The 72,089-nt window shown below is 37.8% G+C and overlaps 1 long non-coding RNA gene across 1 annotated transcript; it reads left to right on the forward strand.

Annotated features, from left to right (window-relative positions):
- Positions 1-14,553: 14,553 nt before the first annotated feature.
- On the forward strand, positions 14,554-34,926 carry LOC142600107 (uncharacterized). The gene is made up of 5 exons (XR_012833562.1): positions 14,554-14,699; positions 15,913-15,998; positions 22,710-22,819; positions 23,487-23,593; positions 34,244-34,926. It is a non-coding gene; the product is annotated as an uncharacterized LOC142600107 (long non-coding RNA).
- The last annotated feature ends 37,163 nt before the right edge of the window (positions 34,927-72,089 follow it).

Genomic DNA, 72,089 nt, shown 5'->3' on the forward strand with positions numbered 1-72,089 from the left:
AGTGTCAGTAATGAAAAAACAGTAAACTTTATCAGCCTGTAGACTTTTATGTTTGCTTTCTACCACTTACCTTGTTTGCATTTTAGAGTAGTTATAGACGCTTTCTTACTGTGTATCCTTTGATGCAAGTATTGTAAGTTTAAGCAAAGCTCCAGATACCGCTGCAGTTATGCAAAACAGGTACTGAATTACTGGGGTTAAACCTAAGTATGTAGGAATTGTGTTAAGAAAAAGTCTAAAAAAAAGATTTTGATTTAAAAGTAGAAAGTCCAAACTTTAACCTCCTGAAAGTGAACCTGTGAATCACGTGGAGATTAGCTAGCCTGCTTTAGAATACATTTTTTTGCTTGACATTAGAGTCAAGTTTATTTTTCAGTAAACTTATAAAAATGAAGTTTTTTTACTAACCTTACTCTACTTCAGAATGCTTATTTTTGAATTATTCATTTAAAAGTTATTTGCTATGGACAGATCACAATTCTTGCCATGTTCATTTGTCTGACTTCTTTCCTCCCCTCCCTGAATGTGCCTGTAATACATCATTGCTTTCCTTATCTCTGAAGTCCATAGGAACAAATATCTTTTAAACACTTAAAGAAATAGCCGTGCCTTTCTCTTTCTTGTCACCTGCTCAGTGATTTCTGTTGAGATTGACCTTCCTACCTCTAGGGTATTTTGGAAAGCCTGGGGAGGGGAGGAGCTGGCTGTTTCCAGGTGATTGTGGGTTTTTCTGAGGGAGAGCCACTTAGCACTTGACAATCTCCTTTCCTTCACACCAACACATCTCCTGCCCCAGACTTGGAGAAGCTCTGAAAAATGAGAATATTGTACTTGAAGCAAAGGCAACATTTTAAGTTATGTGCTGTTATGAATGTGTGCCTTGTTTCCTTTGTCTGCTGAGAACAGCAATGCAACCCAGCTGCCATTGATTTTAGCTGCACAAAACTGGGACCTGAGTTTCATCTTTAAGCAATTTACTAAGGACATGAAAGAGGTAACTCCACTCTGGAGATCTTTTCATACCAAGGGTTTTGAGACAAATGCTTATCATTTTCTGTCTCACATGTATCAATTAGAATGTTTTGACTGAATCCTTGGAAAATGAGTAAAAACTGATGGGTGGTATTTCAGGCATATGTGGCTAGGTTCAGCAGTGAAATGTTTGTCAACAGTGAAGAGGTAATCATGAGAAAAGATGCTTGGAAGAGTGCTGTTGGTAAAGAAGCATACTGGGTGTGGTAGTTTATTTTTCTTTTAAGCTGTTTAAGTGTTTCAGCCTTGTTTATCCAGTGCTTAGGGGACATTTCCATTAACAGCCACCTGTGGAAAAGACTTCTTTGACCCTTTTGGATCATGTTTCTATTATGCTGGGCACTCCTTAGCAGATGTGTCCCTTGGATGAGCAGATTTCCAGGACATCTTTTTTAATTCTGAATGATCTACTTTGAATATCAGTTTACTATGCAGAATATGGGGGAGAATAATTTATTTTCAAGAAAAGTTATCAAATACTCTATAACTAAATTGTGCAATAAGATTACTGGTAAATCATAATTTTTTCTGTGCAGCTGATGGAAGAAATAAATCCATCTAGGCACATCTAAGCAAAGTATTTACGGGTCCCTTAAATAGCCTTTCTAACTCATATTTCCTGGATAAATCAGTCTTGTTTGTGACCTTGGCAATACATCAGCACCACAAAAATAACTAAATTGCTTTCTGCCAACTCGAGTTGAGGTTCTTTTAACTTACCATTGCCTTCAATTTCACATGAAATGTCCTCTCTGATTAAGTACATTTTTAGCATTAGAAAGTGTTTTAGGAAAAAAAAAACGTCTAAGTGTATAGTTAAAATGGTACATTCATACTACCAATCTGAATTTTTACTACTATGAGCTTGACCAGAACATCCTGTAAATATCTGTTGACATGCAATCTCAGAAAGAAGTCTGTCTTCAAGTTTGTAGTTATAAATTCCTTTTAAGTTATTTTTAAAACCATTGCATTTGAAATATCCTTCTTTTAAGTTAGGATATATTCCTGTAGGAATTTCCTAACACTTCACTGGAGGTTTTTTGTCCCTGTGCCAAAAGGCCAAGAAAGCTACTCCTCTTTTTGTTCGATACCTCTTTTGAGCCTAACCTAAAGTGCCTGCTGTTTCTTTTTAAAGTTTGTCGTGCTTCCATTGATACAATCCCTGACCCAAATGCTTATTGCAGCTTGTCTTCTGCCTTGTAGTTTCTCAGGCACAGAAAGCAAAACTGTTATAATCTTTTAGACTTTATTGATGTCAATATATTGATGTTAACAAAAGATCACGCTGGGAAATTTTGGTCAGCTTTCCTTTTATCTGGGCATTGTCCAGTCATGGTACAATATGTCTTGATGACAAAAGAAGTTTTTGGTGTCTAAGGATGGAGCATCGATAAAAAACAAAACAAATCAGCTAGCATGGAAAAACAATGCTCAAATACCCTTGGGTGGTTTGGGTAATTTGTGTGAAAGCAGTTCAGATTTAAGAGGAAAATTGATATCATTACATTCTCATTACAGTCTTTTCTCTTTCCTTTTTTTTTGAGGGAAGGAATAAATGAAATTTCCTCTTAACTAGAAACTTCAATTTCACCTGGCTCTGCAAACAGCTAAATTCCATTTTCATCAAACTCTTCTATTGTACTTATAAGTCCTATGAATAAACATGGGTTTACCAAAAGCCTGCCCTCCAGAATGGGAAGTTACCATGTCCTTTCAATCTCTACACTCTTTAGGACATTTCCTTTCCATGCACAAAGTCACAGACTCATAGAACGGTTTGGGTTGGAAGGGACTTCAACGAGCATCCAGTTCCAACCCCCACTAGACCACGTTGCCCAAAGCCCCATCCAACCTGATCTTAAACACTTCCAGGGATGGGGCCTCCACAGCTTCTTTGGGCAACCTGTTCCAGTGCCTCACCACCCTCACAGTGCTGTTATGAATGTGTGCCTTGTTTCCTTTGTCTGCTGAGAACAGCAAAATCTTCCTTATATCTAATCTAAATCAACCCTCTTTCAGCTTATACCCATTACCCCTTGTCCTGTCACTACACTCCCTGATAAACAGTCCCTCTCCAGCTTTCCTGTAGGCCCCTTCAGGTACTGGAAGGCCGCAGTTAGATCTCCCCAAAGCTTGCTTTTCTCCAGGCTGAACAATCCCAACTCTCAGCCTGTCCTCACAGGAGAGGTGCTCCAGCTCAAAAATTATAGCCAAAGTTCCAATGTTGGCAGAAGCTTTTAAAAGAAAACAATTCACATTTAGTCAGTGGAGTTGTTCATTACTAAAATCTCAGAAGATTCCACCCACAGTGAGTAACCAATTCTTATTACTACTGGAATGACATGAATAACGCCTAAGAAATTAAAATGTACACGACAAAAAACAACCAGGCAAAAAGACAGTAAATAGGAGGCAAAAAAATAATGTCAGAGGTTTACAACTGAAGGCATAAAGTTGATGAAGGCTACGGGAATATTTTCCAATTTCAGTACCTGTGGCTTTATAACCACTATGTTTATTTTTTTTTGTTGGGGAAAAGGATCAAGGGGAGATTTTAAGTGCAATGAATGTTATATTTGTAATAAAACAGCATTCCTACACAAAATCCATGCCACAGCATACTCCCTTCTAACCTGAAAGCTTCCCCGAAGAAGAGAGGAAGGCACTATTATAGCCCCCAGTGCCTTCTCATGACCACTGAGAGATCTCAGCCTTCTGCTGGTGGTGGCCACCTCCACAGGGTAGGAGAGGAATCTGGGATGTTGCTTTTGTGTGGTGAAGAGACACTAGTTGTTTGCAGCCCAAGGGGCTGAGTGAGTGGGTATTGTTGTCAGCTCACTGAATCGTGGCAAGACCTGTGTCCAGTCCCTTATCTTGCCTCCCTCAGCCATCAAGGTGAACTAAATAGACTCTATACTCATGGGGATCTGTGTCTTATTTCTCTCTGAAGGTATTAAAAACACAAACTCATTCTGCAGTTACCTTTTTAATTAAAGGTCAGTGCAACTTTATAGCCTTCAAAAATGTACTCATGATTTACAGAAAAACATAAAAGTCAGAAGAGAATTGGGTCATGTAATTTAAAGATCATTATTGTCACTCACTTTGAAATAATACTTCCATGTTGGAGTTGAAGTTACATTATTCAATGTAATTTGTACTTTTAGAAATGGGAGATGGACAGCAATTTTTTCAGGCCTCAACCTTTAGCTAGACTGAGTTATGGTAATTGTTGTAAACAGAGTATTAATGTAAGTAAAGAAAAGATGGCAACAAATTAGTAGAGATCTGCCCAGGAAAACATTCTATTCCAAAGAAGAAGGAGAAATTTATGGAGGAGAAGGGAAAAACATTAGACTGATTAATATTATTACAATAGCAAGGTCCTCTATTTAAAACAATGTATTTATATTTTTAAAAGACAAACCAAAACATACTCTTGGCCTTGACAGAGCAAGAATGTGATTGCAGAAGACGACAATGGAGCTTGAAGGGGTAGTTTGACAGGAATATACTGGAAGATTTACATGTGGGTTTTTGAATTCATGAACATCTGGTATCTGAAGGAAAGGACTAAAGTAGGCAGGTTTTGTTTCCCCTTCCCCGACCACACCAAACGGGATCAAGAAGATTTCCCTTCCTTTTACCTACAGTGAAGATACAGCAAGCACTGTAGGCTGTACGTTTGCACTCCTCCCAGCCTGATGAACCAGAATTTGAAAGTGTCTCAGAAGAAAACACAGCTAAGTTTGGCGTGAGAATTAAGCTCCTAATTATTTGTACATTGAGCAGAGACATTTCCTTTTCTAAAAGTATTTAATTTCCTTGACTAAGAAAGGAATAACAACTAGGGAAGAAGTTGGACTAGGTACTGCTAGTTACTTTTCAACAGGTAGAAAAGATACAGAAAGAAACCACGAGTTTTCCTGAATAGATCTCAAAGTATCTGAAGTGATGAATCTCAGCCAAATTAAACCAGATGCCTTTTATCCAGTCTATCTTCTGGTATATCTAAGGAAAAGGCAAATCTTTGAGCAGAGAGATAAGAAAAGGTGGTGGCAAGTGAACAACTGATTCTTCCCTGAATTTGTCGTTGCTGCTTTCTCCCTCAGTCTTGGAGCAGTGCTGCTCAAAGCCAATTTAAGTGGCTTGGACAGACTCATCACAATGTAAAAATGACTTTTCTTACATTCTTTTCTCCTCTGTGACTAACTTACTGGGAAGAAAGGAAGCTGACGGGAGGCAATGTGAAGAGGATACAGATGCTACTGCTACATCCTTGTCTTAGCTATTGTTTCAGGTGATGGTGCTAGCAGAAAAATTTGCAATCTGTTTTTACTTTCCATTTGCAAATGGTACACACTGCAGACAGAGTAAAAGTTAGAGCTTCAACAAGCTGAACATTTGAACAACCCCGAATATGAACCAGCTACTCATTGCAGAATCCTCTTTTTCTGCATATACATACATTTCTGGTTTTATACCCATGTGTATATTTATCTTGTTTTTTTCTTTCCCATAGGTATTTAATGTAGATTTCTGACTGATACATTAAATTAAGAATCCAATATCTTTGCAGGGGCTAATACTTTATAGGTGATATTTAAGCTTTTTTCTTTCTTCCAAATACAATGCAGTTTTATAACTTTTCAGTGCTGCAAAAAAGTTTAATGCAATCACAGAAAAAAACAAATTCCAAACCCCAAAATAATTCTGAAGCTTTGTGCTACTGACCTCCACAATCAAATTGATTTCCATTAAATAAAATCATTGAGTATTCAAGGAACGCTGCAAAACAGAGTCAAATGGACCTATGTAATTATTCTCCTGTAAAGTTTTGGATTTTTTCTGCATTCATCAGGCTTATTCAAATACTTTAACGTTGATCTTTAGCAAAAATCTGGACAGACTACCTGTTTTCACACTGTCAAGAGTTAAATGACCAGATTTGATCCTTCTTTTTTCTTTAGACTAACAAAAGATGTTTAAAAATAAAATATTAAAATGAGACAAGCTTGTTAAATTAAGAAAGAACTCAAGAGTCTTATTTGCCCCATCCCCAAAGGTGCTGAACAAAGTGGAGAAATCAGACATTATTTTTTGAGGTCCCAAGTAGATAGTTTCACGGTGCTGTCCCATGTCAATAAACCTGCTCAGGTCTTTGCTACATACGTTCACTGCATCAGCCTGTGACTGAAAAGGTAGAAAAATGCAGAAACACCTTTCTTTTTCTGAGATAGAAGCTGGAGAGCATAAGTTCCTTATTATGTCACCACAGTAGCCAGATGCACGAAAGACTGGAAAAACTGAAAAGGAGGTTCAACCTTACCATTTTTAAGCAACGAGAGAGCCCATATTTACCATTTTTAAGCAACGAGAGAGCCCATATTTTTGAGAGCCCATATTTACCAATGTAACCCCAGGAATCTGGGGAGTGAAAAACAGGAGACAGTTTAAGAGTTCAGTCTCCTGTTGCAAAAGTGCGTTAATCTTTTTTTTTTTTCTTTTTTTTTCTTTTTTTTGATCCTTTTAACTCTAGTATTTAGTGTACCAGTAGAGATTGCTTTAAAAAGTTTGTCTTCAGATTTCTCTCTTACATGAAAATAGCTATGAACCATGACAGGTCTTCAAATTATTTTTCTCTCTACTCAATAAAAATTGTTATAAACTATAAAAAAATGGAATTGCCATAGGAAATATACTCAATCCCTACCTTTCCCCCCTGCTTTTAGAAGTTGTTTTGGACAACATCGAATTTATACTCTAAGTTCCGAAAACGTTTTTGTCACAAATATCTTCTTTGAAACATATTTTCATTAGCCTCAGTTTTTAAATGGGGAAAATGTTCATGAGGGTTCACCAATGGTCATTATATTATTATCTCATCTGTTCCTTTTTCACTAAAATCAAAGTAGCATATACCGGTGAATCTTTTTCACTAACCTGCACATTCTGGTCACATCCATTATTTTTCACATGGTGAGACAAATCTCATAAGATAGAAGCAGATGGTGACAGCTTCCCAGTACTATCAAATCAAATTGAGATAACAAAAATAAATATTTGGTCCCAAGCTTAGAAACTAGGTGAACATTCTGCCTTCTGAAAAGCTGTGCCAATTTCTTTAGAAACCATGAACAAAATAATGTTGATTAAGAAATAACCATGCATCTCCAAACAGAATACTTAGGACACAATAGTTCAGTGGAGACATGACACTACCTTGTACTTAATCTTCTATATCAAGATGGGTTTCATTTTTTTCCCTCTGGTCTTTGTGTTGAGAAAGTGGTCTGATTAATAATAATTTTGTGTCACCTGAGGTTCAGTATTTGAAATCCAAGAACTACAGGTAATATTTGCACTGTTTCTTCAACCCCTCTGTGGAACAATAAAAATCTCTAAAATATGCAGTAAAAATATCATTACTATATGATGAAAATCTAGATAGTAATTATCATCCAAGTTCACTGACTTACTAGCAACATCAAAATCAGGTTCCATATTTTTCTCCTTTTATTATTTTTTTTCAAGTATTCATTTTTTTACCACTCAAAAAACCATGTACCATGGTACATGACAAACAACTGAAAGAGGAAAACCAGATAGATACATTGGAAATGTAATATATACTTTGGATTGCATCATCCTTAGTTACACTTCTGATTTTGAGTATAAAGTATAAGGAGCAAACATTTCATTGATTTACGACTTGGAGCATATTTGCTAGTAGGAAAGGCTAAATTGAACTGATTTTGGTACATGAAATAAAACTATCACCTTCTAGGATTTTGCTCTGGCAAAACTCATTTGCTTTCCTCTTTCCCCTCTTCATGACCACCCGCATGGACTCATACAATTATATCTCTTCTGTATTTGGCCAATGTAAGTTAGCTTGTCTAATCAAAACATTGAGGACACTAGACTGTGTCAAAGAAATGATTACCAAACTTTTAAACATAGATCAAGTTTCTCCTTGCTCTCCAGCCCACCCCTCTCAACTTTTTTTTTTTTTTTTTAATTAACCCTTGTTTCCTTATGTAACATCTTCATCTCAAATTATTACCTTTGGTAAATTTGTATGTAACAGAAAATTGAGTATGCTACTAGTGGAAAAGTAGGCCAACTGATTGAATACCGGTACTGTTTCCATCTTGCAAAACTGTTGCCTTTGACAGAAAAATATAAATAAAAAATGCCTACAACATTAATGATTTTATGTGACAGTTGAATAGTGAGTGGAGCAGTGGAAAAGAAGAGGTTTTATGAGAAGTAGGCTGTGACAATAACATAGCAGTTGTGTGATACTGGTATCATATATTTTATAGATAGGGAGAATAACTCAGTTCAGGCAGAAATGTTTAGCAGTCCCTCTCATATGGAATGCTCGCTTTGTTATCTTCCAGAGGGTGACTTATCCTGTAAAAAATATGTTACACAACCCATTATGTGTCTTGATATGCATCACAAAATAAATGTTATGACAAATTAATTTGATGAAAAGATACCATGAAAAATATCACAGCATAAATTAAAAAGTGTTATGACTAATGGTGTTCATAAATGAAAAATTGTTCTCCTTAGTGTAGTCAGAGCCAGTTTGTATTTTAGACTTTGGTATACTCTGTTCCTGACTGAAATAAGTTGTATCATCCAAACTTTAGATAGCATAATGTTAGATCACTAACAGGGTGTGCACTAGATGTGCTAACACAGGGCTGAGGGAAATAAAATCCTCCTGTGTTGATGAATAACATAATTCTTATAATTTGGTACTGTGCTTTGCAGGAGGGAATGTCAATCTTACAGTGATTCCTCTTGTCATTCAATCAAATTCTCCTGTAATTTTGGGGATGTTAGAGTAGTACAAAAGGTTACTGCTATCTTCAAGTTTGGGTCTATAATCTCATTAGACTAATGGGGGAATTCACAGTCTAATTTACTGTTCTGTCCTGCCTGAAGAATTTGAAAAGACAGAATCACAACATTTTAAGCATGTCTTTTGGATTTTTTTTTCTCCTTTGTAATCCCAAACACCATAAACATAACTTTTAATAATTAGAAGCTTGGTTTTTACAGCTTTAATCAATGCTGAACGTTTTTGCTGACTTTAAAAAAATGCTATAATTTATGTGGCATGGACTATTAAATGTGTTAATTTTCCAGTTTATTGCTACTATACTTTTTCTTATCCTTATCGCATTGATTTTAAATCATCAGGCAATATATAGGATGGATTTCCATTTACTTCCTTGTTTATGGCAAAGATCTCTTTGACATTTGACTGCATTTCTTAGATCCTTCTTTTTATCCTTTCTCATCATTCTTCATCTTTCCCCTACATTGTCCTTTTCCCCAAGTCTTGGCTTTTTACCTGAAGGAGGACCAGTAGCAATTTGGGATTCTTGCTGCTACCTCTGTCTCGAATATATTTCTCCTCACTTCTAAAATGTGAAGTTCCTTCCAGGGTAGAACTGCAACAGCGTTAGCCCTGTGAGATGCTTTCCCCAACTCCATGTCCTCAGACACAGAGGGGTTTTGCTTCAGGGAACAAGCATTAATTAATCTTCAGATCTCAAAACTGAGGATTCAGTATCTTTAAATGATCTAAAAAGTGGTCAGGAACAATAAAATGAGGGGAAAAGAAGAATATACTTCAATGGATACTTTATTGCTTTACCAGTAACAGCTGAGAATGTGGGGCATACACAATCAAATACTTAACAAAGGAGCCTGAATTTTGATTTTAATATTAATTTCCACTAAGTCTTCACTACTATACACTACTCTGACATTTAAATAAATTTAAATTTATTTAGCACAAGCTACACGGCAACTAGAAAGCATATGTCCACTAATTTAACAGTATTTCTGACAAGTTCATATTATCTCCTTCGTTAAAGCAGTATTTCCATTTCTTCCTTACAGAAATAATCTCCCAGCACTCCTCATAGCAGAAGTGTTTTGGTGCATGGACTCATTCTGCAAATGTTCACAAAGTACTAACATAACATTTCAATAGTACTAAAACCTGCTCAAGTTTACTTGCCAACTTGTGCCCTATTTGCAAGTAAAATATGCCTTCCTTCCTAATCATCTGCTGCTTTAACTGATCATTTCCCATTCATTTAATAATATATGCCAAGTGCCTTCCAAACATGTTTTATCCTTAGACTGTCTCATCGTCATTATCTTGTATGGTAGCAGTGCCAATCTCAAAAGAAATGAACAACATAAGGAACTCAATGTCTAGATGGCAGGTCACTTTATAAAAAATACAAAATGTGAGTAGTAAGTTTTATCTAAAAAACACTAATGAGTTTTTTTCAAATGAACAAAAATGGAAAGCAGCTGGAGAAGCATTTGGGGAATTTTGATCAACCAATGAGTGTTTTAAAGAATATCTATTATTTGTGAATTGAAGAATCTGAAATCTATGTTACCATAGAGATGATACTGGAAAAGTATCAGTTTCTAAAATACTAATTGGAAAATAATGGTCTTGATTCCATAGAAATAATTGTGTATTACACTAATCAGGAAGGAATGGCTAGTTTTGGTTGGAGTGCCAAAAAGTATAGTTATCTAAGGAAAAGAAAGAGGTATTTGCATTTGCAAACTTTATCTGAGTCAACTTTAATTTTGTGAATGAAAATATTGTCATTCTTATATGAGAAAGATTTAGATAATCTAGCAACAGGATCAGAAGTTAGCACGATCTTCCCCAAATAGCTTCTGAGACCAGTTTGTGAAAAATGTTCAAAGATGTATTTGGGAGAAGAGATATTTTTAATATCCTTGGAACAGTGCAGCTGAGTAGTAGAAAAGGTATGACATAAAAAAATATAAATAAAGATAAAAGAAAATAATAGGCTAATAGAAATTAGTTCAACCATTTAAAAATTTTAATCCCTCCCCCCAAAAGCTGTACACTTTTAATATCACATTACTCCAGGGCCTAAGCATATATTTTGACTGGATAACTGTTATAAACACTGATGAAACTTGCAATCTGGATAAAAGATTTTGTTTTTCCCTACATGCCTCAGTCATGTCTAATGTATGTGATACAGAGAAAGTAGTTCTACTTTTGCACTTGGAAGTTTAAGGCAGGGTTTGGTTTTGTTTTGTTTTTTAATGTATTTGTTCTTTGTGAATACTAGTACCTCATTTGTGAGTTTTTTTCAATTTTCTGTTTTGGAAAATGTATGGTAGCGTACTCTAGAACACTCAGAATATTCACTGTGGTAATAAGAGCTAATAATTTTGGGAAAGGTAATGAACAAAGTCCAATGCTATTTCCAGAATGCATGGATCTATGCAAATTTTAGATACCACCTATATCAAGTGTGGTGTCTCAGAATTTTATTAATAAAGACAGAGAATATCTGAGCAACAAGACAAACACTAGTACTCAGAAATTGTAGTACATATCTCAAGCCAGAATAAACATTTAGCACTTGAATAGTGCTTTACAGCTTCAAATCACCTTACTGACAGCCACAGCACCAGTGTATGGTAGGTTTCTACTAACACCCTTGAGAACTAGCCTACCTTACCGAGATGGTATCAAGACATGTACCTGGGACTACCACATTACTGATTAAATTATTTATTTGTCACATTTGGGAGATGAAGAAATAGTGTTAAGAGGAATCCAGAGTAATTTGTGCCAATAAACTGTGCAATACCAATTCAGCATGTTTACAGTTTTATTTTAGAAATGTCTGTCTGCAATTCACATAGACTTACTCATTACTGGATATCAATAACTTGATTATGCAAAGTAACAATCTGTTTTCAAGCTTCCAGAGACCAAGTATATCACCTGCATCTAAACTCCTTCATGTCAGGCACTAAAAGTCAAAAAAATATGGAAATTTGCTTCTCAAAACCCCATTATCTCAAGAGATGTCAACATTTCCTCTTTCACCCTAAAATACAATATATTCTACTTTTATGAGTGAAAAAATATTTACATGAAACAGAAGAAAACCTGGTCCAGAGATAATGTAATACACTTGTAAGCATAAAAACAAACAACAAAACACCAACACCCCCCCCCAAAAAAAACCATCCACGAACAAAAACCAAACCAACCAAAAAAACACACCTCCAAACCCATGCACTAATTTTCTAATCAAGGATGGTTTTCCTTGTCACTATTCTATTTTGCATCCCCATGAGTTTAATACTTTCTCGACCAGCATGCCACAATTACCGCTGTCAACTTGCTAAACACTATGGCAAGTCTGAACCAGTTGGCTTCCAAGTAGTTTTCATGATGCCCTTTTAGTGCAGAGGACAAAAGAATGGATAGGCCACACCTAAAGGACTCTTGTCCCCCTTATCTCATAGTCTTGTTTACAGCGAGCAACCAAAATAAACATGTTTAGATGTGAACAACTCTCAGACAGCATCTGAAAGATCTGTAGGAATTTCAAATGAAACAGAAGAGTTCATGGAGTCAGAAGCATTGAAGGTTGGTGAGCACTGTGAAAAAAAGCAGAATAGAAACTCCTCTCTCTACAGCTCATGTGACATAAACTGCTTCGGGATCATGGAGAGCATACTTGGAGCTCTGAGCTGCAACTGCTCCTTGTTAGGGGAATTTCTCTTTTATGAAAGAGATTTAACTGCAGCCATCTTCAAACAAATTGAAAAATAACCAGAAAGTGAGTAAGTGAAAAATTCATTTAATAATCTCAATGAGACAGAGCCTAGAGCATCTGAAGGCCTTTAACAAGTGCTAATGATTATACCTGAGAAAATACCTGGTTGCCATTCAGAATTATTAATTTAGGTGCAGGATGGAGGATAAGAATTTACACCAATTTAATGTGGGGAATAAAAAAAACCCAAAACGGAAGTCACACTTGCTGAATAAAGCAACTATTGTTAAAATAACTTACAGCCCCACGTTTGCTAGTTCTTTAAGATATGAGATACTTTGTCTTCTGGGTATTTTTCAGGGAAGAAAGGTGACTCTTCCATTGTCCTGCACACAGATGGTTTACTGACACATTCTGACACCTTCTGATAAGTTCCCAAAAGCAGTTTTTCCTTCTGGTCTGGAAAAACATATGTGTAGAGTCCCAGATCTGGACAACGGACAATGAGGTGGGTTGAGAACTGGCTAAACAGCAGAGCCCAGAGGGTTGTGATAAGCAGTGCAGAGTCTAGTTGGAGGCCTGTAGCTACTGGCGCTCCCCAAGGGTCAGTTCTTGGTCTGATCCTACTCAACATATTCACCAATGACCAGGACAAGGGGACAGAGTGTACCCTCAGCAAATTTGCTGATGATACTAAGCTGGGAGGAGTGGCTGACACACTGGAAGGCTGTGCTGCTGTTCAGTGAGACCTGGACAGGCTAGAGAGCTTGGTGAAGAGGAACCAAATGAAATTCACTAAGGAGAAATGTAGAATCCTGCACCTAGGGAAGAATAACCCCAAGCAGCAGTACAGGTTAGAGGCTGACCTGCTGAGAAGGACCTGGGAGTCCTGGTCAACAACAAGCTCTCCATGAGCCAGCAGTGTGCCCTTGTGGCCAAGAAGGCCAATGGTATCCTTCTGGGGTGCATTAAGAAGAGCGTGGCCAGCAGATCGAGGGAGGTTATCCTCCCTCTCTTCTCTGCCCTGGTGAGGCCACATCTGGAATATTGTGTCTAGTTCTGAGTTCCTCAGTCATCTCTCTTATGAGGAAAGGCTGAAAGAGCTGAGTCTGTTTAGCCTGGAGAAGACTGAGAGGGGATCTTATAAATGCTTATAAATATTTAAAGGATGGATGTCTAGAGGAAGGGGTTAGACTCTTCTCAATGGTGCCCAGTGACGCGACAAGGGCCAATGGGCACAAACTGGAACACAGGAAGTTCTATCTCAACATGAGAAAAACATTCTTCACTGTGAGTGTGACCGAGCGCTGCCCAGAGAGATTGTGGAGTCTCCTTCTCTGGAGATATTCAAAACCTGCCTGGATGTGATCCTGTGCAACCTGCTGTAGATGATCCTGCTTTAGCGGGGGGGGGGGGGGGTTGGACTAGATGGTCTCCAGAGGTCCCTTCCAACCCCCTACTGTGTCTGTATGTCTGTGAATCTCTGGCATGTCAAAGAACAGGCTCAGATCAAATATGAATGAAATATAGTCTATAGTACTCATTATAATCTGAAGTCACATGTTATAGTCACAGTGCTATAATCACTGTGATATAATCAGCATTTAATCTAAAGACACATGATCACTCCTTCATCCAAAGGACCAATGAAGCAAAGCAGTCTCGCCACACAAATAAATCAAACCATGGCTTGCTTGTGGTGGATCTTCCTTCCATTTCTCAGGTCTGGGTCCTTGGGTCATCCTGAGGTGTGGTACTTTGTTGTTTTTGGTGGTGATGGTGATAGTTATGTCATTGCCAAGATAGAATGAAATCATACACTAATTTGTCACTATCTTTTCAGCTATGAGAATTGAGCACTGATAATCTTTCTTGGGTTTGGGGGTTTTTTGGTTTGCTTTTTTTTTTTTTTTTACTTTTAAAGAGGTCCAGTGTTCCTGAGTCCAATGAGTCTGTGGACTGCGGTATCAAAATCAGAGCTGCTACAGTTTCTTCATCATCTGAAGAAAGAAGCCTTGAACAGAAATAAAATGATCTGACCCATGCTATACTGTAAGCTTTTACTCGATTTTCAATAAGCTACTACCCTGAGGTCTTTTTTCAGCATTACGCTTCATCCCAACTTTTCAGACTATTTGAATATCTGTATTTTACATTATTTTCCTCAAACATATTAGTTTGTATTTTTCCTATTTGAATCTCATTTTGTAATTTTCTGCCTGATTCCTTAATCTCACTTGGTCTCATTTGTATTATGCCTTTGTGCTCTCTGGTGTTCACCTCAAGTTCTAATTTATTCTCACCTGCATATTTCATTAACGTATTTTTACTCCCACATCCACATTATTAATAAAGACGTTAAACTGAATGAATCTCTACAGAATGCTATTACATATTCCCCCCTACACTCCAGATTTAATACTTTGAGCCTTTATTTTACAGTCAGCTCTCAATCCACGTGACAATGCTCTTCTGCAATTCATTGGGAAATAATTTTGAGTACAATTCTGCAAGGTATTGTATCAAGCACTTTACTAGACTCCACATATATATATATATTGCATTCCCTTTATCCACTATGTAGGTTATTGTGTAAGAAACAAACAAACAAACAAACAAAAAACCCCAAACCCCCCCCAAAACCCCCAAAAACCCCAAATGGCAAAATCTATTTTTAGGAAATAGCTGCTGTACGTTAGTACTTGATGACTGAGTTTGGGATTGGGGAAAGAATGATCTGAATTATTTTCTATAACCTTTGCACCATGATTTATAGAGCAGTGTTTGCAGCTTTACACAGGATCATTTAAATTCCCCTGGCATCAGGATCTGTTTCTGCTGCTTGTAGTGTTTAGCACTAAACCCTTGTTCTCAGGATAGAATAGCAGGGCAAAAGGCTCCTTCAGACCGACCCTTCTGCTGAACTATGTCGAAGCTTACAGCAGGTTCTGCTGCGAATGATACAACCAAGTATGCCATGATGCATCTCCCACAGACAACAAAGTCACCTTTGCGCTATCTGGAAAGCTTCCATCATGCTCTCACATGGAAGTAGTGCCCCCAACAACCTTCTGACTGCAGCGTCTGGGAAGACAGCATGCCCCGTTGCTTTCGTGCTGTTTTGGTGTTGCTCCTTTCTGTGTCTGCTGTCTCACACTTTCTTTTCGATGTTAAATTGTTTCCGTCCCTAGCAATTTTCTCCCAGCTACTTGTGTTCTTTTCTAATTACTAGGCACAATTAGAGTAATTCTACTTCTTTTTGCAGGTTTTGCAGTTTGACAGTGAAATCTGATTGGGACCAAATTCAGCTGTGGTTATCTATCTAGCAAACTATGTGTTTGCTTTGGGAAGGTAAATTGGAGAACTGGTGTGTTCGTCTAACTGTTTAAAGCAATACTCAGCACCAAGAGTATACTGCAATCTTTCATTAGGAAATAATGCAGTGTCTGGGAGGGAAAAAACACTTTTCTACACTCTTTATTTTGGATTTATGAAAAAACTGCACAAAAAATAATCAAGGGAGTCCTTGATCAAATTTGGAATTGTTCCATAGCGAGCAAAGGCTAGGAGAAAAAACAATTTGCCTTAGAATGACTATTGGAATAGCTGCATTTAAGACTTACTAAACAGTTCAGTTCCAAAGACGGTATTTTGACATCCAAGCCATGTGCCCTAATGTTTCAAACCAAATACTAAATAAATTATTAAACCTGTGTGGGCTGCTTATTTCCATTTCAAATAAAATACAAATCAAATATGACATTTAAAGCTTTTCTGTAATGTCTATAAAGAGTGATAAAAAGAACACAGACTTGTAGAAGAGGCTTGTTCAGTGGTTATAAGACTGACCTAACAATAGTGGAAGTCATTAAAAATACAGATCTTCCATATGATGACTCAGGAGAACATTCGTGGCTTAAAATATTGAAAGGTTAATACTGACAATAAAGCTAATGGCTGTCTCAGTTTCTCCTGGTGCTCATTCTCCAAATCCCTTTGCCCAGTGAAGTCATTTGTGACATACCTCCTGTTCAAGGTGTCCCTAAGACGTTTAACTTGATTATGCTAGTGTTAGACTGTGGCGATTTTGGTTTGCTGGGCTTTTCACTAAGGTAAAGACAAGGTGGCTCCTCTGCTTTTTTCAGTAACAAAAAGGACAATATGTGGTAAAAGTTCTGTTAGTGTTTTCAGGCCTTTATAGCTAATGAAAGTTAATTTGCAATAAAGCAGTCCTTAGGTTTCTCTAGTTTGAGATTCATCCAGTTTAAAGTAAGAAAAGATTGTAAATAATGTATGAGGGAGCTCTTCTACACACTGATGTTGGGTACATTTTCTCTATGATGTGTTGTGCCAATATCTTTAGAAGTTACTATGAATGTCCAGAGCTCAGCTAGGGTGTTAAGAGGCAAGCTTCACTAGGTCATCACAGCAGGGAAAATGAAGACTAAGAGTATATTCATGCCATACTAACTTACATATTCTGAATGCTGTCTGGATAAAATTCTGCTGGCACTGGAGTCAAGACAGTCTGACACTTTGTTTAGGCATATAAGGCAAGTGCCTAAAATACATATAGTTATTATGGTGTCTTAATTTTTATTTTACAATGCACATAAATCTTCTATTTTAACTTCACGGATATTTTAAAACCTATAAACATTATGTTTCTTAAGAATATGCTTAGTACAAGCTTTATGTGTAGAATTTAGCAAAACTAAGTTATGTCTTTAATTGTTATCAATTTTGAGATTTATGATAGTTATTTCTAAGTGATCAAATTTAGAAAGCCACAACAAGGGAGCTGTATACATGGAGGCAAGGACAAAATGTTTACCTGAGAGTTTTCTTCCTGGGTTTTCAGTTTGGTTGCCCCTCCCCCAATACCTTTATTTTATATGAATCCCTGCCTACGTTTTGGGGTTGGATTTTCTGAAGTAAGTTAAGATTTCCTCTGTTCAAACACATGCACTTTCAGTGATGCCTGAATGAAATACAAATCACTGCAGACCATCTAACAGATGTGCCATTGGCTCCCATCATGAAAAACTAGCTAAGTAGACGGATGTAAGCAGAGGCACAACCTGAAATTTCCAAAACTGTTTAAAAAATAGCTCTAATTGCTAAAGTTTTAGTAAATGGTTCATGCAGGTACTTAAAATACATGGTGAAGTTTTCATCTAAAATTAAAGTTTATTGTTATGTTGCTGGAGGAAGATGTAAAAAATTTTCAGGAGCTGATGGATAGGCATATTCTCTTATGAAACTTTGTAATATGGCTGGACAAAAATGTTTCATTGAAAGTGATTTTCAACAGAAAACTAGTTTTTGTTAAATGTTCTGGGGCTCAAGATTGCTGTTTTGCTGTCTTTCAATTAAAAGATTAGCATTAAAAAAACCCCAGACAAACAAACAAACAAAAAAACCCAAACCAAACAAAAAAACCCCAAAAGACATTTCCTCCCCCCCTCCATTCTCTTTGCTTAGCAACATGCAGAGACAATAAACTCTTAGTTGATGATCTTTTGGCATATGTCAACACTGTTTCTTATAGTTTTCTTACAGCTACTATTTTTATAAGTCTTAAATTTTATGTCCCAACCTAGTTTTTTATCAGTTCTGGATAATTACTGCTAAATAAATTGAAGAAACTTTGTCCCCAGTCTTTAACATGTATTTGCAAACCTTCTGGTATGGAAAAGACTTTTCCAAAAAGGAAGAGAATAACTTGTTCACCATGTCCATGATGAATAAAATAAGAAGTTAATTAGATTAGATTCCAGCACAAAAGAACTTGGATTAGATATTATGAGGAACATTTTGATGACAAAGATATTGAAAGCAACAGAATGAATTGCTGGGGAAAACTGTAGCTGCCATCATGGGACACCTTTATTAAAAGGTTCGATAAACATCAGCCAGGAATGACAAAGATAAAATTGACCTTGTCTGAGGCAAGGTGCCAGACTAGACTTCCTGAGGTACTTTACAGACTTACTATTCCATGATTCTATCCCCGTAGCTGTGTATGTGTCATGAGTAGTTTCACAGCTGTCAATGGGACAACTCAGAAATGCTAACCTCTTGTGAAAGACTCTCCATGGTCAGAATATTTACATCTGCAGTCTGCAACAATCAAAAAGATGAAAAAGTATATGTTTTTGTAGCACTCTGTTTTCTGCTTTTTGGGTTGTTTACCATCTGTTCTCTAGCATAAGTTGCTCAACATATCTTTTATAGTATAAAGAGATAAAAGTTTCTTATTGGGTATGGGAAAAGGTCAGATTATTTATTCCTTGGAAAATTCCTTTTGCTTTTTAAAGCTGCATTTTTATAGAAAAGTAATACCCAGCAGAAGGAAAATGTAAACAAATATATTCTCAATCATTAAATAGTCTATTCTGAAAAAAATTAAATTAAATTCGGAGAGTTTTGAGGTTTCTCAGGATTTCTGTGTTTTGGTTTCCTCCTACTTCTCTAGTGACTAGGGAGTTGAGAAACAAAAACCTTAAAGGAATTCAAGAGTTATCCAGCATCCCTCAAGCATGGGAGGCAGTTCTTCACCAGGAAGTGCAGAAGCCTAAAAGTTGTTACCTTAACTATCCTGGAGACCCCCTACTGGAGCTGGAACTCTCATGTGTTTTCAGCTCCAAGATTTGAGGCCTTGTGTCAAAAAAACTTGAGGTCCCTAGTCCTAAGATAGTCCACAGAATGGGACTGTTCTTGAGATACAACTTAGAGAAAATCTGAAATGTCAGACTCTGGGATAGGTTTGCTCCAGAAACAGAAGCCCATGAGTCCTAAAAGCCACCTAATTGAGCCCTCCATTCTCCACTGATCTGGCGTGACAAGAGTGGGCTGCTGGAACCCCTATTTGCTTGCCTCTTATCACAAGTTTGTTTTCATAATTTTCATAAATTCATATTCTTCAGTGAAAATCTGCTTTTATTTGGAAAACAGCCAAACAGGTTTATATTTAATGTTATTTAAAGCTCTGGAGAGAAAGATTCTAAAAGTAGTTTGTGAGGAAAAGCAAAGTTGAAAAAAAATCCCACAAACCAAAACTGAAATCTATTTGCCTACAAAATCAAAGTTATTTCATACAGTAGGCCTGCTTCAGAATTCTGCCAATTTTTATGGGCTTGCAGTCACATGTTTCTGGGGGTTTTCAAATTTTGCTTCTCTGTTGCTGTGCGGAAGATCCATGCCAGCAACACATGAATTGACTAACAAACCAAGTATATATTGGAAACAGTTACTTTGTCAATACACAGTGTACTGCCAAATGCAAAAATGTCAAACAAATGAAAAAAAAACCCCACAAAAAAAAACCCCAAACTGGAAAAGAATTATTGTTTAATCTCTTATAGTTGTAGTTTCAGTTGTTCCTTGCAGGAACTGCAGGTAAACTGTTTTCAGGTAGAAATTATTTTAATTGGCAGCCTTTCTTCAATTTTAACCCAATGAAAATTACACAATTAGCTTCAAACTGTCAAAGTGAATTCACTAAAGAGTAAACTGACTAATTTCATTTAGGCCTGGTATTTTCTCCATACTTGGGTTGGTTTTGTTAGGGTGTTTTCATTGCGTTGTTAAAGAACAATTGAATGACACGAATATAAACTGCTTAAATATTTATGATGTGGTGTTTAGCTTAGTTGTTGCAATTGCATAAAACACAAGAACCTAGTCCATTATATTTTGCTAAAAATTGAACCCTGCCTACTTTGAATAATGAAGAAATTTCTTGGATGGGAGACCATCTGGAAATCCATTCAGAAAGAAAAGGGGAAGGAGACAGTGAAAGGTCACAAAGCAAAAGATAAATTGCCCATACTTCAAACAGAGAAAAGGAATCTGAAAATCCTCTATCCAATTGTATTCTAACATTCAATAAAGCCTAACTTGCAGGTTTATTCTTAGTTCTTGCTTTACAAAAATAGTTCCTGATTTTTTTCTTCACTGTATACTTAGAACAGGACCTTCATTTTCTTCTCTTCTTTCCAGTCTAAGGGTCAACGACTGTGACTGCTAATTTTGACTACCTTGACACATTCCCCTTGATTTCTTTATCTGCTTGATCTGTTGTGGTACACCTGAGACATCAGATTTTAGACTTTACGGATCCTACAAGATCTGTTTAGGGTTTATGATTTATTTTTTTTTTTCCTGTACGCACCCCAAATTCACATCTGTTTTTACACTGTTGGGATGACTTTTGAAAAGACTATGCTCAGTTTGACTTTTAGCAAGCTTATATGCCTCAGAATCCTTGTAGGATGCTTTGTATAATACAGTCTTTTCATTTACTTGTTCTCAGATTACAGCTACTGTACTTAGGTATGCAGCATTCACATGATTCCCATTTGTTCCACATCTTGGTGTCCTAGCCATAAAGTTTTGGTTTTCACTTAGATTTTTCAGGTACTGTTTTTCTTAATTTCTTTTTCTTCTTAGTGCTTTATTCTGCTTTATTTACCTACTGATTTATCCTCTAATGATTCATTCTTACAAATCTTCTCAAGGAATGCCTACATTGTAATCTAGTGCTGTAATCCAATATATGATTTTTGACACACCTGTGTGGTTTGCACACACATAATATTTTTATGTATTTTTTGGTCTTGTGTTTTGATTCTCTGTTTGCTTGTGCAAATGAGGAAGGAAAGGGGGAGGAAAGGAGTTAAAAGGGTTCTTTAAAAGGCACTGAATTTGCAGAGAAGTTCACTTGAATTCTTCAATTTTTCCAACACTCTTTTCTGCACAAGTGCTGTGAGTGTGGGTACGGGTGTTCCCCATTCATGTGGATACGGGTTTGTGGTTGAGTTCTTGCATTTAGGCTTGAAATGCCTAGGGTTGAATGTGCTCTATAGATAACGTCTTTGGTGTTATGCTAACAACACTGCTACCACTTTCATTCCCAAGCTCATGTTCATGTTCATGTTCATGGCTCGATGTCCAAGTGGAGAACAGTGACAAGTGGCGTCCCTCAGGGGCCAGTACTGGGACCGTCACTGTTCAACATCTTTGTTGGCGACATGGACAGTGGGATCAAGCACACCCTCAGCAAGTTTGCCGACAACACCAAGCTGTGTGGTGTGGTCGACGTGCTGGAGGGAAGGGATGCCATCCAGAAGGACCTTGACAGGCTGGAGAGGTGGGCATGTGAACTGCATGAAGTTCAACAAGGCCAAGTGCAAGGTCCAGCACATGGGTCGGCACAATCCCAAGCATGACTATAGGCTGGGGAGGGAATGGATTGAAAGCAGCCCCGAGGAGAAGGACTTGGGGGTATTGATTGATGAGAAGCTCAACATGAGCCGGCAGTATGTGCTTGCTGCCCAGAAAGCCAACCGTGTCCTGGGCTGCATCAAAAGAGGTGTGACCAGCAGGTTGAGGGAGGTTATCCTGCCTCTCTACTCCACTCTTGTGAGACCCCACCTGGAGTACTGCATGCAGCTCTGGGGGCCCCAGTACAAGACAGACATGGAGCTGTTGGAGCGAGTCCAGAGGAGGGCCATGAAGCTGATCAGAGGGCTGGAGCACCTCTCCTGTGAGGACAGGCTGAGAGAGTTGGGGTTGTTCAGCCTGGAGAAGAGAAGGCTCCAGGGAGATCTAATTGCGGCCTTCCAGTACCTGAAGGGGCCTACAGGAAAGCTGGAGAGGGACTGTTTATCAGGGAGTGTAGTGACAGGACAAGGGGTAATGGGTTTAAGCTGAAGGAGTGTTGATTTAGATATTAGATGTTAGAAAGAAATTCTTTACTGTGAGCGTAGTGAGGCACTGGAACAGGCTGCCCAGAGAGGTTGTGGATGCCCCATCCCTGGCAGTGTTTAGACCAGGTTGGATGAGGCTTTGGGCAACGTGGTCTAGTGGAGGCTGTCCCTGCCCGTAGCAGGGGGCTTGGAACTAGATGATCTTTGAGGTCCCTTCCAACCCAAACCATTCTATGATTCTATGATTCTATGATTCATCATATTCACAGTGTTCTACAAATCCTTGTAATCATTCAAGAATTAAATGTATTGCTTCGATATTTCAACCTAATCGCTTTATTTATTTCAGTGGCAATGATGGTTTAGTTCTGTTTTTTTTCCACTGAAGATTCCCATCTCATCAATCCCACCTGAGTGGCCTTTCATTTATGCCAATGTTCTACTAGATTGAATCCATAGGTGAGTATGGGTCAGGATAAAAGTAGATTTTTTTTTTAAATTAGTTTCCATTCTTTATAGAAATAGACTTCTTCAAACCCTAGAACCCATTTTTTTACTTTTCTCCAGGTAGCTGATAGGGTGACATGATAGTCCTCTCCCTGTCTTTTTATTTCATTGTTCTAAAGAGTGCTATACAGTGGGATTACATCCAAGATCAAGTAAATAAGCACCTGAATTTAGAGAAGATAAACCAAAGAAAAAGTTTTTTGTAATTCTTTGCTGCAGATTGGAAAGTCTGCAGGAATCCAGCAGAGAGTGATAGATTTGGAAGATATTTAGAGAATATCCTTCTTATACCTGCTAAGCATTCTAATTGTTTCATTATTGGGATAAACAATGTGCCATCTCTCTGTGAACATAGGCAGAGTTTATGAAATATTTCTCATTAACGACATGCTGTACTAATAGCTATAAAATAACCACAGAGATGCATTTCTGGGAATGAGGGTGGCTTGGGTCACCACAGGAGATACACTGATATTAGTCATTCTGCCAATGTTCACAACTTTGCTCAATTTATTGATTCAATGCTGAAGGGGGAAAAAAGGCAAATCTATCTGTTTTTCATGATGAAAATCAAAGAACAACATGAAAAAAAAAAAAATCTCTTTTTTTGTCTTACTAGATCCATGACATGCCTTTCTTCACTGACACCTTTAATGATGAGAAACTCCAGTATGGTTTGACGGCTATAAACCAAGCTAATTACACAATCTGAGATCTAAGGTTTCTGTAAGTCAATATTCCGAACAATTTAGAATATATTTGAACAACGTAGACATAAAGGTCAAGTTACAATATTAATTCTTTCTAGGTAGGCCCAATATATTAAAATATATTTTTCCTCTCTGTTTGAAAAGTCGGAGCATTCAAATACAATCAAGATACTTTTGTCAATTATCCATACACCAAATAAGCAAAGAGACAGCTTTGTGCTGTGCATACTTTCTTGCATTTTAATGATGTGAATTTCTTTCTGTCACACATAAGAAATTCAGGGAAGTGACCTCTCAGCAGCTTCTTTAAGTGGTGCTGAGTAATACATAATTTATCTGTAAGAATAAGGACTTGCATACACTCAGCATAGGAGTTTAATAAATAATTTGTCTGAATACTTTTATAGTACATTGTCATATCTACTCTGAATGCACAGGCTGATGTTTTATATTAAGTTCTAAATTTGGAAAGTGTTATTTTTCCTTCTTTCCATAAAACTTTGGACACTTATTTGTGCATTAGGCAGTGGGAAATTCAATTTCTTCTCTTCATGGAACTGAATGCAGTATAGGATATTACATGATAACTCATGCAAACACTTCTGTAGATATCTTATACCAAGTGTCATTCTTTCACTCACCTCTGAAGAATAATATCTTTATTGTTCCATGTGTTACTATTCTGTTTGACTGCACTGGTGAATTTCCTGAGGTTGTTTGTCAGTTTTAGTACAAAGTAAATGTTGCTTAGATGCTCCAAATTGATTATGTTCACCCTCAGGCAATTTCACAATAACCTATTGCAGATTAAAATCACAAAATGCTATGTCACCTCCCGTCCTTATTAAGATAATTGACCCTCCTACTGAATTAATAATCTACAACCTGGTTGCTTAAATACGCTTGCTACTAAATAGTTCTCCTATAGTCTAAATGCTAACATATTTTGATGAGATAATTGAGCTTGTTTGTCTTCTTATTCAGTTAAACATTGTGGATTGACAAGACTTGATTTGCTTAAAATTCATCAGAAAAATGTGGAAGGACCCAAATTTGCCAGAGATATTTTTCATAATTTCTAAGCTATTTTATTCATCATCTTTCTGCTATTCAAAAGAAAAATTACAGGTGAAAATCTAAGCTATTCAAACTCAAAGTTATCAGTGCATGTCTAATTTGACATTATACATTTATTGGCTCTGAAACAAAGCTTTTTCTATGGTAGCAGGATACCTTCTTCTATATTTTCTCATAATTAGTATGGGTTTACTTGAATTTTAAAATTAGTAGGAAATTATTTAAACATAAATTAAAATTAAGCTGCTCTTTGATAATTTGTAATTTCTAATAGAGATTATGTTCTTCAGAATGCTTTGGATTTCTCTCAGTGTGGAGATTCATGCAGATTTCTAGCCAAATATATGGGAAATAAATAAGCTTATTTTGCTTTTATATTGCCAACCCTTTGCTTTCTTCCCAGATGAATGCTGATGAAATGAACAGGCAGAAACACATATGAAAACTTTGTTTCCCTCATCAAAGCAACTATTTGGCATCTGGTTGTCATTTTCTGTACCCCATTGTTGTATCCTCATATTTCTTTTCTACTCACTTCCCTTATTTTTATGTTTCTTCTTGTTCTAGTGTTTCAAGTAAATATATATACTTCCTTGAGACATGGCAGACAAATGGGCTGGCTAAGCAGCTTGTTTGAAAATATGATCCCCTTATTTTCTTAGCTTTTTTCTTTTCTCCTAATTAAATAGAAGGGGGTTGCTTTTATTTAAAGCAATAGCAAGCATATGTCCATAGCTGGTTAGTTCATAATAAAGCAAATTGATCAAATGGAAGCCTGCTACCATGAGCAAACTCTTACTTAAGTGAGCAACCATAAAGGAGTTCTGTAAGACTTAAACATCTGTTTTGCTTCACCCCTTAAGTACCACCATGTACTTCACTGTGAGTGCACCTGCACTTACATGCTGAGTAAAAGGAGTTCTGTGTATTTTGTACTCAAGGCCTGACTCCACATTGCTTATTTACATAAGTAGCCCATGAGGAGTCAGACAAGCTACTGGCGTGAGGAAAGTGTTGTTGAAATTTGAACTTCAGGTTTTAAAGGCTTTATAACGCATACTGAAAGTGCTCCATAAAAATGTACAATATCCAAACAGAAAAAGTTGACAAGAAAAATCTTGTACATAGAAAAGTCTTCATTCTTGACTGTGTTTTTGAATTACTGACGCAGCATCACAATTTCTTTTCAACTCAGAGAATGACTTTACATACTAGAAATTGCATATGTTGACCTGTTAGATAACTGGACATAGCAGTCAATATTTACTGTCAATTTCATTTCACTGCATCATACCTAGCACCTAGATCAAAACCCCTGGGTGTTAACATACACATCTGCTCTTCTAGAGGTACTTAGCAGTCCTGTCAACACACATTTTTGAACTTCTTTGAACAATGGTACTTTATCTTGGTAACAACTTCTGGCACCAGCTAGCTACACAAAGAAATAGTCAATAAAAACCCAATCAAAATAATATATAAAATATCCTCAAAATGGCCAAAGGCATTGAAAGAGCTAAAATTAAATCTCTCAGCAACCAGGGGCTGAGTGACTTCAGTATACTAGTAAAAATTCTTTATCCTTCCTGACTTTAAAGTACTTAGCCTTTTTCAGGACTGGTTCTTGAGAACGTATTACTTTCTCAAGCTCCACCAGTGGTACTAAATTTAGCCTTCTGTATTTGGTCAAAACAGTAACCCAAAAAATAAACAGTGATTATAAAATGCACAGATCAAAAGATCTGAAAAATCTCCACAATTGCCCATATTAATTTCCATATTCATCTAAGTGAATAGTTATCCCCTCTAACCTTGAAAAAGTCACACATCAAAAAGAGGCATCATTCACATAAAGGAATGTGTTTACCTGTCTGAATTACCTCCTGGAAACCTTTTGGCTGCTTTTCAGAAGTTTTTCTACTTAGCAGAAAGCACTGTCTTGCATGAGTAGAGAGCTTTTCACATGGAATTTGCTATTAAGTCATAGTTACTGTAGAAAACTGGTCAAAAAAATTATTGTTCCACTATAATCAATAGGAAACCTTCCCTTTACTTCACTAAAGCCGAAAATGGACACAAATTGATTGTGTTAAATTGATACTTTTTTTTCCTGAAGTTGTATTAGTCTTCCACATCCATATTTCTGATGTCAGTTTTTCACCCTGAGAATAGTTCTATGTCTTTATATAGGATAGAATCACAGAATGGTTTGGGTTGGAAGGGACCTCAAAGATCATCTAGTTCCAAGCCCCCTGCTACGGGCAGGGACAGCCTCCACTAGACCACGTTGCCCAAAGCCTCATCCAACCTGGTCTAAACACTGCCAGGGATGGGGCATCCACAACCTCTCTGGGCAACCTGTTCCAGTGCCTCACTACGCTCACAGTGAAGAATTTCTTTCTAACATCTAATCTAAATCGACCCTCCTTCAGCTTAAACCCATTACCCCTTGTCCTGTCACTACACTCCCTGATAAACAGTGCCTCTCCAGCTTTCCTGTAGGCCCCTTCAGGTACTGGAAGGCCGCAATTAGATCTCCCTGGAGCCTTCTCTTCTCCAGGCTGAACAACCCCAACTCTCTCAGCCTGTCCTCACAGGAGAGGTGCTCCATCCCTCTGATCAGCTTCGTGACCCTCCTCTGGACTCGCTCCAACAGCTCCATGTCTGTCTTGTACTGGGGCCCCCAGAGCTGCATGCAGTACTCCAGATGGGGTCTCACAAGAGCGGAGCAGAGGGATAGGGAACTACAATCAATGTTACCCCTCACCACTTAGGAGATAAAACATAAAGTAAGCAGTCTCTTGCTAACCTCCTTGTTAATTCTTAACAAAGTGTCCTAATGATATTTCTTCCCTGTAAATAAATTATTTCTCAGAATATTGTAAACTCATTCCTACACTGGAATGCATCAAGACATATATTGCTGTTTCATCTTTCTAACTTTTAAGCTAGCTGTTGACTTTAATGAAATTCTCGTTGGACTCAGGAAGTTACGGAGTTTTTGAACAACAGTAGTAAGTTCTTCACCATTCTCATTCTCACCAACCATCAAGGTTCTAGATGTCTGAGGACTGATCCCATTCATGATTAAGTCAAGACTGTCATTCCTTCCATGGAAATGCTTTGTACAGATAGAGAATGAGAAATTTCACCAAAAAAAAACCAACCCAAACCCAACCAAAAAACCCCCAAACCCCCAAAAGGCAGAAAGAATGTATTATTCCAGTCTCTGTGACTTTTTATCTGTTTTCCTCAGACTCCGTTTTAATAAGTATCCACAGAGCCTTCAATCTAAAAAGTTAAAAGGTTATGCTACAAGGTAAGATAACACGCTCAAGAGGTAACTATTATTGTGCTCATTTTGCATATAGGTAAACAAAAGCTAAACCTATTTAGTGACTTGCCTGAGAAGTTGTATAGTGGGATCACTTCGCCACAAGAATGAGAGCTGAGGTGCAGATCTATGGCGTACTTACTTTATTACAGCTATAAGCTCTTACCAATCAATGTACCTTCAGTCCTCCTCATCCTACCCATGGATCCACAAGCCACACGTACTCTGGCCATAGCCACTTTCCTTGCATTAGACCAACAATCATATTACTGTGGTATAAATCAGTTTTAACACTCTGATCAGACAGCATATTAATCAATCAGAATTACTAATTTATGAATAATGATATATATAACAGCTAGAAGGAGTTAAGGGATATAGCTTTACTCCATCACAGACTGATCCAAAGATTAAGCACCGTATATGACTGGGAGATTTTCAAGACAAAAAGTGAATTGTTCGCTAAGGTTCCTCATGAGCAAAAATAAGCATGGGTTAATGGCAGTCTTTATCAAAAAGGCTGGTATCCCATTTCTCTAAATGATGTAAACTAAGTTGACAAAGCTCTGTCTGTTCGCTCTTTGGTGTAAAGCCCTGTTTATTCTTGTAGGTACTGTTGGCCTAGACGTGTCTGCTGGACTGTGTTTTTTAACACCCTGTGATAGAAACTGTTCTGTGAACTGACCTAGCTAGCGTCATACTGCATGGACTAAGCCTAACAGAATGGGGCTCAGCTTTTTGGGTGGCCTATAGGTTTCGATGTGAAGTTCTGAAACTGATCTTCTGAGTGTCAGGGGACTTGTAGAGGGAGTCCTCAGAAGCACTCAAACTTCTTCATACTGAACTGCACCTTTTCAGAGTTCGCACCATTTGAAAGTTATGGTATGAGTCACATACCAAGTTATTTTCTTTTTGTGTCATTTTCCTTGTTTCTAGTTAGATAACAAAAGAAAAATGGTTGTTGTTAGAGTACTGTTAACACTTAACTGCAGGAGAGTGAATACTGGCAATTCTTTCTCATATTTAGCAGGCAAGTTATTTCCCAATAAAATAACATCTCATCAGAACACTACTTACAAGTAGCAATGACTAGATAGGATATTAAATATTCAATTACAGAAAATACATGTCTGTATGAAACAGGATACCACTTACTAACTGTTGGTCACTAGATCCACATTTTAATACAATGAACTGATGCATATTATAAGAAAATATATATGCATATTTTATTATCAGTTATGAGAAAGGAGATCTACTCTATAAATTAACAAATCTAGGTCCTGCATTTGAATATGCTCTGGGATAAGGTACGGCTCAATAATGTTGAATTTACCTGACAGGAAATACTTTAATTATACTAGTACTGCTACAAGAATGAATTACACCTGTAGTATCTCAACTTACTAGGAAACAGCTGTAGAAATAAAAAGTAACTCTAGGATAGGAGTGCATAATAAAACCGAATATTTTCTGCTTTCAGATATAGTATCTGGGACCTAACAGATACTGCCTCACAATTTTTGGGTGGCAATAGAAATCCAAGCAGAATAAAATAAAGATTTGCTGTTGTTATGTTGGTTCATAGAAGACTGTGTACATAATCTAGATGAAGCATGTTGCGGATGCTTATCTTTGATTTACAACTCTAACTCCACTAAGCTCTGGTTCACGCAGGCGTACTCTGAACTCAACGTAAAAGAAATAAAACAAAGTTTGGATGCCCCACATAAATATTTAATCCATTGTAACAGAGTTAAGGACACAGTGATAGCATGCACAAGTATGCAAGCCTTTAGTTTTGCATAGCACATTTATATGGGAGTCACTAAAGTTGATTTAATTTGAATATTTTTAAACATATATTTCTGCAGGAGCTTTGAGAAATAGGCATTTGTCTTTTTTTTCTTACACTGTATCATAGATTTTTATTAGGGAAATACTTTTTTCTGTGTGCATGACTATATTGTTTGGAAATTCAGATAACTTGAGTATTTTTCCTTGTAAGAACACAATTTCCCTCCCTAAAGGCACCATTTATATTCCTTAGTTGTTTTTTTTCCCACCAAATAGTCTCTACACGATTTTCAGTGCTTTCTCATAACTGCTTCTAAATGTTTTTCTTCCCAATATTATTTAAAACTTTTTTATATAGCACTAAACTTTATTTTCTCACTTTGTGTGGAAAGTGGAGGAAAAACATTTTAACACTGTTTTTATGATGTGGCATATGAAACTTGGTTTCATGTGTGGTTTGGTACATGAACTCATGGAGTTAAATTCATTCCATGAGTCAGGGGTAGGCAATATGTAATCAGCCATGAAGTTTGTGTTTCACAAAGCTGCTTACACTGAATAATTCAATATTTGAGCTTTAATGATATTTGAATAGGAATTTGTATGTAGGCTGTACATTGGATAGATGAAAGAAGGCAGACAAACGTTTGATTTCTGGCTGAATCATTAGCATCTGAGATGATTGTTTTTCAGCCCGCTGTGGGATCAATCCTCCCTGAGACTGATACTTGCCATGCTGCCTCCGATGACAGCCACCACCTCTATAGGCTGTGCACAGTCTCCATAGCTTCTCACAGCTTTCCTCCAAGGTCCTGAACCACCTAACCCTGAGGGGTGACCTCTCAGTGACAGGACCATCATCACTACGTGTCTACCTCCAGGAAGATGGAGAGACAAGACGGATGCGGTAGAGGCCAGGGCTGGTGCTGCTAAGGGGGCACTCCCGTTTCAGCGCATGCCCCCATGCCGTCATCCCCACTGTGACTAACAAGGCACCAGGGCTGCCACCCGGGACGCGTGCTGTGGAGCACAGCTTGTCTCTGGGTGGGGGAGGACAGACCGTACCCATCGCTGCTTGTCAGTGCCAGATGGGAGGGAAAGGAGGAGGGGAAGCCAAAACCAGCCCAGAACATAGGAAACATATTTCAGAAATGTCTGCACGGGGATTTTCTGCCTACACCAGAACCGCCCTGGGCCGCTCTCCACAAATAGGGTGACGGGGATGAGAGGGATCCACAGTGGCAGAGACAGGAAGAGGCAGAAGTTTTATTTGCTGCAGTGCTTGAAGCATGGCTCTCCTGTTTGCCTTTAATCTCCACAGTTGCCTTTAATCCCTGGAGCCGGGGCTGCAGCTACACCCGGTGTCGTGGGTTGACCCTGGCTGAGGGCCAGGTGCCCACCAGATCCGCTCTATCACTCCCCTCTTTCATTAGACAGGGGAGAAAAGGTACAATGAAAAAAAAAACTTATGGGTCGAGATAAGGACAGGGAGAGATCATTCTCTAATTATCATCACGAGCAAAACAGACGGAACTTAGAGAGGGAATTCATCTTATTTATTACTAAGCAAAACAGACTAGAGGAATGAGAAATAAAGCCAAATCTTAAAAACACCTCCCCCCACCCCTCCCATCTTTCCGGGCTCAACTTCACTCCCGGCTTCAACCTCCGCCCCCCTCAGCGGCACAGGGGGACGGGGAGTGGGGGTTATGGTCAGTTCATCACACGTTGTTTCTGCCGCTTCTTCATCCTCGGGGGAGGACTCATCGTTCCCCTGCTCCAGCGTGGGGTCCCTCTCATGGGAGACAGTCCTTCATGACCTTCTCCAACGTGAGTCTCCTCCACGGGGTGCAGACCTACAGGAGCAAACTGCTCCGGCGTGGGTCCCCCACGGGGTCACAAGTCCTGTCAGCAAACCTGCTCTGGCGTGGGCTCCTCTCTCCATGGATCCACAGGTCCTGCCAGGAGCTTGCTCCAGCGTGGGCTTCCCAGGGGGCCACAGCCTCCTTCAGGTGCCTCCACCTGCTCCGGTGTGGGGTCCTCCACGGGCTGCAGGTGGAATCTCTACACCCCCTCATCCTCCCTCCATGGGCTGCAGGGGGACAGCCTGCTTCACCATGGTCTTCACCACGGGCTGCAGGGGAATCTTCCTCCGGCGCCTGGAGCACCTCCTCCCCCTCCTTCTGCACTGACCTTGGTGTCTGCAGATGTTCTTACATCTTCTCACTCCTCTCTCTGGCTGCAAAAGCGCTCTCTAACTGTTTTTGTCTTTCTTAAATATGTTATCACAGAGGCGCTGATTGGCTTGGCCTTGGCCAGCGGCGGGTCCGTCTTGGAGCCGGCTGGCATTGGCTCTATCAGACACAGGGGAAGCTTCTGGCAGCTTCTCACAGAAGCCACCCCTGTAGCCCCCCCCCCCCCCCCCCCCCCGCTACCAAAACTTTGCCACGCAAAACCAACACACCCGGTCAGGCCCAGCCACGTAGGGAGCTGGTGCACTGCAGCACCCTGCCCTAACTGGCCTACTGAAGCGGCCCTGCTGTGAGGCTGCACCATGTGCCGCTTGCCCACAGCAGCAGACAGTGCCGTGACGGCCTGCCCTGAGGCTTCCGAAGAGCCGGTGGATGGAGGCTCAGCAGACAGGGCCTGGGGTGAAAGGCCTGTGGGTGTTGTATTGATCGTGACAGAGAAATGTGCAACAAGAAGCCAAAGGGGCTGGTTGCCCTCACACAGTTTGGTTTCTTGCTGGTCTGTTGTGTGACCAGGAGACTCCTGGAAGGGCCCTGGGCTGCAACAGCAGTTGTCACCTCTGGGAACGCTGACAAATTGTGCTGACATGCTCAGTCCTTTCAGAAACAGACCAGACCCCTGTGTACTTTAAAAAAAATTAATGATGGGGAATGTATTGATGTGAATCAGCTGTCTGGAAATCAACCTTAATTCAAGCAGCGTGAGGCAACAGCCATTTCATGAGTAACATAGCAAAATTTAAGAATAAAAAGAAAGCTTCCTCAGCTGCAGAATGTCTGTCCTCACTGCCTCGACATACTTCACAGACCTCCTTCATGCAGTCAGAGACTAAGTCCACTTAACAATCTTTACAGCTCAGGTCACACTAGAAAGTGTCATCCAAACGTTCTTGGTTCCATAATCAATTTATTTCCAGGCTGTCCTGGTACTTCAGTCTACATTAGCTTCCTAAAAAGATTCTTTTACTTCCCTTCACCTCTCAGAAGATGAAAATATTTTTCGCAAATATGCTGTGGCCTCAAGGTGGATAAAAGAAATTTTTAGCCAGACTTTATCAGATTGGCAGAGGTGAGAAGTGAAACAGTTTTCCCCACACACTTGGAAAGAAAAATTTATAAATTGATGTATGAAGCTTTTTCACACTGTGAACTTGGAATTTTAGATCAACTTTTCATTAACAGCATTACTTAACATAATGTCATAACTGGGATTAATGAATGTAGATCATTATTGGCTGCTGATTGAGACTAGGCACAAGAGTAGTCAACCACTCTGGGGTCATAGTGAAGGTTGGGTGATAATGGGACTATGTTGGCTGATAGGCTTAACTAACTTGAAAGAATACCATGACATACAATCGCAACTGTTAGCATGGAAATGATTGTAAAAAACACAGGTCAGATTTTGCCACCTAGGCTGATCCTAAATAATACCTTATTCTTTGAGTATATTCTGTCCCTGAGCAGATAATAAATCCAAATTAAAGTTTGAAGAGGAGGCATTATTTCCATACTTCTCTTTCTAAACAATTAATCTGCTTAAACATAAAGGAAAATAGTTCTCAATTTTTTATAAAGATCTTTACAGGTTTGAATCTCTCAAACAAATTGGAATCTGAAATAAATAAATATTTCTGATGAGCCTTAATGCCAAGATTCACACTTTTCATTATACAACATGTATTTTTAAACTTTTGATTGAGTTGGTATTATGTTATCTCCAGGTTATGAAAGATTCAGGAAGAAATGAGAAGAACAGTCCGAATTCCTGCATTACCATACACTGAATTTCTAATAGATTTTCTCTCCAAGGGTCTTAATCCCAGCGTCTTTCTGGGGTAGTCTGAAAAGAACAAGATAGAATCTGCTTATCACCTTTTCCCCCTGAAAGCACAGGAAAGGTAAACAAGAAAGGCAGCTTGTCAGCATTGAGACAATTACTTATGTTTCTAACGTCACAGCCTAACACTGATAAGGGATTTTTATGAGGGATTTTTTTTGTATCCAGATTAGAAGAAATCAGCAAGTGTGCTTGGGCATTCTGCTATCTAGATTTCATGTCATTTCCTGTGTCCTTATATATCTAAAGGTAAAGTCATTTCACTTTAATTTCACTTTGCTTGGGAAAGAACCAAAAACAATGCACAACCCCCCCAAAAACCAGAAAACCTTTCTGATTTATTCTAAGCTCTGTTATTTCATTTTACAGAGTAAACTATGAGAGGAGATGCAGAGCTGCATTGTCTCAATCCTAGCAGTGGAAGATATTACAGCAAGATACATCTATGGCCTCACAATTAGGACTTAAGAAGTTCTCACCAAGCAGAAGACCAGATTCATAGTGTATCTTTAATTATTCATGTGGAAAGAAACAAGAAAAAGAGAAGCTGACAGAATCACGTTCTAGTAAATAGTACTTCCAAGACCAAAATACACCTTTGAAAATCAAGAATTAGCAAATACATTCACCATGTTATTATGACTGTAACAAGAAACTCTTGTGTCTTCAGGGTAAAATAACAACCATGGATTTCAATCATTCTCCTACCCCCCAAGAAAATCTTCCCACTGAATTTACTTACTTTTTTCTTAAATAACAGTGAAATCTTTCTATGGAATGCACAGATGGCTAGACAAGGCATACTCAGTTAAATAAGGGAGAAAAATTAGAACAAACCTCAAGGGTAGACTGATGTATCTGTGATTCTTTTCTTTAATGTTATGATAGTCTTAACCACAAAGTAAAATGTCTATCAACAGGCTAGATGTAATGATCCTGCAGTCATTTCTCAGTCCAAACCTCCACTGATTTCAGTTCAGAACCACAACTTGGGCAAAAAGTATGAAGTTTGATTTTAGGAGGTATCTGCCAATCCAATGACAATTCACAATAATTTGCTTTGGAAGCAGACCCATATGTATTCTGATTTGGTGTACAGTGTTATAGATATCTTCATAAAAATGCCCCATTTTTCAGATTTACTGTGTCTGGTTGAATTTAGTGTAAATATGGGTATAGTATAGTGTAGCCAATGTAGTGTATTGTGTGTATAGTGTGTAACCCATATGTGTATACTGTAGTGTAACCAATGTAGTGTAAATAAGTTTTACGTGAAGGGAGAGTAGCTATTTTGAAACATTATAAAATTGAATATGTTTAATTATGTAATATGAATTTCAAAATATATGTATTATCTATTAAATGCTGAATAAAATGGAATTTTAAAAAATACCATTCCAAAGATAGTAATGTTGAAGAATGTTGATGATAATATGGAGTAGTAATAGAAATTCAAACTATTTTGTGTGAAGAATAAAGGATTTGCTTATTTGTTTAAAGATGCATTGAAACTAGGATAAGAGATAAGAAAATAAAACTGACACTTGTCAAACTAAATGCTGACTTCTATATTTGATTTAGATGAATTCCTTTGATACAGACCAGATAATACAATTGAGTGAATTCAAAGAAAGAGGAAAATATACAGTAAACACTTAAAACTGTATCATTTTAAAAGAGCAGCAGCAAGATTAAATAAAAAAGTGTTTGTATTACATGAAAATAATCATCAGTACTGAATCTATTTTCCACAAGCTTTTCAAACACTCATGTAATTTATTTGTTTATGTGAGAATGGGTATTGTACATTTTATACAAGAAAGTACCTCTTATTTAAGCTGTTATTAGCCACTTTCTGGCTCTGCTTCAAAAGAAATTGCTTATTTGGAGCCTAATCCCACCCTGAATTTACGTAAAATCTGTGAATGCAAAACATGTTTCTGTGCATTCATGGAAAATACTTGCATAAGGCTCAAGTTTGCCTTTAAAAAGATTTCTAAAACGATCCATGTAAGCAGCAAAGCTTTTTTTGTATTAAGTGACTGGTAGCCAGTACTTCTGAGAAATGTATCACCTATTAAGATCTTTGAATTAGAAATGGATTTTTAAATGTCTCTGCTCCACATTTGCAGTCTGGGATGTGAGAGAAGTTTCTGTATATCTTTTGTGAGTGTTTTACTTCTTTGATTTAGGAGCACAGTCTGCATTAGAATCAATTTGTATTTTGAAGCAACTTAAGCTTTAGTCTGAACCTACAAAATGGGGTTTTGAAACCAAGATGGCATTGGCATCTGAGCTAAATTTGAGAGTTGTGTTCCCCTCTGGGGTTATTCAAGAGATGTTAGGCATCTCAGAATGGGGAGTTTCCTGAGATAATTAAAATAATTCACTGAGGACACAGTCAGATTTAAATCACACTGTGCTGTCTTAGGGGCTTTGATGCCACTTTGTCACTATCAGGGAACAGGTCCTCCTGTTTGGGGAATTCTCTGGCCTGAATTCTCTCTTGCAAGCAGGCCCTTCCAAAAGGAAACAGCTGGTCCTTAATTATTTAATTATCACTTTTCAGGAGGAGGAGGAGCTTACAGAGGATGTTCTCTCCCTCTTTCCCACTCCCATTGATACAGTAGTGGTAAGAGCAGTCATCAGGGATGTCAAAGGTCTGAGTTCAGTTCCCTTCTCCAGTTGCATGAGTTCCAAATGTCTACCTTCCTCAGCCCAGAGGGGTGCTCTGTCTCTCAGGCAATGGACAGCTTTTTCAGCTGCAGTAATCTGCAGGTATGTTCAAAGCAGTTTACTTTCTGTAATATTCAGTGAGCCAGAGAGACAAAAGGAACTGGAGATCAAGTCTATAGGGAACTGTTTGGGTCATCTTGCTTGAAGAGGGAAATCCTGTGATTCAACTGTGCTCTGAGTACTTTTTGTTTGTTCCACATTAAGCAATCACTGGGTGAAATACTTATAAGAACTAGGATTGGAGTACAGGCTCCAGACTATATAGCAGCCAGGAAAAAGAGTCAACGGTGTGTTTTATTAATGCATGTCAGTGGGGTTTAGATGTGAGAAATCTGTTGAGCTGCTCGGCCCTGTTAAGTGGCAGGTGCTTCTAAGCATCTTGAGAAGAAAATCTTGTATCAGTTCTAGTGTTGAAAGTAACATTTATTATTGGTTAATGAGTTAATGATTAATGTTATATGAACTGAAGAGTTAGGTGCTGGATTTTTAAGATCTAAACTCAGAGCAGAGATGCCCTGGTTTTATGGTTTTGTTATTAAGCATTTCTGGAAATGCTTAGGTACAAGTAGTGTGAATTGGGGTCTCCATGTCTGAAAACACTAGCTCTTATATCTTATTACAGCTTCTTTGGAAACTTTATTTTCTCCATTAATGCCAGCATGGGGAGGGGTGGAGGGGGATGGGAGGGAGGTGTTGATGCTGCATGATGATTAATAGAAAGTTCTATTAGTTGCAAGTGTGATGCCTAGTCTCTCTCCAAAGATATTAAAATAAAAAAAATTCTGCTTACTCTTAGTCTTGGGTTTTGGGTTGTGTTTTGTTGGTTGTTGTTTTTGTTGTTAGTTTGGTTTGGCCTAGATACTTGGTGATGATGCTGTTTTATACCAGTTTAAGGATTTTCTGGTAATTATTTTAAAACAGCTTTGTTCAGAATTATTTTCTGAAGTGTGATTGTGAATGCTAGCTCTCAAGAATATAGAAATCATCAAATCTTTGGTGATGCTGAATTACACATAGACATTGTTATAAAAAATGTCTCAGATGTTAATCAGAGGAAATAGGTTACAAAATTGAGGGAGCGCTTGTTACCAGAGTGTGCTGGTTTTGGCTGGGATAGAGTTAACTTTCTTCATAGTAGCTAGCATGCGGCTATTGGAATCTTGAAATTGTGCTGGAAATAGTGCTGCTAACACAGGGATGTTTTGGTTCCTGCTGAGCAGCGCTCACACAGAGCCAAGGCCTTTGCTGCTCCTCACACCACCGCACCAGCCAGTGGGCTGGGGGTGCACGAGGGGTTGGGAGGGGGGACAGCTGACCGCAACTGACCACAGGGATATTCCATACCATATGATGTCATGCTCAGCATATAAAGCTGAGGGAAGAACAAGGAAGGGTGGAGGGACATGATGTCTGGAGTGATGGCGTTTGTCTTCCCAAGTCACCGCTACACATATGATGGAGCCCTGCTTTCCTGGAGATGGCTGAACCCCTGCCTGCCCATGGGAAGTAGTGAATGAATTCCTTGTTCTGCTTCACTTCTGTGAGTGGCTTTTTCTTTCCCTATTAAACTGTCCTTACCTGAACCCCTGAGTTTTCTCACTTTCACTCTTCCAATTCTCTCCCCTATTCTGCCAGGGAGGGGTGAGTGAGTGGCTGCATGGTGCTCAGCTGCTGTCTGGGGCAAACCCATGGAACAGGGTCAAATGGAGACAGGAGTAAAATTATATATCAGGTTATTTTTCCTGGCCGCTGTGGAGGCAGGAAAGCTTTCTTTACTTTTGCTGGAGAAAACAGGGAAGCATTGCTCCAAGTTCCAATTCCCTTTGCTTAGATTACCACAGACAGAATTCTAAGGAAAAATCCTTCAACAATGTAGGGGCAAGAGATGTTGGAGGGACAGGACTACTGGCTAGGAAATATACAATTTTCAAAATTTTCCATTCTGCTTTGGAGAGGAGAAAAGACCATTGTAGGAAGAAAGAACAGTTAAAGTCATAGATATAATCTAGAACACCCATTGATTCAGGAGTGTCCACTTGCACTGCTGTGGGAGATCTAGGTTCAAGCATCTGTTCCAAATCACATGGGCAATGTGGTTAGGTATTCTAACTCCAAAATCAGTACCTTAAATATTATGATATTAGTATTCTGAATCTAGGACTCCTCTTTACAGGTCTCCTTTGAAAAGTGTCATGGAAAAACATTTGCAAGTATATTTTCCAACAGAGAAAAGCTTTCTTGAAATATTCCTCGTCAGCTCCACTGAATTTACATTATAGGAAATAACACAAACTAAGGTGTAGAGAAGAGCACTTGTTTTTGCGTAAATATTTTCGTGAAGGCATTCAAGACCTGGGCTTTCAAGATTTGAGTTGCTCTTGTAACATGCTGTATAGCATGTCTCCAGCAGCAGTAGCTTTTCCTCTCAAGCCCATTGCTGCATCAAAATTCTTCTTCCTCTGGGAACAATATCTATTTAAATACTTTTTATATCTCTTTAGCCCAACTCAAGAGCTAACTTATGCTGTGTGTCTTGATGTGAAATTTTGCAGAATTAGTATCTTTGTGATTCCATCACTCAGGAATACTGTTGGGCATCTACCATGGGGTGTATCACTCTCCTCAAACAAGAATAGGATTTCCTCAAACAAGAATAGGATTTCCTCAAACAAGAATAGGATTTCCTCAAACAAGAATAGGATTTCCTCAAACAAGAATAGGATTTCCTCAAACAAGAATAGGATTTCCTCTTCATAACCAGAAGTGTAAGAAAGTTTTCTGTTGAGCTAACTGAGAACTCAGCTGGAACTCAAGTTTTCAAAATGGTAATTTCTGCTTTTCTGGAATGAGAAAATAAAATAAAAACATTTTAAAGAGACAGGTAACTATTTTTAAATTTAACTTTTAAACTAAAAATGATAGCAAAATGTCAATTTGAAGGCTGAATGAAGCATAAATTCTAAAACAAGAGCAAGCATATACTTACTTTGCAAGGCTATAGTATCAACTCTGGTGGTTGTGCTTGGGTACCTCCTGTACTTTCCATATGTTGTTAAACAATAACAACGCATAGATCTCAGGAAAGCGCTTTGCAAAGGAATGGATTACACTCTGTTTCTAAAAGGAAATTCAAGGTCAATTACATGGAATGCAATATGATAGTAGCATTGCATTGCAACTGATGTGTTCAATGGCCTTCTGATAGCCTTTACCTTATCTGTAATTTCAGAAGTAGCAGTCTATATGCTTTAGCACTTAGAATAAGTGATGCTGTTTTAAAATAAATAAAATCTGAACGTTAAAGGGCATATTCAAGTGTATAGAAGAATTACCACCAAGCCTGGGCAGACAGACTTCACTGCACATTCAAGTAAGTAGTACGCTGCTCACTGAATCAAATTCATGAGTTCCCTCAAGAACTGGGGCTGGACCAGTACAAATCCTGAATATTATATTCCATTATCTATACAGATTTTTATTTAGTATTTTCTTTGTTCATCTTTGACTATACCTTGTCTTGAGGTCATGAGGAAGCATGACAGAAACATACAGATGTTGCTTCTGGAAATTTCTTAGTCCTTAACGTCAACATGGAGAAGTTAAGGTATTTACATTTGGTTTGACACGGTAATGGTATTTAAACTTTCTTAGTGTCTGAGCAGCTTCAACAAGAAGCCACTATTTACACCTCAGACAAGACATGGAAGAATTTTCTTAAAATTGCATGCTGTATTTACATGTAGTCATCCATGGCCAGCTGACCCTGTACAAAGGATAAAGAATGCAAGAGGTTTTAATATGCATCCAAAAACTGATGTGATCTGTAAGAGGTGCAGAGCAACTTTTTTTTTTTTTTTTTTTTTTTTCAGCTTAGCCAGTCCAATTCTGCTGTCAATGTTAGCAAAACTTAACTAACTTTTGAAATGCCACTGGAAGACATTGGAAACTAAAATACAAGAATCTTCTTGTTGCCAGGGACACCTATTCAAGAGACTAGAGTAGCTGATAGAGACATAACCAGAGCCTTAGGTAATGTCAGCTACCGAGGAGTTTGGATGCTTTGGCCAAATTTGATGGGCCACTGAAGTTAGTGACAATCAGTCTAATTCACGATAGTGTGGTAGCAAGGAAAATTTTGCTCAGTGCTGTGCAAGTTTGCTCACACACTGTTCTTGTTCAAATTCTTCTATGCAGCAACATTTTCCAATGTATACAGAAACAGTTACAAAAAGGTCTGATCATTGTCATAAAGACAGAATAATTTCAGTTTACAAAGACTTAACCCTTCATCAGAGGGCTAGAGCTGCTTGTCTATGATTCACTCTCTGTCAATGTTTGCACCTTTGGTCCTTTGCTGAAGTGAGTGGAATGTCTTGCTGACTGTTTTGAACACTAGTGCCAGAATAAAGAAAACATTAAATCTTAAATCATGCCCACCCTACAGTACAACATGTAGAGCAATTAGATGAATCAACAAGGGAACACTGAAACTTGCAGACAAGTTTTCCTGTGTTTGCACAAGGTTTCTCAAAGTACCAATGCTTGGCTCAGTTCAAAGGCTCAGAAATGTTACTAATTTTTCATGAGGTAACCTTACTGCTGTTAGAGCTCCAGCAAGAAGATATTGATCATCGTGGCTCTGCTGTTCCTTTTGAGCCTTGGAGCACAACACCCCTCCTTTCTAAAGTTCTGTCTTACAGTATGCACAAAGTATCTGACATGAAGAATTTAGATCTATGTGCACTGCAGTTAAGGTAGGGTCCCTTTACAGGTCATGTGTTTTTCATGAGATTTTTTTCTTAGTTCTTTAATACTTGTATCTGATCCTTGTCCAATTGATTATCTCTGAGTTCTGGTGACCTGTTGGTGACTAAGCAAGTGACCAACTTTTTGTTGTTCTTACTTTGTCTGATGGCCTTTCTGATCCCTCTGAGCAAGACACTCTTCTGATCCACTCTTGACTCAAAAAACTTCTGTGTGCCCTATTTGGATGTATTTAGCTGTGTTTCATGTTCTCTGCCATGTATATGCTTTGATTGGGTTTATTTATGGAAACATTTAAGAAATAACAATTTCCATCCACAGCAGGGGGATTGGATTAGATGATCTTTATAGGTCCTTTCCAATCCAAACCATTCTGTGATTCTATGATTTTGGGAATGTGTGGGTGATAGATCACTCTGTCTTTCTTCATCTTTTTTATCTTCTCTGAGGAGTCCACATCCAAGAATGGTAGCATTTCCTGTTTGCTGCAGTTGCTAAGAGTCTCTCCATGGAGAGATGAGAGTTGCCGAGTGGGTGGCAAGAGACAATAAAACATTCAGAAGAAAGGGGTTTTATTTCTTGTTTCTGAAAACGTTAGCTTTGAAAAGAAAAAGATGTCTTATTACAAACAAATAAATATAAATGTTCATTTCTTCTGTATGTGTACCTAATGTCTTGGTATTGATATTGGTAAAGCTTATGACAAAACCAGGTTGACTGCAAATGCACAGTTCAAGAAACCCTAGAGAAAAGTATGCATAGAGATTATGTGGAGCTGCTTCTATAAGATCTGTAGCCAGTTCTGTACTGTGTAAATCAAACTACTACGTCACCAATGAGGTGACACCACAGATTGTGTTGCATCAAAAAAATTTCATCAGATTGGAATAAAAAAAATTAAGAAGTGAAACTGAAGAAAACTTGGATTTTTTATTTTTTTTTTTTTTTTTTTTTTGGTGCTTGTTTCTGTAGTGGTTGAGCAACAAAAAGTCAGGAAAACTGCTTTGGATCAATCAGGAAGTAATTTTATCTTCCCTTTTACTGTGAAAGGCAAATTGTTTTGGGAAGAACAAAATGTTTTGTTCTTAAACGGATTTTCAAGGAACTTCGAACTCTAAGAATATGATATTTAGGTATAACTTGAAACAAAATGTCCTATGCAAAATACTTAATTTATTCAATGTATTTTAAAATGTTCATGTGAAGTATTTTATCACTTTCACTTTTTCTTTCTCTTTAAATAACTTGTTATGACTAAAATAATTGTTTTAGTTGATTTTTTTGGCCGATCTTCTTGGAACATGTGTGTGTGAAGGGAGTGTTTCAAAAAAAAAATTTTCTGAGGAAACATTAGCATATTTCAGCTGGCTAACTTCATAGGCGTTTTTTATCTGCAGATAGGTTAAGGCATCTTTGTAAAACTTCTATTCTAAAGTCATTTGCAGTGAGGGAAGAAAAATGCAGGATCTTTCTACCCACCAATAAATAGATTCAATAAAAACTCGAAGAATCCATCAGTTATTTGAAGAAGTTGCTGCTTTCATATAGTTAATACTGCCATCTGTGCTATGGGTGAAATTCAGCCTTAGGCAGGTGATCGGTGCTAGGCCTGTGCTCTAAATCCTATGTCAAAGCCTCCAAGATTTTTTTATACATATATATATATATATAAAAATATATTCATTATCAACTCCTTCTCCATCCCACAGCAGATAATGTAGCACAAGTGGGGATAACTGAGTCATTTTCTCATTATAAACTACTTTACAATTCAATGCGAAAAGGGGTGGGGGGGAAAGACCTACATCAATATGTATAAGAATTTTTAAAGTTGAGAAATGTTCCACATAGAAGCTAAATCAATCCCCTTCACATATGTACTATTTTATTACAGAACTATACCTGCTATTTAGTTTCATGCGTCTGTATACTACTGTATGTTTATAACATGGTGGAAATATTGTTGGAGTGGAAAATATCTTCAAATTTGATGATCTGGGGTACAAAAACTATTGTTGGGTTGAATTGCTATTGATATTTAACAAATTAAAGACAGCAAACCCAGAGATAAATCAATACTCCTATATTCAAATTAAATATGCTTAAGATTCAGTGTGAGATTCAAATGAGTTTTATGCATAAGTGTATTTATTTCATGCCTGCATCACTGCATACTCAAATAAGCTGGGTTCAGCTATCTACATATGTGATGTGGGACTTGAATGAGTACTTAGTGGGATTCTCTTACATACACAATTTACTGCATTATAATTGAAATACCTAGCACTCAGGTAAATTTACTGGGGTTTTATTTGTTTGATTGATTGTTTTAGGAAATCTACTTTAACACAAGCACTACTGCAGAGTATTCTGGTACAGAAAGAAATATGGTTCAGTAAATGTAGAGCAAAACTCCGACACTACTTAATCTGATGTTTAAAACTCCAGCTGAATGGAGTCAGTACTTCAAGCCCAACAGTGCCTATTTTTGTGGTATATTGCCGTTTTCCAGGACTAGAAGTATAGACATCTTTCTGGTTAGTAACCTGTTGTCTACCCTGAACAGTAGATATGGATGATAAAGAGACTAGTTTAGATATGGCTGCTTCCTTAACTTCGGATTACTAAAGCATGGGAGGGATGATCTGTAAAATGAGAGAGGACATGTCTTGTGCAAAGTATGGGTGAAGTACATTCTCCATAGAAAAGCTGCCTGAAATGGAGCTAGAAGTTTCATAAATTGTTTTGCCCCTGGTCAGGATGAAATTGTCAGACTAGCTGAGTGTTGCTGTCTTTGTGTTTCAGTTGTGAACTGTCTCAGGCAAATTGCAGTTTCAGTTTCTCATGCACTCATTTCCATTCTTAACACGTCCTTCTAAGGCTGGGTCTCTCTGAGTATGTGACTGCTCATGTTCTGTGCCAGTTCAAGTAGCCTTCAATGACTCTGAAGGATGCGGTATGAAGCCGAAACTACACAGCCAGTAGGGCCAGAAGACATACCTGGAAGGAGCTAATCTTCTTCTATCACAAGTAGGCACATTACAGGCTCTTTTTTTTTTTTTAATAAACTGACAAGTCACATCTTAGAAGCTGTTAGGATTTCTTCTTTACTTGACAAGCAGTTCCCAAACCCCACTGCTTGAATAGTCAGAAATTGTCAGCCCCTGGGTTCTACAGGAACACGTTACTGTGGGTAAATTTCCACAAGGAAGCTGGGCATCTTGCAAAACTACTCTGCATTGCTGCCAGCTGGCATCCCGATGGGCTGACAGGAAGCAGAAGGCCTCAGGAATCCCATCTTTTAGGCGTACTGTCTTCAGTTGCCTGGGATCAAAGTGTCCATAATTCTCAAGGAAATCATCGCTAGGGCTGTCTTAGTGCCAGCGGTCTTCAGAAGACATATTTTCACAGGGAATTGTAAAATTCTTTTTTTTTAAATGGAAATTAACTAGAATTTTGTAGTGTTTACCTGCTCTCTGAAACAGGATTATCATTCTTAGTGTGTAGGTATATTAAAATAGAAACCTACATATTACTCTCAAAGAAAATAAGCTTCTTTTAACTCATTATGAGATCTAACTATTTTAAATTTTGGTAAAGATCACCTTGGATGTGACAAAATCTGATTGCTTCATTTTCTTTCTTTCTAGATCAGAGACACACTAAAATGTCACTCGGTACTTGTGTCATACTGCAAAGCATTCAATTGTTTGACCTTCCGCGTATATTGCTGTCTGCTGCTTTTCTCCTTATCTGGTATAGTTCTTCTTATTTTTGCATCCAATGCACAGTAGTATTTTTCTCAACAATTTGGATGCCAGTGATTGGCAATAAGAATAGCTCATACATTTTTGTTGAAAAGAAATATGGCATTTCACAGAAACTGATTAGGATCATTGTCAACACATCCTATTTCAAAAAGACTCAAATGGTAAATTCCTGGCAGAATAGTAAGATACATTTGATATGAGTCACCAAAGAGATAAATGTACCTATGCAGCCATTTTGTATACAAAACAGTGAGTTAATCTAGGGACTGGTTGACTGTTCCCTTAGTTGGGTGTATGTCATCGTACAGAAGATTAACCTTTTTGCTATAGTCCTCTGCTATTTGATTTATTACACTTTAAGGATAATTAGTTCATTTTGTTATTTAGTGTTCATTGTTGGCCTCTTTTATATTAAGGTATGCTGGTTACATAGCAGAATTATAACTTTTCTGAAGTACCAGAATAAAGTTGAAATAAAGTAAAATAGTCTCCATGGTGAACTGCTTTTATCCATTGTCTCTACTAGTTATGTCCTTTTCTTGGCTGATATGGCAAATTCTGATTCTTTATTGTATTTTAAGATTTTTACTGTTTTGAAGTAGTCATGCAATACAACAACTACAGTTTACCAGCATTTTTGCAAGGAATCTGAAAAACAAGCTCCCAGTACTTAATTCTAGTTTTGATTTTTATTCTGAAAATGTAGAGCCATTGTGTTTTAGCATATACAGAAAATTTTAGCAATTCTTTGAGAAGTTTTTTGGTTCATGATGAAGTGATACAGGATAATCCTAGACTATTATTTTCTGTGGTAGTAGTTCAGTTTTCACAGAAACTACTACTGTTTCATTTTCCATGTTGTCCTTTTCGTAAGAGCATCAAGAGAATAATTACTTGAAAAGTCTATTCTCATACTGCAGTGTATATGTATCCCTTTAAAACAGAGTTCTTTGATCCCTGTTAATTTTGCTTTGCTTCAGACCTCTCTGTAGGCTATTTATAAGTGACCACACGTTCACAAGGAGAAAATTAAATCTCTACAGATAATTTCTATAACATACTTTGCTTTGGATGCATGTAAAGACAATTTCATTGACACATAGACCATTTAAAGTAATATAAACTTGTTTTCCATTATGTCTTCAACACAACTAGTCAATATCGAACCAGTACACATTTTTCTCTGTTGCTATACTATTACTTTTAATTAGCTTAACAATTGACTTGTACCTTTTCAGAGCATGCCTGCTATTAACGCCATTCTGTTTATAACTTCTTGGCCACACTTGTGTTTTTCGTGCCAATTATTTTTTCCTATGCGTGACTGGCAACGGACATGGTCGGTCAGGCATTTAGAAAATGTGACCTATTAGCAAAACGTGAAAGAACTGGGGTTATTTGGAGAAGATGGAGGGATACTTTATAGCAGTATCCAGTCTCAGCTTGCAGTCCTTGCAAAAGGTTGCAAAAATAAGAGAATAAACCTTTCTTGTTGTTACTAGTGATATGGAGAAATAATGGGCAGCAATGGAACTTTAGATTAAACATCATAAAGCTGAAAGTGTTGCATTAGTTTATCTCAGGAGGCACTTGAATCTCTGTTATTAGAAGTTTTTAAGATTAGACAAATACTGCTCAGAGAAGGCTTAAATGTAGTTGATCTAGACATTAGTAAAGTTACAAAAGCATATCAGGAAATATAGTTTATTTGTAGAGAAATGTGTGAGAGAAGCTGAGGCAGTAGCGCTTTAACTAAAATTGATAGTATTGATAGAATGAGGTAACATGTCACTGTTAATAAATTGCTTCAACAAGTGAGATTTAGTCATTCCAAAGTAGGCTAGTTACTAGGGCATTTTTTTCTGAGAAGATTGAAGTCCTTGCTTCAGATCAGGTGAGGCAGGGACTTCGATACAGGAGGCCGTGTGTGCCAGTGAGATCCTGAGGTACTGGGCAGTTTGGTTTAGCTGCCCTCTCTGCAGTCCCGGCCTCAGCTGGGTTTGTCCTGAGGATGGCTGCCAGGGACCTCCTGCAAGCAGGACAGCTCTGGAGTTTTTGAAGGCTTTAGCATTGCTTGAGTTTTAAAGCAGCTTTGGAATATATATGTAAGTGCTTTAGGGCCATTGCAGGAAGAAATTTAAGTGCTGGAGGAAATCATGGGGCTGTTGGACTAACAGTAAGCTAGTAGGATATTAATGTTGATAATTCCTTTGTGAATTTAACTATGCAGAGGCCAAGTGTTTGGCCTTATGAGTAGGGCCTGATAAGGAAAGAATTCCTTAACAGGGAAGCTTGGGAAAGGGAACTGGCACTTACCAAACTGAAACAGCCTTCCCCCCTCTACAAATATTCTAGCTGAAAAAAATAACAACGGAAAAAAATTCAGCTTGTATTCAAAACACTGAAGTGGTTTGCTTGACCTGGTACAATTGTGAATGGAAGCCTCTGTAAACGAAGTGCTTTATCTCCTGCAATTGGATTGGGCTGGCAGTACACACAGTGGCTGTGGCTCAGCTGACTGGAGATCTTTTGTTAAGCTCCCTGATCCAGGTCGCTGGTGATGCGTACCCTTGGATGAAACAGTGATACTCAGGCTTCAAACAGATCAGATAGTTGTAAATAAGAAATCATACGGATTTGAGAATTTATGTCCAAAGTGTCCCAGTAAGAAAGTTTGGGTTTGGGTGAGTTTTTTTAGATGTTCATTATTGTTGTGTTCTGCATCACAGTCTCATACCCACTGGTCTCCTACATATAACCAAGGAATCTTTCTATTAGCATAGCTCAAAACAATGTTCAGGTTTGCCATGCTACTACAGTTTCAGAAAGAAGCTTCTCAGTTTCTTAGAAATTACAGCTACTTTATACAGAAAGGGACAGCTATGATAACCAGCTTCAAGCCTTCTGTTGCTTTGTTCAAGGTAAAATATGCACCATGTTGAAAGATCTTACTCTTTGTGACTGAGTTGTTCAATAACATTTTGGGTATATTGGACCAAAGTAAGTGCTGGCATACAACTGGGTTAAAGCATAAATATGTAAAATTTTGGTGTTTACATGATTTTCTACAGACTTCATCATGTTTCTCATTTAAATAATTTCACAACTAAAATTGCTAGTTAAAAAAAAAATTCACTGACTCATGATCTCTAGACCAGAAGCAGATTTTCAGTGTGGAGATGATACCAAAGCAACTTTTAACCCACTTAGAACTCATGTATAATTCTTGTGGGCATGAATTGTTGAATTAACACTATGTTTAGGCTTGAAATACAAATTTTCTGTCAAGTATTTGGGACTGTCTTCTGTACAAGGCTGATAGTGTTACATACAGTAGGAGGAAATGAGTTGCTTAGTAAAGAAGTATCCATCACTGGTAGCATGAGCATTAGCTGACTCCACTCATAAATCTTGCAATGTAAAATGCTCTGACCACTGTAAAATTGCAACCAATTAGAAATAACCTTTTCATAGCTTTTCTTTGCAGAAGAGAAGGGGGAGGGAAGGCAGTGACTAATACCCTTCCAGCAGATTACCTTAAATATCTTCACAGACAGATACAAAACATTGGTGAGACGATATGGCCTTATATCTTGGAGTGCCTGTCTGCAAAATACAAGTTACAGAATTCCAGTTTTTCCACTCTACAAGCAAAATGGCTCAAAAAAAAAAAAAAAAAAAAAAAGTGTTGTAATTATAAAGATTTCCCTCAGATGACAGTTGTTTGCAAAATATTGACAGGAGGTCTTCTCAGCTGTCTATTGTACAACTTAATAGACACCGCATTCCTGGAAACACTGGAATTTGACTGTAGCATAGAGCTATTGACATGATCTTTACTGTTTGAGAATGGCAGAAAATATCTAGGAAGCAAAATAGAGATGCTTATATAATCTTTATCGTTCTGACAAAATCCTTTGTTATATTCTGCCTTCGTGGTCCTTGGAAGTTCCTGTGGCAATGTGAATGTTCAGATAAGAAGGCCAACGTCATCCATCAACTCTGCAATGGATAGATAGAACAGGCTGTGTTTACACTTTCCTTCTAGCTCTTCAATTGCTGTAAAGCAAGTTCAAGCCATATTCATTGCTCAGACCTTCTAGTAAGGTTACATGAGACAACTCGGAGAGGGAGCAAAAGACAGATTCTACAAAGGCAAAGAATCTAGTCTAATTCATTTACATGCATCAAGGATAGTGTCAGGAACCCTATTACAAAATTATGTTTGTAAATGTCTGTGCAGTTGTGGCTCTTTCAAAGAAAGACCTGAAGATAATGATATCTCATTATTCAGCAGCCTCAGTAAACTCTATCTTAACAATTAGCATTTCAAAGAATAAGGTTATGTGCTAACCAGCATCAAACAAACAGTGGAATTATGTTGAAACAAACATAAAAATAATAATAGATACACAGTGACAAAATTCACCTTTCTTTGAGTTCCCACAAAAACACAGGTAAGGAATGAAAATATTAAGCTGCCTATACTAAAGGTTAGCACTTCACACTGCAATCTGCAGAGGTGTATTGAAATCAAAGTTTTGGGCCATGTATGGTGGTAATGTTGCATATTGTTGCTTAGTATTGCATTGCCCTTCTTCCTGTGCTCTGCTAAAATGATGAGGCACACAACTGTTAGTCATATCTTAGTCAGAGATAAAGTGTGAGCTTTGTAACGGTGTCATCTCACTGAAGTTGTTCCGTTTAATGTCCACCTTCTGATTCAGAGTGAGGAAAAGGCAAAGGGTTGGCAATTGATCTGTTCAAGCTAAGTTATAGTAGCTTCTAAGAACAGATGATATGGCAGCCTAAGTATTGGCTGAGGGATACAGCCCAACATCTTTCACAGGGTTATGTTTCAGCAGCATGTGCATGATTTGGATTTTATCTGATTGAGAGCAGCATCTGAGTGGGTGCATAAGAGAGGGAGTGCTTTCTTAATGTTTTTTTCCTGCTTTTGATTTAGCAAAACCAGAAAACCAAGCAAACAGCTAAAGCAAAATATACTGTAGGAGAGCAGACTTGAAAAAAAAATCCCTAAGAAAATGAGTGAAAAGACATTCAGAACTATGAGCAGGTAAAACATTTCTTGCAATTTGAGTCATATACATTAATGGAATCAGGCCATTAATTTTATTTTTTTACATGAACAACACTACGTTGAAGAAATTCCTAATTCCATCAGCTGTCTTTCTTCCTCAGGAGACAAGCTTTTTTATTTGACTCTTGAACTCAAGAAGGGTAATGATAACTGATATATATTATGAAGTAACAAAATACAAAACATGCATTTGTTCTAACATGTTAGTCAAGCAAGTTTATAGATAACACTAATAAAGAATGAATGATCCCTTTTCTGCATGGATGAAAAGTGTAGGTGTAGGTAATGTCACTATAGGAACACTGTGTACAGGATATAAAGTGAGAAAAGGAAATATTTTAGCGATACTATCAAAAAGACCTCATAGGGTTGTAGTAAACTGGAACACAATTGTGGCTGTTAGTCATGCCAAATATTGACAGTCATACCTGAACTGTAGCCATCAAAGATGATTGTCTCTGGTGTTCTACAAAACACTAACTATATTTGCTGCAACATTAAGTGATCTAAGGATTATCCTCCTTTTAGACAGGCTCTCTTCTCGGCCATCTAGCTGATGTCTGCTTGCCTTGTTAAACAAAAGGGGACCACATATTCAGTTGTTTTCGTAGGAGTTTCCTTCTCCCTCGATGGCCCTTAGTATGCCATTTTATCTATTGCTATTTGACACTTATGGACACCATTACTATAATATCTATAAATATTTTATTTAAAACCCACAGATGGACAAAAGGTATTTAAATCCTGCCTCACTGAAGGGGAAAAAAGGGCTGGAATGAATAAAATTATGGTCACTAAGAAAAATAAGGCTATAAAAATAAAGCATAGGTATATGACAGGTATATAACATGAAATGAATAAAAGTAGTGTTGGGAGAAATGTACAGCCAGAAGCAGGGCTGTATATAAGTTTGGGTTTAGTTTACAATGCAATTTCAAACACTATAATCTTATCTCATTGTAATGATATGTTGGTATTCCTCCAAAAAGGTAAAAGGATATCTATGTGGCTAATGATATTTACATTTTTGTTGAAGACTATGTAAATATGATGTATAAGATAAATAGGAGGGAGGGATAGAATTAAGGTAGCCTGGGCAGTCTTCTAGCAACAGAAAACAGACTGGGCGATGAGATGCTGGAGACCAGCCATGCTGAAAGGGACTTGGGGGTCTTGGTCAACAGCAAGTTTAACATGAGTCAACAGTGTGCCCAGGCTGCCAGGAAGGCCAACCATATCCTGGGGTGCATCAAGCACGGCATTGCTGGCCGGTCTAGGGAAGGGATTGTCCCACTCTATGGCACGCTGGCGCGGTCTCACCTCGAGTACTGCGTGCAGTTTTGGGCGCTACAGTACAAAAAGGACATAAAACTGTTGGAGAGTGTCCAAAGGAGGGCAACAAAGATGGTGAAGGGTCGAGAGGGGAAGGCGTATGAAGAGAGGCTGAAGTCCCTTGGTTTGCTCACCCTAGAGAAGAGGGGACTGAGGGGAGACCTCATCGCAGCCTACAGCTTCCTCATGAGGGGGAGCAAAGGGGCAGGCGCTGATCTCCTCCCTCTGGTGACCAGTGACAGAACCTGAGGGAACGGCATGAAGCTGTGATGAGGGAGGTTTAGGTTGGATATTAGGAAAAGGCTCTTCACTGAGAGGGTGGCTGGGCACTGGAACAGGCTGCCCAGGGAAGTGGTCACAGCACCGAGCTTGACTGAGTTCAAGAAGCATCTGGATAATGCCTTCAGTCATATGCTCCATTTCAGCTGGTCCTGTGTGGAGCCAGGAGTTGGACTCGATGATCCTTATGGGTCCCTTCCAACTCAGGACATTCTATGATTCTGTATCAGAGGCAAACAATGCAAAAAACCTCACTACTCTGAGGATAGATAGAAATTAAATCCTTGTCTGCAAGACAGAAGAATTAAAAAAAAAAAAAATCATCAAAAGTGTACAAAATTCCCACAAAGACAGACATGTGAGTGTGGTCAACCCTATTGTTTGCTCTAATTTGGAAGGTCTACGTATCATTAAGCAGAAAAAGCAATAGTTAGATATGCTGGCAAGGATGAGACTAGGTACCAAGAAATGAGTAGAAAAAATGAGACAATATCCCAGAATCTGTTAAAATGGTAGACTTTCCACTATGTACAGGTAAAATTAACGTGCTTGCTAGCTGACTCGGAAATTATGGTTAGCAGGCTGCTGTCGACCAAAGTTTGAATAGCAAGCTGCCAGTTTAATTATCAATATAATATCTCTGTTTAATTGGAGTGAAAAACCTCTTACTGTATATGAAGTTCCCATGTAGTGAGGGCTCCACATAGCAAATAACAGTTGAAAGCACAGTAAGATGGATTTACTGAGGTTTAGCAACAAGAGGACATTCCAAGGCCTGTCGATACAAACACGGGTTGTTTGCCTGTGGTGACGCTTTGTGTATTTGTTAGAGTTGCTTTATTTGCGATGTGTTGGAGATACCTACATCGCTTTACCTCTCACAAACACTTCATGATACACCCTTGCCAGCAAAGCAGTTTACCCCACAAGTAATATAAGGTAGATTAATCTCAAATATGATGTAAATTAATCTCATAATTTCATTTCTTATGGCCATAAGAAATGGTTGACCCTTAGAAAAAGATATATTATTTTACTTACGCATTGTGATTTGAATAAAACATATAAAGATATGAATTTCCCTTGGCGTTCAGTGCAAAGCTATTAATCATTTCTCATCTTTTGCAATATTGCATTTCCACTTTAGTATTCATAAGACAACTTATTCTAATTGCTCAGGGCACTTACTACCATCAGCAGCTTTTACACTTATTTGTTGCAAATCTCGGTTTAAACCAAATATGAAGTTTATCATCACCATCTTTCAGTCAATATATCTGACTAAAATACTGAAAAATCCTCTTGAAATTGGTACTTGTACATGTTAAGCCCAAGTAGACAATGACTGCAAAGGGAATGTTTTTGCAAACTAAGGCTTTCCCAAAAACCTAAGTGATTGGAAATTTGTGATCCTCAACAGAGTTTTTGGATCAAATATAGTTTCATGCTCTATTTACATTTTAGTAGACCACTCCATCATTAACAGTAATATATTAGTAAAGTATTAACAGAGGACAACTACAAAATATGCTCTGTTAGTCTATGGAAAACCTATGTAGACTGGTGAGTAAATAGACATTGGGCAAGATTTTGGCTTTATTTTTTGGTTTTTGGTCTAATTGTAGGCACCAAAGCAGATAGGGAATTTGAAGGTAGAGAAAGATACAGCTTTAGGACTTTTTCCAGTGTGAGAAACACTAGGAAAAAAGATGACTAGTGTATGAATATGAATCCAAATGCAGTCTAAAGGAAATTTCTAACTACTGAAATAAAATGTTTGGGTCAAAGTAAATTTTGTTAGTGAAGACAGGATCTTGTGTTTGATGCCATGGAAAAAAGAAATTAAGCAGAAGGGAGAAATGGCATGGGACAAAGGTTGGATTTTACATTAACCTTCAGTTTGCAGTGATACCAACCCAAATTGAATGCAAACTGCTGCCACTAATATGGTGTTTGCTAACCTTTTTGTACTCTGTATCAATGGCCACAAAGTACCACAGCAGCTTTGGTAGCGTATAGGTTACACATCAAACAGAACTAGGAATCATTTCTCTCTGGATTGGCAAAAAAAATCTCTGAGATCTACTTAATTTGGAGCAATAGCAAATCCTAAAAATTGGGGTTTTTTTTCCTAAAAAAAAAAAAAAAAAAAAAAAAAATCCTATTTAACAGAAACCTCAGGTTTTTATCAACATTCTGGTGGAAAGTTCCCAGACAGATCTGTTGACCACTGTTTCACAGGATGGCATCTGTTTGACTGGAAGTAAGAGTCTGATATGTATTCTATAATGAGTATAATCTCATTGTTTCAGGGAGCATTTAAAAAAGCACGTTAGAAAGTGTTTTGTATTTTATTGAATTTTCTCTTCCTTGTCCAATTCACATATCAGCTTCCCTGATATTTTTTTTTTCCCTTGAAGGGTAAACATGGGTTATGCTCCGATAATGAATGAGGTAAAATGCAGTTTGCGGGAATGATCTTCAAACTGACAAGATTATTTTACCTACTGGCTTTCTGGGAAGCTTTTCATGGTTCCGTTTTTGAATACATGCTATTTGCTCCCAGCTGGAAACACTGTCAACTTCACATCTCGGTAGGTCTTTAGAGTCCTGGGAAATGAAGCTGAAACCGAGTATTGTTAGTTACCATGCTATGATTTGCAAGGTTGGTGAATGTGAGACAAATTATATGATATTGGTACACAAGTCACTTTTCTCATATACAGTAAATTGCAGCACAAAGAGTGCATAAAAAGCAATTAAGTGATTTGTGAACCAGGCTCTTGACATATTCAAAAATTACTAAGGTGAATTACTTCTTGGATTGTAAGATAATTATAGCACCAGTCTTCTACTCATCAACAATGTAGTCCTCATACAGGCACAATTGCAATGGAGTGCTGTATTTTTGTATGTGGCCCACACTCTAATTAGCACATTCTAATTTCAAGCTTAAAAGAAAACCACACGAAACATATGGCTTATAGCATTTTATTGTTAACAACTAAGCTGTGAGTCTCACTGTGAGACAAAAAGCCAATTTTTCTTTTCTTTGATTCAGCCTTGCTCCCTGCTTTTTTATTTCTATCAGATAATTAAATAACCCAAACAAGATGAAATGAGTTACTTAATTTCTTTAGGAATTAGAGGTAATTTAGGTTTGAGAAAATACTTTTTGGAGTATTTGAATGTTTTGTTTATAACAGCTTAGTTCAGCTTGTTTGTTCACTCATGTCTTTTCATCTGCAAGATTTAAAACCAATCAATGATGTCCTGAATTCTGGCTATATTTAATGGAAGTGGTTTTTTTTATTTTGCAGTTAAATGCTCCATACATTCTAAATATCTTCTTTTTTTGCCCCCTTTTTTTTTCTTTAAACAGCATGCTAATAGCATTAGACTCTCAAGCTGAGGATGTTGCTAATAGCAGAGTCACAGAGCATGCTAATTACTTGCAGAGAGGTCGTGAAGGTTGGTGACAGATTCTGAAAAGTTGGGGCAATTGCAATATTCATAACTTCCTTTTCTTGCTCCTCTCTAACTTTTTTCCTCTGAAACGCTCACAAGTCTGTGTCTGCATCTCCAATGAAGGATAAGATGTCTTCAGTTTAACAGAGCTTTCTTGGTAGATTTTTGTGGTGTAAAGCAGATGGCAGTGCTCCTACTGTCTCTTCAGAAATGAATACATTTAATGTAGTAGTGCCCCACTGGCTCTTTGATGAGACAGGTCTGAAATCATCAAAGGCTGGCCCTCTTCTTTCCATCAAAAAGTACAAGCAGGGCCTATAGAGACCACTGTCTATGGAAGACGATAACAGTAATTAGCCTTTATGATAGATAAATCTTCATCCTCTGATGATCAAAGACAGCTAAAATTACCAAATTATATGTGGCAGTTTTGTAATATGAATAAAATGAAGCAGCTTTATAATCTCTATGATCTTGTTATATGGAGTGTTAACTCTATTTTAAGTGCATTTAACATTAGTTTGGTTGGTTGTTGCAAACATAGGAACTTATTTTTGTTAGCAATATTTCTCCATGCAATCTATTATTATTGATAAAATGATTTGACAAAAGTCAGGGAAAAAAGGGTCAGCATAAGGGGAATAGGAAGTTTTTACTGTTTTTCTCCTTTTCTCTTTCCTTCTCTTTCTCTTGATGTGTGCGCTTTTGTATCATTCTTTCCATCTTTTCTACCCTTGCACGCCTGTTATTGTCTTATTAGGAGTAGCACTTTCTGGTTTTCAAACAGGAGGTGGGACTCTCTGACCTCCCTCAAGATCAGTTCAATCTGAAAAACAGGAGCAGGTGACCCGGCATCACTGGTGAGATAGATAGCTGTAATTCTTGTCACAGAAGATGGGAACCTCATTCCTGTGCTAATAGCAAAATCTCCTCTTCAATGAGGCAAAGAACTAAGGGTCTAAGGGTCTGGAAGTGTGTTGCCACTTAGAAATTATCCCCCCCCCGCTAACAAGTGAGGGTCTTTATGCCTGTGGTCGGCTTGCATAATGTTTTTATTTTTTTTCTTTTCAAATTAAAATACTTGTCTTTTAAACAGAGAGGAATTCATTTTTTGATTTCTGCAATGGTGACACGTTTCTAGGCACTCAAGATATTTTATTTTTTTTTCCATCCCAAAGTTGGTGCATTGCGGGGGGTGGGTAATGTATGCTTTCTTTTGACAGCACATGTGTACGTGCACTGCAGTCTGTCGAGAACATAAGGGATGAGTGACTTTAAAAGTGGTTATAATGAGCATTGCGATACCTAACGTCAGACAGCTCATTTCTAGAGTTCCCAAATCCTGTTGCGCACATATTGCGTGCATCCTGGCAGGAATCTCGCAACAGGATCCAGTGTAGCCGGGGTGCTACATATGGAGCCAAAAGGCAACCTGCTCAGCAGGAAAGCCTTTACAGACAGGCTTTTGGGAAACCATGACACCAGGAGTAATTTAAAATGACCTCTTAGCACTGAACTGCCAGTGTCCACATGGTCAGTTCACAGGTCTCAACTGCAAAGCAGCACTCAAGAACTGGAGGGTGAGATGGTAATGAACAGCTAAAAGACAGTCACTCGTTAAGCTACCACAGCTATTTCCCAAGCAAATGTCTGATCGTGTTCCAGGTGCATTGATGGTCCCCTTTCAGGCACACAGTAATTGGAGAGAGCTGAGACCTCTCCTCTGGAATGGATCAAGTGGGGAGGGAAGGGGGGGAGCCTGCAGGCAAATGTGAGTGTGGTGTGCAGGTGTGAGCCTTTTGGGACCCCAAAAGGACAGCAGCTCCCATGGCTGCATTAGGGTAGGGATACTGGCCAATTTGTAAGAGATACACACAGCAAATAGTTGGATCCTGATTAGTTTCAGCATTAAAAAATTGCATATGGGGACCAACTTTTAATTTAAGAAATGAAGCAATGGTAGCCCTTACTAACTTCTAACTCTGTCCAGAGAAAGGCAACAAAGCTGGTGAAGGGACTGCAGAACAAGTAATATGAGGAATGGCTGAGGGAACTGGGATTGTTTAGTCTGGAGATGAGGAGCCTGAGGGGAGACCTTATCACTCTCTACAGCTACCTGAAAGGAGGTTGTAAGGAGGTGGGTGTTGGTCTCTTCTCCCAAGTAACTAGCAATAGGATGAGAGGAAATGGCCTCAAGTTGTGTCAGGGGAGGTTTAGATTGGATATTAAGAGAAATTTCTTCACCAAAAGGGTTGTAAATCAGTGGAACAGCCTGCCCAGGGAAGTGATGGAGTCACCATCCCTGGAGGTGTTCAAAAAAATGTGTAGACATGGCACTTTGGGACATGGTTTAGTAAGCATGGTGGTGTTGGGTTGACGGTTGGACTTGATGATCTTAGAGGTCTTTTCCAACCTTAATGATTCTATGATCCTAATTGAGGAGAGATGAGTGGGAAGTGTGATTACAGTTTTGGGTTTAAGCACCTAAGTGCCATTTAAATCTGGCACTAGGCATTTATTTCCTGTTTTGAGTTAGCATCTAAGTTTATTTAAATTGTTTTGAGAACTTTCTAAATAAAGCAATAAAAATAAGTGTAAGAAAAAAAAAAAAGTCTTTGAGAGTTATCATCCAGTCCTAATAACCTGAAAACTTCAGGGATAAAGACACCACTTCTCTTGCTGCTTTCAGATAATAATAGCTACGCATTAGTGTTATAAAAAATATGAAAATACAGCATGTTCTGTAAGGGAATAACTTTTGTTGCCAAGGTGACTGAGTAGAATACATCCCCAATATATAAGTAACTTTCAAAAAGAAAATGATAAGACAGTTTGAGAAAAGAGGTAGAAGAATGGTGTAGTGCTAGGAGGTATGTAACAATATATTTCAGTTTTATTATCTAACTAAGAAAGTTATCATTTCAGTCAAATATAGACTACTTTGAAGCTCAAAAATACTTTTTTGTGGTGATCATAGTCTATTTTTTCAGAGCATGCTCAATTTTATCTACTGGAATCAAAGGTTTTGTTACCTATTTAAGATATGTTTGTGAAGGAATTATTTGAATAAAAGGGATATTTTTAGCATAATTTCATATTAAATAATAAGTAAAAGATGGCTTTGTATGGGTGTACAACAAATTTTTGCAGCAGCATTTGAATGCTGTCCTAATCTATACCAGCCTATTTTGGGTCAATAGTCCTAAGCATATTTCTGTCTCTTGACTGCATATGGCACTTAGGCTGCTAAACAAAGGCTGCATCAAAGTCAGCTGAGGGGCAGCATCCTCAGAGAGGTTAAGGACTGAATTATCATGAGCTTATGATTTGGTACTAGCAGCAGCATTCCTTACCTTTCTGACAAAGGACTACAAGTTTGCTGCCAAGGAAGGGCTTGGGCTCCTGCTTTCAAGCAGTAGCTTCCTAATGTGGACATACAGTGCTGCAATTGTGTAACTGTCTAGGCTTCATGTTTTCTTCATCATTGGGATAATAATGACAAAACAATGCATAAAAATAATATGAATGGGCAGGACTGCAAAACTACTTTTGCCCAAATGAGTGTGCAGGTATTAATTCAACTTACTCCTTCATTCCTGATTGTTATTAGGGAAAAAAATAATTGAAAGTTATAGCTGTGCTTGCATTTTGAGACATGTTCTACAATAGTGGATAATAGGTATCCACATTTTAATGTGGCTGGCATACACCTATTGTTCTCTGTCATGTCTAAACCAGGAAATGTGAATGTCCTGAGATATTTATTTGTAGAGAAATTATGATCCAGTTAATTGAATTATTAATGAGTTGAAACATGTAGATTGCATATCATAAACATAACCTAAGAGTTAACTGGACTGCATGTTAGAACTGTTTCTTTGTGCTTGTGATAGTAAATGGGTTAAAAGGAGCAATCATGTAGAGTATGGATACGTTTTTCGTCAATGACCCAGTGATACATTCTATATCAGCTTACTAGTCCAAAAGTAGCCTTGTTGTTCACTGTGGTATTGCTATACTGTCTGTCTGGGCAAACAACCACATTTCAGAAGTTCTTTGTCATAACCAGTCATTTAATGCTGAGATTTTATCCGTTCTAAGCCTAGTATTAGACTATGGATTCAGCCAATATAAAACCACACCTGAGGTTCTCTTCTAGAAAGCGGGTTATAAAATAACTTCCTGTGGAAGCACAGTAGATATTTGGATAGGTAGGAAATGCAGAAAGCTATCTCAAATCAAAAAGGTTCAAATAAATTGAGTCTTAGCCCAGTTTATGGATATTCTAATCAATGTGTTAACTAATGAGTCAAGAACTGCAAATACTTTAGATAAACAGAGAAAAGTGTTGCGTCAATTTTGCCTATAGAAACAAATTAAATTTACAGCTGCAGCTATGTTTTGTAAGGAAGCACGTGTAACAGGCAATACCAGGTGGCAGGCGTATTTTTGGAATCCTGCTACCCTGTTGTGTTTTCTTGAGTGTCAGATTGCTTGCTCTTTAATAAAGCTAATTAATTTTCCTATCTGATACAAAAATAAACAGATAAAAATTGCCTTAAAGAGACTTCTCTATAGCAGGAAAGCCAGCATTGCAAAATTCTAATGCCAAATACAGTCCTCATTCACACATGAGCTGCCTAATCTGTGGCAAGATGGTGTGTAGGGCAGAAGGGTGCTTAGTGGTTCCTAATCAATGTGCAAGATGTATGGAGGCAGCCCAAGCTGGAAAGCATTCCTCCCTGAAGGGCTGAATGAAAATGGACCCTTCTGCCTGTCAGTCCTGGTCCAGACATGGTACCATGCCTGAGCTAAAAATTCAGCCTTTCAGCAGGCATGTATTTTTAAGATGACATTGGACATATCCTCCCTGGAGCACAGCTGAAATTGTGATCCTGTCTTCAATAAAGCTTCTTGCATAATTCAAGTTGCAAACTAACTCTTAGTAAATCATAAACAAACAAAGCAAATAACCTCTTATGGAGAACTGCAGTAAGGAAGCTGAAATAGTACAGTGAAGAATCTAAAGATTATTCCTGTCCTACCGGATGTTAACTTTAATTCTCTTTTATAAATAAGGAGTGAAAATCAAATACAGTATATGAGCAAGAAGAGGCCAGAAGTTTCAGTGCGTAACTGGCTTTTTTTTCCTAGAGAAAAAGAAGTCGCTAGCCTGAAGAGAAGGTGATGCTCAGACTGAATTATTTAATAGGAATCTACATGAGTTCTTCTGAACTGCTAAACAGGTTGTGATGTTAACCCTGTGATGTGCCCTTCCTCACCTTGTGTGATGTTAGCTGATTAACTTTTCCTCTTTTTCTTCCCACCTGTTTTCCTTGTTATTAAAAATACTTTTTGTTCTATTTTACTTTTTTCTTTTTACTTTCATTGCCCCTTAGTTTAATAAAACAGGAGTTAAATCAGTGCCAAAATTGTACGTGATATCAGTGGGACAAAAATTTTATTCTGAGTATGCAGACCTACTGGACACAACTTCAGAAAGCTATTCTTTGCAGTTCTGGTTCCTTCTTTTCTTCCTGTTCCTCCATGACTATTTTTTCCACACACAAATGTCCTTTGAGACCTTTAAAACCAGTTATTAATTCACGTAGTTGACCTCTGTCTGGAGGGAGGCGGCGGGGGGCGGGGGGGGGGGGGGGGCGGAGAAAAACCCACCAGACTGTACTTCTCAGTGGAACACAGCAAGACACTACTGGTCAATGAAATACAATCTCCATGAGACCCAGGGATCAGCCAGTGAAAAAAGACTTTCTCTGGTGGAATTTGTCCTACAAAGATCTGCACTAAAGTGCTTGGCATGCAACAAAGCCAGTAGAGATCTTCGCATATTAGTTCTTATTCCATATTGTATGCAATTTGATTGCATGTTTTGTGCAGATGTATTTGTGCAGATGTATTTGTGCATATCTGATAAACACACCCACACAGGTAAATAATTTTTAAATTGTGTTAGTAATTAATTAGAATCATTAGATTAAAATAAAAAATTATCTTTTTAGAGCAATTTTACGTTCAATGGGTATGTTATCAGATATATGTCCTTTCCCTACTTGTATTATTCTTGATAGAAATTTTCCTAAGGAAATTTTTTCCCAGCTGTTAACTTTATCCTTAGATAGCAAACTGGGATTTCTGACTGCTAGATCTAAATTAAAAAAAAAAATAAAAAATCTTCTTTCATGTCTCCTTATAGAATTTGACCTTGTTGCTGTGTTATAAGGGCTTAGACTCCATTTCACCAATGCCTCCTGACTAATTTGATCCCATCACTAGTTACTGGCACAGTCCTCTCCAGAGGTACCACATGCTGACCTCCTTCATGTTGTCTTTTGAATTTTTGATTTCCAGCAGGTGAGTAGGGGCAAGAAAATGAAGACCCATCTTCTAATGAAGCTCCTCTGTGTCCTGCATTTACTGTCTGTTGCTGATTGACATTATCATGCCATTAATACCTTATCATTTTCATCCTGTATAAGTTTCTATTGGATTATGTAATTTTTAAGAGATGCAAGTGCTTATTTTTTTATTTTCTATCTTTGTTTTGGTAATCTTAAATATTCATACGAATATTTTACTTGTTTTCCTGAGCCATAATATCTTTAAATCTTTACATATTCTTTTGCCTACAGGTTACTTAAACAATTGTATAACTGGCATGCTCATGTTAATTGTTTCAAAGCTGAAAAAAAGACCTATTAAGTTATGATTTTCTTGTTTAGGGGTTGGTTTGGTGGGGGTTTTTTGTTTGTTTCATGGTATATTACCAATTTAAGACTTTTTTTACCTGAAAGTCATAGTACCAGTTTTCTTACCTATCTTGATCTGCTCAAGTTAGTTGTGGAATTGAAAAGTGTATTATCTGTTGAGTTGTTATATCTTGGAATATAACTAGCATGAAATCTAAGTGTGATTAACTCATATAGCTAGTGAATGTGTCAGCATGGACATACTTTCCTTGTTCCACATGTAAAAGTGTTTGTATAGATATTGGCTTAAACCTTCATTTTAGATACTTAATGAAAAGAGGAAACTATTCTCAGTATGAAGTTTGAATACTTTTCTTTCCATCTCAGGAGCACAAGATAGTCACACTTGCTACACACAGACACACACACAAAGTGTTATTTAATGCTCTTATTCAGCAGAATTTATGCACATGCTTCAATTCCGCTTGAAACAGAGCTCTAGTATTCATTGTGATTTCTTTCGGTTTTTTCTATTGTTATCTTCTGTTTGGTAGCATAATCCTTCCTAACCACTCATTCAGTAGGATGAAACTGTGCTTATTTTGATATTATATAGCTTCCACTGAAGCCAGCTTTGATTTTGTCATAAATGAAAAGAAAGTTTATCCTGCTCACATAATTCAGGTTTGTGAAGACATTTTATAGACACATCACTTTAAATAAGTTCTGATGACGTCACAGTATAGCCTCAAATACACAGAGGGAAACCAACCCAGTGTTTTCGTGCCTGTTCTTTATCAGTAGCAGAAGGGCCCAGGCATAATAAGCAAAGAAAGCTTTACCAAACCCGGGCAGTCTAGCCCAGTGAATGGAAAAACATCCATCTGACAGACACAAGAAAATACCATGTGATCTAGGACTTCTGTTCTGTGATGGTGTTGATGAAGCTGGAGGTTAGCAAAATGTGCACTGCAAACTCTGAAGCTGTCTTGAGGAATGGGGGGACCCCGTCCTTGTTGCTCACCCCCACTCAAATGAGGTTGCAATGTCTCCCTCCCTGCAAGGTCCTTACCCCCTGTATTTGGTAAAAGTGCTGGGTATAATTGTCACACCTTTTTTAGGGAGAGAGCTGGCATACTCTGTCAAGAGGCAAAAGACTTCTATTTCTTCATGAAAGGACAATTACTTGAGATTTGTCTCTGTCCTTTTAAAAGAGAGATCTGGCTGAAGTAGGGAACTGGGCTTTGTATATACTTAAGAACTTAGTTAATACATATAGCTTAAGGTTAAATTATTAACCTGAAGTAGAAACATTACTACAGAGAATGGTTTGTTCTTTGTTTAAAATGTGGGTTTTTTTCTTGTTCAGGGTTTCCTGTAAATAGTGCAGCATGAAAGGTAGCATCCAAAGAAAGATGCATGCAGTTTTCTGTTATTTACATAATATACATTAGATCTTTACATAAAGATATTTAAAAACCCTGTGAACTATTTGAAGAGAGAGAAATGGTGGGTAGAGGGCACACAAGTTGTTGTAGAAAATTACTACAATGGCCGCTGAAACAGTTATGTTATTCCTAAGTCCTTAGTGTAAGGTGGAAGTCTTTACATGCCTGAAGGAAAGCAATGATTGCTCTGGCTCCAAGACGAAACTCTCTGCCTTGCTATATCATCATTTTGATTGCTGACTTTTTTTAATATCCTTTCCTCTTGGCAATATGTGAAATTATTATATTCTAACATATGTGAAATGTACGTGTTACATATGCAACAAGGCTGATGTCTAAGTGTACAGATATGCTGCTAAATAAAAGAAGACTGGGATGAAGTTCATCTCCTTGATTGTCATCATCACTAACCTGTCAGACAGCTCCCTGGCTCTGTGTTAGAGTGCCCCAACTAGCCTTTTCTAAAACAAAACTAGGGTGTACTTCTGGGAATAGCTCGTGATGAGGACTGCATGAGTAAAAATGCACCGGGTTTGTCCCCCTTCCATCCACATAGTCCCCCAGAGCTAACCCAGAGGTCCAGGCCCTCAGAAACATGTTCACATAGCCTCATGTCATAAATCCACTATCTTGGTGGGTACAGTGTGTCTTATGTTATTTCCTACATGAAGGAAAATCAAACTAAACTGATTGTACCTTTTAGCGCATATTGGCCATATCTACACTGTACAGCATTTGGCCTTGGTCCTACACGGGTGATGTGCCAATAAAGTAACAATCTATGTTCTTTGTAAATATAAGGTAGAATTGCTACGGATCACTGGTCTTTAGACATCCATCCCTGAAGTCCTTTCATTTAGAAGTGTAAAGAGTCCAATATTTTCTAAAATAATACAAAAGATCTTCTAGTAAGATGTACTTTGTTTACTAAGATCCAGTTTCATATTCCATTACTGATAAAAGGTTTTTGAAAACTTTTATTGGAATGAAAATTTCATTTTTGTATTCCAAAAACTTATACATATCTATATATATATATTAAACTAACTGAACTGCTAAATCTAAATTTTTTTTGTTTTCACTGGGAGAAAGTCTAAGGAATGTCTCAGGTGGTAAAAGCCTATTGCAGTTTTGCAAAGCACCACTTCTGGTTGATATTAAAATATGATGTATCACGACATACTTGGTGAAGTTGTGGTATAGGAGTTTGGACATCAGCACAAAGTTTCCATGCTCCATCAGCACACTCGTTCATTCACGTCACTATTAAGAGTAGTATTCCCAAACAGAAAATGGAGAAATGGCAAAACAGTTCTAAGAATAGCAAGTAGAGGCAAGTGCAGTTATGATTCAAAATCCAGTGTTAGAGCATCACCAACAAAAGGCAGGGTGGGGGGGGAATCCATTCTGGCTGCAGTCCTCTAGTAACCCCTGGAGCCTCGGTGGCAAGTTAGAGCTGGGCACTTGTTTCAGCTTTCTACCAGCTCTGAGGGATATGCTGTAATACAAGTCCAAGTATACAATGTCCATTTTGAGATCAGTTTGGCTATTGAGCATGTGGGAGGCAGAAGGGAATGCAGTGCCTATTAAAATGCTTATGAAAAATAGATAAAGCCTTTCAAACTTTAATAACATGCTATTTGATTTTTTTCAGCAGATGCTTTTATGTACAAAGTATTGCATATCCAGGTTTAAAAGCCTGAAAGTCATCAGTCTAAGAAGGATACCAGGAGATGCTGTGCAGGACAGTTAACTCCAGCACATTGACAAGTTGCCAGTTTCAAGGGTGTGAGGAGGATGCAAGAACCACTTACTTGAGTATGTGGATCGGAGGTGGATAGTCTCATCAGGAGTGCATTGACAGGATAGGCATGGACTGGACTGAAAGAAAAACTTTCTGTACAGGCATATTCAGCAAGATCTAGGAAGTGAGACATTACTAAATGTATTTGTTTGTAGCCTTCCCAAGATGTTCTGGAGACAGATTTATGCCAGAAGCTCCTAAATATTCACTTAAAAATACAAAAACAACAACAACAAAAAAAACCCTGAACACCTCATACTTCCAGGAATCAAGGATGTTGATTTTTCTACTCAGGCTGTTTGGGGTGGTAAGCACCTACTTGTAGGAGAGGAAATTTCAGGAAGTGCCTTGAAGAAAAATGTTCATTCAGCCAGATCATGGACAGAAAGATATAAACTGCCTCATTCATCAAGATCTCTGTACCTGATCTCTTTGGGGGTAAGGAGGAAGATAGTTTCCTTTTACTTCTTTTTTTCCTGTTTTCCTTGGATTTATCCTTAACACATGCAAAAGAAATAATTCCTTTTCACTCTCTGTCCTTCCAGGAGCTCTCACGGAAGAACCACTGACTACATATTTATATATTTCTGTATGACGTTGCTGTAAATCTGGTGTGGTTCAGTTGCACTTAGCACAACAGTATTGCTCATGTCCCCTGCCCACGCTGCTCCTGTGATGACTGGCAGAACAGTGGTAAGGTGATCTATAAATCGGTTACGCATATCTTCTAACGAGTCAGCAAGCAGACATCATAACTTCTCTTATTTATTTTTATTCACTGTTTTGACCTCAATCCTGGTTGCAGCACTTAATATGATTTATTTATTCATAAGATGCTAAACTAACAATATCAGGTTTAGTCTGGACTGCCCATGAGACACAGAAAAGAAGTGCTGACGTGTTATTGCTAAGGGCAATGGGCAGATTACTCTGCATTAGGTTCACATGGTAGTGTATTTATTCATCTACAAACATTTTTATAGTGACTAATTGTAACACCTGGGCAGTATATATGCACTATAAAAATGTTGAGAACTGTCCACTAGGACAATTAATTCTCTGTGCAGCTTCTGGTTTAGTTGACACATTGTGCCTTCCAACCCAAACCGTTCTATGACTGTGTTACCGGTTTTAATTAAAGGCCTGTAGTAGGGAAAAGCCAACTCACAGCTGTGAAAATGTGGGTAGATACTTGGACACTGGAGGCTGAGTCTAAGCAAGAGGGGGATAGAGAGTATCATAGCAGAAGCAGTTCAAGTTTTAAAGTTTGTATTGTTTTCTTTGTTATAAAATTTGCCTAATGTCATTATCTTATGACTAGTAATTCGGATAGAAAATTGAGCTTAAAGGGGCCTGAAACTAATCAAGGTTGAATTTGGTTAATAGTTCTAGTCAGAACAAAGAAAGGGAGGAATTTAAAAAATGTCAAAACATATCATTTTGACCTTTCTGAAATGAAATGTTTCATTTCAGAAATGCCAAACCATTTCATTTTGACATTTGTAAAATGAAACTTTGACTTTTTGATTCAAAATGGCATTTTTTCCTTAAAAATTGACCTATATTGTTCAAATAGTATGAAACTGAGGTAAAATAATTCCTGAATACTTTGAGCTGAATAAAAATTTTAATTTTTCAAAAAGATCAAAATGAATCCCACTTGTCTTGCAATACTTTCCTTATTTGTTTTCTCCTGTCATTGTTGTTGTTGTTTTCATATTCAAGTTTTACTCCTTCCCTCTGTTTTGCACAAAACTGAAAAATCTGTGCCTTGCTGTATTGTGATTTGGTTTGACATTTTTCTTGGGAAGTGTTTCTGTGGTTTCTTTGATTTTTTTTTTTTTTTAAATTTTTTTAGCCTATTGTGGATTTTTAACTGCATATTCAAAAAGCATCAGAAGACTGATGCTCTACACTTAAGATAACGCTGCAGCAAAAGTATTAGATGCATGGTCTAGTCTAGGAATACACATGCCCACCACTTGGGAACTACATCAGAAGAAACCACTGAAAAACATGCTTGAGCTGCTTAATCTCAGGTCCTGCAATATGCTTGTTAAATTTGAAATTAATTTCCAGGAATTTCCCAATCAATTAAAATACCACACCAGCCACAAAGTAAAGAAGAATATTTAATACTTCTGTCATTATTGGGCATTTGCCAACAGTCATCTTTACTGCAGTCTTAGAAATGGCTCTTTTAAAGAATTTGATTTCTTCTTATGATTTTAAAGTATACCCAAGTATAGAAATGCTTGATGGAGTGCCAGGCAGTGAGCAAACCTAGATCAAAACTGATTCTTAAACTATAGCTAAAAATGCATGGGTACATGGTTTAGCTCACCTGGAATGAAGAGCAATACTGAGTTTGATATGCAGTCTTCTGCATTTTTCAGCACTCATTTTCATGAGACTAGTGGTCTGAAACTCCAGTTAGGTTTGGTATTGTATGGTGCACAACATACTGTCAGTGAAGCACTGCCCTTGCAACAGACAGTCTACTGCCTAAGCAGCAAGGATAGGCAGGAAAATGGGTTTACAGGTATGCACAAATTTCTCTAGGAAATGTAGAGGGATAGCGGTATATTTGGAAATCAAAATGTAGTAAGTTGTTGCTCACAGTAATGAGCAAGACTTTGAAAAGCTTTTAGAAAATGGAAGCAAGTGGATGACTTTTCAGTTCATGTGAGGTTTGAGGACAAGCCTGATGTAAGTGTAGAAACAACACCGAAGGCTAGTGATTAAAGCTCGTAATAAGATGCATTTCTTTATTTCAACTTCAATTTTTGGTCACAAGAAATAAGAAAAAGTTTATCCAGATAGCTAAATGAAATAACAGCAATAATATAAATAATAAATAAAAAGTGAATCCCATGGGGACTCATTTTTATGGCACCACATATTCTAGAGCAGAGACATAACCTAATCTGTCCTCTAGAAGCCTATCTGTTTATAGTACTCTCTTTTAGAATCTCTTTTGAGATAAAATACTCTTTGAAGTCTAAGGAAACTGTAGACCATATTCATCTTCTGTTGTGCTACCTTGTAAATATTTCAGCAGAAACTAGAGCTGTAGTCTCAGAGGGGAACTAGCCAGTTACATGGAGATTACTGGGAGCATTTTGTTCCAGACCACACTCCAAATCCAGGTAGCTCAAAGACAGCAAGAGCTGCGGCCAGATGCACACATGCAAGAGCTTCATTTTACCAAAATGGCAGGTAATGATAACAATCTTTACATACGCTATTCTTAAACTATAGAGATCTAGACAGAATCTACATGGATTTTTATGGTTACTCATATAGCTGATGAGTTCATGGTATTTAATCACACTACAGAATACAGATGTGATATGTTTCTTGCAATTGTTTACATGGTACCATTGCTTATGGTGCTATCTCGTGATAGTTGGCACTTAACATTGGCACTTTTCTTCAGCTGCCAGTGGAATATGACTAGATTTTTAGAATATTTTTTTTTTTTAGACCTTCTGATTATGAAGAAAAACTGAATGGAATAACTGAAGCTCAACCAATGGACTTATGATCCCAAAAGTAAATAAAACTAAGTCAGCATGTTAGATCAAACAAAATATTTTGTGGCATGACCTATGAAAGAACACGAGAATTTTGCAAAAGATGGGCTGTTTGATGCTGTAAGTGTCCAGAACAAGACAAGCATCACCATGCAAATCACTTGCCTTGTAAACAATTTTGTAGTTGTATGCCAGAGTCTGTCAATTCTGTACTGTGGTATTCTGGACTATGATGTAAATTCCAGGAATATTTACTTCCAACTCCACTTACACTGGAGAATACAGTGAGAGAAATGTAAGTAAAGATTTTCAAAGGAATACAGAAACTTTAAAAAAAACCCCATTTGTTCTGATCTACAGTACATAATTCCTGTATTAAGCTAAGATCTGGGAGGTTTTTAGTTTGATATATAGCAGTAATGTTGAAGGTAAGTTTCTTCAGAAGAGCTTCTGATCCATGGAACGTGGAAAGTTGTATCTCAAGGAGTTTTCAGCTAAATTAATTTGTCTTGGATATACCTTATTTTAAACCAGTAATCCAAAGCTCGATGCAACTGAATGAGAAAAAGGTTTTGTTCAGTGAACAGTAGAATTAATAAAGTCTTATTTCCTATCCATGATGTCTCATAGATGGAGTCTTTAGGGCCTAATCTTTTCACATACTTAAGGTATTTACAGTATTACTATCCTATAGACATATTGAAGTATCTCATAATGGCTGAGTTGATACTGCAGACTTTTTCAAAGTGATGAAACTAATGCAGTGTTTAACCATTTTTAAAGAAAATTCTAAAGATTTAATACCCTTACTCCTTATTTTCTTTCAAACTTGGTTGTAATTTTCTAATAGTTACTCAAAATTTAATAAAGATGAGGACTCAATCATAGGGTGAAGGATAACAATATTGGATGCTACTAACTCTCTTTTAACTGGAAATTAGCATATCCAGTCATCTGAATAGGGCATATTGGAAGATATAGCCAACTCTGTCTTGGGCTGCATCAATATGTGACCAGCAGGTTGAGGGAGGTGATCCTGCCCCTCTACTCTGCTCTCGTGAGACCCCACCTGGAGTACTGCGTCCAGCTCTGGGGACCCCAGTACAAGACAGACATGGAGCTGTTGGAGTGAGTCCAGAGGAGGGCCACGAAGCTGATCAGAGGGCTGGAGCACCTCTCCTGTGAGGACAGGCTGAGAGAGTTGGGGTTGTTCAGCCTGGAGAAAAGAAGGCTCCAGGGAGATCTAATTGCGGCCTTCCAGTACCTGAAGGGGGCCTACAGGAAAGCTGGAGAGGGACTGTTTATCAGGGAGTGTAGTGACAGGACAAGGGGTAATGGGTTTAAGCTGAAGGAGGGTTGATTTAAATCAGATATTAGAAGAAATTCTTCACTGTGAGAGTGGTGAGGCACTGGAACAGACTGGCCAGAGAAGCTGTGGAGGCCCCATCCCTGGAAGTGTTCAAGGCCAAGTTGGATGGGTCTTTGGGCAACGTGGTCTAGTGGAGGGTGTCCCTGCCCATGGCAGGGGGGCTGAAATTAGATGGTTTTTGAGGTTCCTTAAGAAATAGAGGCAAGCTTATATTTCTAAGCAAGACAAATAGCCATGTAATCATTGCATTTGAGAAATAATGATAGAAATTCTAATTTTTTTTCTAGAAAAAAAATTTTTTTTTCATGTCTGTGGTATTTTAGGATGTGATAAATGCAATGGAATGTAAATGGAAAAAACCTTTCAACAGTTATGGTAAGTTGATTACTAGAAATATTTGAGTGCAACTTTGGTGTCCCTAATGTATGGACACTAAAAAAGGAGGAGGATAGAGAACAGTTATTTTCCCTCTTTAAGATGACCTACAAAGTGCATTCATAAAAAAAATAAGTGAAAATGGTATCACTAATCAGACTAGGGAACACTGTGTTTTGTAGGCTATGGAATTCTTTTAAGTATATGGCTATAAATATTTGCACATTCATAAGGTTTGTAGTAAATTTAATAGTTCAAAAATTTTTTTATTGTTTTCCCTTTTTACACGTTAGGCTTTCCCAGCCCTCTAGAGCAAGAACTGAGAATAGCAAGAATTCTCTTACAAATCATCACAGAAAAAACCCCTTATGTTTATATATGTTACTGTTTCATTAGGAAATTTAATATAGAAAATCTGAAGGACAGAGGCAGAGTAATTAACTCTTAATCTGACATGTAACTCCAAACAGTGGCTGATGAATGGTGAAATAATGATATTGTTACCCAAACTGTAGTTTCTGAGCTTTCAAAGATAAATATTATGGCAGTACTCAGAGACACAGCTTTTTCATATTTACAATAGTTATAGCTGTTGCAGTGCTCAATTATTTGCATTTTATATTCTTATTTTTAAATTATTAGTTTAAAAAACCCCAAACCTACTGATATGTTTTGCAATTAAAAGTGAGCAGCAGTCCCCCTTTAAAATTATTGGCATATGTTTCCTCTCAACATCCCCTGAGACTCTACTTAGGAAAGCAGTTGACACATTTATGTGTTTCATTTATTGGTTAGCCTGAAATAGCTGAGAAGCTCACCCTCTACTCTGAATTGCTTAAGCTTTTCCTCATGGCTGATTTATATATATATGTGGGTGGGTGGGTGTATATACGGAGTGGTTTATGATTTTGTCGTTTGGTTGGGGTTTTTTACTTTTTATGCATCGTGTGTGTGTGTATATATAGACTTGTATGTATCTTTACATATGTGCATATATGTAAATATATATATGCATGTTTGTATGTAGATGTGTCTTTGAATATAATCTAGATAATGTGTGGGTAACTGCGTATTTCAGAACTGATGATGTGAAGTATACCATTAGCTTCAAATGATACCTAAGGCTGCCTGAGAGTAACCAGGTAAGTGAAAAAATTCAGTGTCTTCCATGTAAATATTTTAGCATCAGGTATTTCATTCTCCGAGTACCAAGTTCGGAGGGCAATTTTCCCTCTGATAGCCATCACCTAAACATATCTCAAAATGAGAAATCCAAATATTAGTGAGCAGAGAAATCTCTAGTCCGTGCTGAAAGCTATTGGGTCAGACCACGCCATTTAGTCATCTAAATACAGATGTACGATACCACTTGAGTTGCCCTGGGATATCCTCTTGCCTTCCATTTCAGAAGGATGAGTTTCTCCAGTCTTCTGTATGCAAGGCCCATGGACACCTGTCTGGGACAAAAGGGGTTATCTAAAATGGTGTTAGACATCTGTGCCCAGACAAATGACCTGCACTTGTTA

The sequence above is a fragment of the Balearica regulorum genome, chromosome 1 (assembly GCF_011004875.1).
Source record: "Balearica regulorum gibbericeps isolate bBalReg1 chromosome 1, bBalReg1.pri, whole genome shotgun sequence".
NCBI classification, from domain to species: Eukaryota; Metazoa; Chordata; class Aves; order Gruiformes; family Gruidae; genus Balearica; species Balearica regulorum.